Source organism: Eurosta solidaginis, chromosome 2 (genome assembly GCF_040869045.1).
Source record: "Eurosta solidaginis isolate ZX-2024a chromosome 2, ASM4086904v1, whole genome shotgun sequence".
In the NCBI taxonomy this organism is placed as follows: domain Eukaryota; kingdom Metazoa; phylum Arthropoda; class Insecta; order Diptera; family Tephritidae; genus Eurosta; species Eurosta solidaginis.
This window is the reverse complement of record NC_090320.1, coordinates 242,491,168-242,563,256: the sequence shown is the minus strand read 5'-3', so window position 1 is coordinate 242,563,256 and position 72,089 is coordinate 242,491,168. Positions and strand designations below refer to the sequence as shown.

Here is a 72,089-nt window from a genome sequence, read left to right as displayed (position 1 = left end):
TCTCTTTAAGAGTTGCTTATTGTTTGCTTGTTTATTTACTTCTGATGCGAAACGCGTTTTGCGCCGATATTTATACTAAATCGGCTCTTCACGGAAGTTTCCTGATTCTCTTTCTAGAAATTTCTACGTTATGCTGGCATTATGCCGAGAGCTGGCATTGAAGTCTCCTCTCTTTTTTATGTCTTGCTCACAGTTGCATGCATGGCTCCGCCTCTAATGCTCTTTTATGACAGTGCACAGTGTGGCAAGCATGGTGATGATGATGAAAATAAAATTAGGTAAAGTAGTTGGAAATAAATACGTTTTCCGAAACTACTCTAAGTTTTACAATTTTTTTTGAAATTTGGAAAAAAAAAAACAACATAAACAATTTAATTATGAATTATGACCGAAGAGTTGTCAAACCACTGCCGAGGCGCAGCACGCTTAGAAACATAGCATCCACATTTAGAAGAAGAAATTTTGGAAGTTTAACAAGCCGTAGATCAAAAGCCGTTAAAGATATAACATTGAAATTAGGCACAGACACTATTTTTGCCAAATTATATAGACTGAGTGAAGGTAATCAAAATCGGCTAAAGTTCTAACCTTAATAAAGTGTGCAATAACTCCATGGTATTTAGCAACATTTGACTGATATTTTACCTCAGTAGTGGTATGGTTGAGCTAAGGACAAAACTTAAACAAATTTTGAAAATTGGCGTGACCCGCCCCTTACTCTTTCCAAAATACTTTTGATGCCATAAGTCGATCGAAATGCTTCAAATCCGAACGAAATTTAGCATAAACATTTGTCTGAATTTTTTAACATTTTATGAAAATACTTGATTTCGCTGAATGTGCCCCATGGCGGGGTAGCTGGCGGGATTGATGGGACACCTTCATCAGGCATGTAGTAAAGCTCCGAAATGAGATTAAAAATCTTTTTTTTAAAGTTTTTTTGAAATTTTGAAAAAATTAGTTTTCTTAAATATAATGTTACAAATAAAAAATACATTTAATGCCAGTTTAGTTATATACAATGTTATTTTATATTAAAAATGCTTAGATCCACTTCAAAAATATACTTTGTACGACATCGCGATGTTGAAGCATAATTTGAGGGCTGTGGAAGTTTAAACTCAAAACCAAAGGAACGTCTTCCACATTGCTCTTGAAAAATATGGTTGTCGAAATATCAAGTATCCTAAGAAAGCTTACTGTATATTTAAAGCTCTCAGGGAAATATTATCTGCCTTGCATATGTCGTTCGGAGTAGGCTTAAAACAAGTAGGTCCCGTCCGGCTAATTTCTAGGAAAAATTAAAAGGAGCACGACGCAAATTGGAAGAGGAGCTCGGCATAAAATCTCTTCGGAGGTTATTGCGCTTTACATTTATTTATTTATCTGCATATATAACCCTTCTGTCACTTTCGCTTGAGCAACCATTTTTAATGCGATAAAGAAGGAAGAAAGTTTTAGGTACTTCAAATAAGAATTCGATGTCCGGGTGAATACAGCGTCTTAACGGGGCACACTCGGCCGCCGAGATTTTTTCAGGGCTTATGAATTATTTAAATATACTAACTACACTTTACCACAAATATCACATTCTCACCTTTCACTTGCAATAAATTGTTTTTTTTTTTAATGACACATGTAAATATTGAAAATCACTTCCACAAAAGACTTGAAATATAATATCGGCACTCGCGAAAACACAAAAGTATGTACGTTTACTTGTATCAGTTATACAGCTAGAGATGTGCAACTTTGAAATGGTCATTATTATTGGTGGTGGGTGAGTTTGCGTCGATATTTGATGATGCCAGATTTCTCTTTCATGCCAAAAACGTCGTTGACGAAAGTAACGCAACGACGAAGCTCCCCGATCTCCCCTATTCGTTAATACGATTATTATTTTAAGCATTATATCATGCCAGTAATTTTCGATGTTAGTAGAAATGCTACACTGTGTATAATTTGGTACAAAGGGAATAAATATAAAATGCAAAAGTGCCAGACTTACTTGCTTACTCATACCAGCTTAAGCTCTTAGCGTGACCTCTCTGCTTTCAATGTTCTCTCTCACTATAATTCAGTAGGCTATACCGCCAACAACAATAGCTAACGAGAACGCGATTATCTCTCTAGAAATTTCTATGACATGCCAGCAGCTGCTAATTATATCTGAGATCTCTTTCTATACCTTTCATGAACACGAAATGGTATACACAGTTTTGTCGGCTTTAGAAAAATTGTTATTACATACAGTAATGGCCACAAATTTTACCGAACTTTTACGAGTATTCGAAGATTTTTGGAAAATAGCTCAGTTTGAATAATATTTATCTTATACAACCGACTACATTACCGATTGTTCAAACTGAGTTACTTTTTTTTTTTTTACAAGGTGTTCAGAAATAATATAGGTTCTTTTAATTATTATAAACATGTTTCGAATTTTCTGTTATTGTTGATCATGTGAGTTAAAAGAAACCTTGCGTTAGTAGTTTAAATTTTCCAGCGCACTCAAATCTAGCAATCCAGTCATGATACCCCTGCACAATGATATGGCAGAGGCGATTCACAAACATAAAGCTCTTCGAAAAAACTCGAGTCCCAAGTCGTTCCCTAATGTTTATGCTATAAATGGCAGAGGGAAAGTGAGACTCAAGAACAATATAACACCAATTTAAAAAGTTTGCAGATCGCAGGGACAGCCCTGAAATATATTAATACGGTACGGAAAATCAAAAAAAGGTGTTCAAGATAAGCTTACAGATGTATCTATCGAGGATGTGACCCAACGCGTGAGCAGTGATAGCCAGGTATTACTCTGAACTTTAAGCAGATATGATAATACAAAGACTTGGTCTCCCTTGATACTCCCAGTTAGCATCAGTTATCGCGAAAAAGGATAACTACCGTGATGTAAGAAAATCTTAAAAGCACAATCGTTATGATTAGTAATGAGGCGTTAGATGACAATTATTCAATTTCATTAGAGTCGCCAGATTAAGCAGTTGCAATACACTTTCCTTACTCAAAGTTCCTTTAAATTTTGTTCCAGGTCTTCTAATAAGACGGAAAACAATAATAAATTGCTCATTTTCGTCAGCCAGAAAGTGAAATTGCTAGTTTTCGTCACCTAGAGGCCCAAACTGGTTTTCATAAGAAGTTTTGAAAGTGTTAGTTTTAGTGAGAAATTTTGAAAGTGTTCCTTACTGTTAACTATATAGTTTGGCAGCTTGAATTGAAGTTACGTAGCGAATTGTGTGGAGGGTGTAAATGAAAGCAGTCGAATGTAGTGGAATGTAGAACAGCAGGCAGAGCAGAGCTGCATTGTATCAATATACCTTTAATCTTTGTGAGAGTTTGCATAAATTACTACCTAAATAGAGAAAAAACCTAAATGGTTATTTTAGGTTAGTTTAGGTACCTAAAAGTTAGGCGAATATAATTGAATATAAGTGAAATTTTATTCTTAATTATTGTAAATAAGGTGTCCTAAGTTATATTTGCAAAGTTTATGTCTGTTTAGTATTTTACTTGAACTTTCTAAAAGGTTTTCGACCTTAAGTAATATTTGTGTGTGTGTGCAAATTTTGAGCAATCAGCTGTGAGTTGCGCTACTTGTAAAGGTTTACAATGGTGTTAATTTTCGGTGCGTCCATATATTCATGAAAGCTATGAGACCTATTGACGCAGCAGAAGACACTACAGTCCTTACTTGATTTCTTTGAGTGAGAGTGCATTCAAACATTCGCTCTTTTAAAAAGTGGGAGGGGTTTAACGTGTAAACAACATATGCCTATTTTTCTCGTTCTCTCCCTGAAGTATTGCACAGTGGGTTTTTGTAATATGTAAGTTTTTTTAGAACTGCAATCTTTTCTTGAGCATTTCTTGGACCCTTGTAGAAATGATTAAGAAGTCCTTTCATGTTTCCATTGGTGCATGCAGAACACATCTCTAACGAAATTTTCTAAATATAATGAATAATACAATTGAAAAATGCATATTTTCAAATACGCAAAGTTCAAATTCGGCCTACAAATCGAAAATAAAAAAAATTGTTAAGCATTTTCTTCTGACCGCGCTCATGCACCAATTTAAGTAAAAATGTTGCACTGTGCCTAGTCTGTGATAGAGAGTAGACTGCACTCAGTAGAATTTATCTTATGATGTTAATTGAGCTGGACTACCAAAAGTCTACAGCACACCCTTGTTAAGTAAAATAAATATATCTACATTAGTATGTACATATATTTGTATGAATATGCGTATATTTGGTATTATGCATATGTATATGAATTCTTACAAGGTTCTGGTTCGAGAAAAGTTTGCAACTCAAATATGCCAATAAAAATGTATCTGGGAAGTTGCGAAAATTCGTATTTGCAAACGCCGAACTTGAACATTACCAAAGTTCGAAGATACAGTTTTAAAAATTGCGGTTAAGCTATGGTTAAAGAAGTAAAGATGGGACTGTGCCGAAGACTTCACACTTTTTAGGAATGGGGCTGAACCAAAATCTTATTCCATTCGTAATATCCAAATAATCGGCTGCATAAGATAAGAAATATATAGTGAACAGATGCACATACCTAAGCGATTTTTAAGATAATCTGATTAATTGAGGAAAATATGACAAAATCCTCTTTTCTGAACAATCGGTTGTATGAGGTATATATGCTATAGTGGTCTGATCCGGTCAGTTCTGACAAATGTCTAATCGGACACCTAAATATACCCGCTAACCAAATTTTACCAAAATATCTCACAAATTGGGGGACTAGTTTGCATACAAATAGACAGACGGACAGACGGACATGTCTAAATCAACTCATCTCTTCATCCTGATCATTTCGGTATACTTATTGGTGGGTCTATATATTTTCCTTTAAGGACTTACAATTTTGAGGATCGTGACAAAGTTAATACACAATTTCATTTTCATGAAAGTTATAGAAGGAAAATTACTTCCCAGTAGGTAAAGTTCCTTATCATAATACATTGTCGCTTAACCACTTAACCAGTCATTGTTTTTAGCTATAACAAACACCGATTGGGAGCATCTGGCAGATCGAACTTTCGAAAACTCAGTAGAGGGTTCCCTTCCATTGCTGACAACCTCGGGTGACAACGGCACTTCTTCCTAGTCATATATGTAACACTCCCATATTGTTAATAGAAAATGCTCGCAATGAGTTTTTACTTCGAAATCAAAACAAGACAGTCTACAAAATGTTTTGTTATTGTAGCAGCCATTGTGAATTTATACAAGTGGCGAATGTTTGTAAAAAAATTGTGCAATAGTAAACAGCCTCGATGGGGGCTAAGATACTTGGCTTGGATATCATACGTGGTTCCAGGCTCTGGATCAGCGACTGTTATCAGTCTTAGACCGGCCATAGTGATGAACTGTCACGCGTGATTAGTTATCACGTCCTGCACGCGGTGCCCCTGCTTCTACTGATAATGGCGGATCTAGAAAAGACAACTCAACTCAACAATGGACAAGACTAACACGGATCCGCCAAGTGTGGGGTGCGGAAGAAGAGCGGTTTTGATGGAAATCCGTCAAATCAATCTTCAACACTCTAAGGCGGCTTCCGCAAATTTGTTGTTCTGCCTTGAAAAAGGCGGAGTGGATATAGTCCTTGTCCAGGAGCCGTGGATGAGTAGCAACGGCAGAAATATTTCTGGATTAAGGACTGGAAAATTCAACACCTTGGTGCATGGGGAGGCAGTTAGGTCTAGATCCTGTGTGCTTGTTAAAAAAGAGATTAAAGCTTTTATTCTCTCTAATTTCAGCAATGCTGACCTAAACCACGGTCTGCTTCGAGCGAGGCAGTAATGAAATGTGGGTGGTCTCAGCGTACATGCCCCATGGTGACGTAGCGGGACCACCACCTGCGATACTGGGCAAAATCACCGCTGAAGCAAGTGTTTTAAATTTGTGTTCAAATTTACATACATATGTGACCAGGGCTATGAAAAGGTGGCTTATGACTCAAAAAAAAAAATGTCCAGTTTTTTTTTTTTGGGTTCGATAGTTTTTGAGACGCTCTTTCACGTGGTGAAAAGTAGAAAGTCGTAACTTGCTTAGAAGTGTACTAAAAATGTAGAGAAAGAAGAGCACAAATGAAAGACGATGAAGCATTTGGTTCATTCGATGCCACTTTGGTGGCTGGTGAAGCATCCTCAGATTCTTTTGATAGCATTTTTTTTCAGTGGCAATGGAGCCAAAATATCGGTCAGAAACTGGTTTGTGCTTTACCTTTTGGACATGACTGTTCATAATGCAAAAGAAAAACTACTAAGAAACTGAAGAAATGCATTGTTCATCTTTAACAGCTGTTTCTCGCAATTTCTTTTTTGAGTCATAAGACACCTTTTCTTAGACCGGGTCACATATATTAGCAACAGAGATTACTGAGGTGCTAAAATAACATTTGGCATGGTTACTTTACGGTTCCCCCCACTTCCAGTCAAAAAATGTCTCATAACCAAGAAAAATAATATACCGAGTTGAAATAAAAGGTCACAGAAACTACCCCGTGAGGAAAATCTCTAGTTCAAAATAAGTGCATTTCTCCTGCATTCTGAACCACTAATAGTTCGCCATCTACCTCTTTTACATGTTTTCAACTGGCGATGTACTAGACGGTGAAAATTGTCCCCGCTGCTTTAACTTTTCACTATTTCCTAACTATATACAAATTTCTTTTTGGTACTTTTTCGATAGTTACGTACTGGTGGAATAGTATTGAGAAAGATGCATACTCATATGTAGCCGCAGCTCGTTAAAGCTGGTAACAGTTTTTTAGTCGATTTTATAACAGAAAATCTAGTTATTAACGAACTAATACTTATTTGGCACTCTAGGTCTAGTTGTGAACCAGAATTTTGTATCACTAGTTACTGCCTTCCGTTGAAGGTAATTAACTAATATCATATGTAGTTAGAATAGGCTCCTCTTGTTTTGGTACAGTTTTGCTTACATTCTTTGGTCATATGGCCCATATATTTCAGCTCCGCGGTCAATTATCTATTTTGATTTTATTTATAAATCAATTTTGATTACAAATTTTTTTCAGGTCTATAATGTTTTCGAATAATTTTTAGTTGTGAAATTGTTAGTGTAAATTTTTTTATCATACACAAGTGCCTGAGCTTTATACGGGAGTGCTTTTTCTTGGCACTTTCATAGGAAATTCAAGCATTTTCATATGATGTGAGGGCATATGGGAGTGCTATGAACATTTTTTTTTATATTCAAAGTGTGAATTTGAATCTGTGCATATGATTCAGGGCAAAACAAAAACAATAGTGCTACAAGTGTATAGGGATTGAGCAGCTCTGATTAAGAGGAAGGTGTGCAGGGGCACGCCACAGGGGGTTGTCCTATCTCCTCTGCTCTGGGTTGTGGTAGTCAACGAGCTTCTTGTGGAGCTGAAAGCCAATGGTTGTCGGGTGGTTGTCTATGCAGCTGACCTCGCTATCCTAGTCAGAGGCAAATTTCTGCGCACCTTGCGCGATGTTCTGCAGGGCTACCTGGATACCGTGGCTAGGTGGGCTGAATCATGTGGATTGGTGGTCAACCCGGGAAAAACGGAATTGGTTATTTTTACAAGGAGATATAAGATGCCCGATTTCAGAACTCCCCCGATTGGAGGGATACCGTTGATACTTTCTGATAGAGTTAAATATTTGGGGATTGTTTTGGACAAGAAACTGTCCTGGAGACCCAATGTGGAAGATAGGGCAAGGAAGGCCGCGGTTGCCTTGTTCTGCTGCAGAGGGGCTATCGGAAAGAGATGGGGACTCTCGCCAGGAGTAGTACACTGGCTTTATGAGATGGTTGTCAAACCGATTCTGCTATATGAGGTGCTGGTCTGGTGGAAAGCAGTGGATACGGTGAGCACCCCCAAAATGTTAATGTAAGTGCACGGACGGCGCTGATCGGTATCAGTGGCGCTCTCAGAACAACACCTACGTTGGCACTGAACGTCATGCTGAACATATATCCAGTAGATATTGCGGGAAAGGCGGTCGCGGCAAGGTCGTTGGTCAGGCTTCGTTATTTAGGCTATGGGCTTTCTGATTTCGGACACTCTAGCCTTCTTGCCAGTTTGTATGCCGATAACTGCTACCTATACAACCTTCACCCCAGTCATTCCACCGAGAGAGGAGTGGGGAAGAGGAATTATCTGGGGCATGGGACCAGTTAACTTGTTCACGGATGGGTCGAAGTTGATCGGAAAGGTTGGTGGGGGGTCTTTTGTCAAGAGGCAAATGTAAGCCGCAAGTTTAACTTGGCTGATCACTGCAGTGTATTCCAAGCGGAAGTTGCTGCGATTAAGGATGCGGTGGATGAAGTGTTATCCAGTGCTATTACGGTTAGGGAATTTAACATCTACTCTGGTAGCCAATAGAGATATACGCCGCCGATAAACGCCGCCGCCGCCGAATGTCAAAAATATCGGCGGGGCGGCGGCGTCCGGCGCGTTACTATGTTTTCTACTCGTTTAAGACTGTTTAGGCCATTTATAGCTCATGTCGAATATTGGGCAGATATGGTCGAAAGGGGTATCAAGGGATTCGCATCACTGCCAGTTATAAGAAACTAATTGCGAAATTTAACTGTTTCTAACAGTTCAAAAATTATTTAAAAAAAACAAGTACTTTCGATGTCACGGACTTCGCATCACCCAATTCACCAAGTGATTAAAACAAAACACTAAAAGAAACGTTATATAATAAATTTATATGCTCACTTTGCAAATTTTTTTTTTTCAAAAGATTCAAAAAATAATGAACAATGAATTCAAATAAAATGACCCAAGGTGAACATGTTTTCAAATTGTCCTTCAGTTGTTAAAAAAAAGCAAATTACCCAAAAAAGGTGCCGATTTTTTAAAAAAATTTATATTGCGATTGGCTGAAAGAATAAGGGAAATCAGTGATGCAAAATCCTTTTGTAGGATTCAGGGGTTTAAACACTCCTTTGAATGATTCCCACCTTATACTTACGTTGAAGATTTATGTACGTATGAGAAGGGTTTGAAAAATCACTTAAGCTTACATTCAAAAATCTGTTGTTTATTTGCGAAACTATACAATAGCGTCTGAAATATTAATTTTGTTTTTTAACACTTCATCCTTCAACACCCAAGTCTCCCGTGTTGACATTTCCTAAAGTTGGCGGCCCTATTCAAAACTAGTACTTTGGAGTGAATCACATTGGTTATAGCCTGTCAACCAAGTTTAAATATCACCTACCCGTTACGGCTCCTTTAACAAATGTGAATACGTAGGATCATATAGTTACCAGGTTAGGCTTTGTCCTTCGCGAGAACACTCAAAGTGGTGAAGCAAAAGCTTTCCCAAGATAGTCGAACTAATGACCGTGTATGCTACTACCCCAACGTCGTGGACAGTCGAACTAGTCTGAAAATTTAAGCTACACGGCCATCCACAATGAGCTCTTATATCATAAAGCCGGAAAACAGCAGTTAACATCGTTCAACTTAAAATCGGTCGACTTTCATTCTAAAATATCGTTTTGATTTAACGAAGACTATTGAAATCAATGTTGTGAACATAAACGTCTACATTTTAAAAATTTTATCCAGAGTCCTTGTAAAATTTTAATTATGTAGATGCGCCGAGGATTATACGATTTTCACCTATGAGTTACGCAATGATATCCACTTAGACTGCTTATGATTTCGAGGGCGGCATCTTTGGTCAAATAGTCACTCCCTAACGTTCCAAGGTGTTTCTCTGGTGTAGCTCGGCAGCATATCGCGACAAAAACATCCGTTAGAAAGTCTTCGGAGCTACACCTAGAGCTTCTAGGAAACTGACGTCGACGAAGTTACATATGATTTCGAAGTCGCAGTCCTATAGCTTCTGTGATGGCATATGGTGTGAGGATCAGGAGGCGTGGTAGCGACTGGTGGTCGGGATTGCTACTGTTCGCACATCGGGAATTGTAGCTCTTAATCATCGGGGATTTTAGCTCGAAAAAACTGGATTCGCCCTGTGCCACGAGAGTCATGAGTATTAATAGACCATTAATAGCAACCGTAAGCCGCCTTCGTGCATGACCGCCAAACAGCCACAAATGATTTAAAGAAATTGTGTTCGCAGCGATTGTTGGGAGTTACCCCAGGTGAAACTTTTGCACGAGATATACAGACAAAAGTTTGACCATTTTACGTATCTATATTTCTCTTCAGCAGACGCAGCAGTACCAACTCTAAAGACCGGTATTAGATTCGAAGTATGTCTGGAGTAGGTGAACGAGGGACAATCCTTCCGCAAAGAGCTACTCCAGAAAATTTTTGAACGGTATGCGAGATCTTGAGGCAAAACCCCCGGATCTTTTCGAAATGTCCAACACGTTGATTTCCTTAGATACATACAAACTAAACCTTTCTTAAATATTATTTTTCTAAATAGAAAAAATCAAGCTCTTTAAACTAAGAACACCGGCGTATGCCGGCGCGCCGCCCACGCCGCCGCCGCCGGTATATAATAGAGTCTACGCCGCCGCCGCCGATAAAGTGATCGGCGTAAACCTCTAATAGCCAAGCGGCTATCAAGGCCTTCAGCTCAACTACAGTGCGATCGAGGGTGGTCTGGGAGTGCCTGACCTCGCTTGCGATTGCATCGAATTATTTTACAATTAAGATTATCTGGGTCCCGGGCCATAGTGATATCCCGGGTAACTGTCAAGCGGATCTCTTAGCCCCCATCGGTACAACTGAACCGGATGAAGATGGCTGTAGGGATTTCGGGATTCCGCTGGCCACCTGTGGATTGCCCCTCCATAGCTGGGCCTCGAGTCAGCTCAGCAAACGTTGGGCGGCCTCCACGTCTTGCAGGGTAGCAAGATCTTTCTGGCCGAAAGTACATGGCAGGAGGTCTGCTGAAATAATCGGGTTCACTAAGGCTCACCTATCAATGGTCATTGGGGTTTTGACAGGGCACTGTCCCACGGGTATTCATGCGGTACGTCTCAATATACTGGAAACTATCCTGCTGCAGCTGTATGGAGGATGATGAGGTGGAATCACCAAATCACTTTATGCTTTATTGCCCAGCTTTTGCCTGACTAGGCGAAGGTACTTCGGTCAAGACTCACTTGGATCTCCCGAGGATTTATCAAAAGTTGAGATCGGTATCATTCGGAGCTTTATCGTTGCTACCCAACGATTCTCCAAGTCACTGTTATTTTTGGTGTATGTGGTATCACAACGGACCTTCGTGTTGTCCAAGTAAGCTATTCTTATCAGGGCAGCTACCACCTAACTTAACCTAACCTAACAGCCTCGATCACCTGTTCAATCGCTGTTCGATTAGTTAAATCATTTGCTAAATAGTGTTTTTCAAACCTTTTTGTAGACGACTGGTATATTGCATATTTACATATTTTAAAATGTTTGCAAACTTCGCTGTTCATATTTTATCTATTAACTATATTTTTTAAATGAGTATCAATATGTAGTCTGATTTTTTGTATACATATTTAAAAGAAAAGTTGATTTGAAACACGATTGGGTAAATCATGGCACTTCAGTTTAATAAGGACAATCAAAAAACAAACCTTTCTTCCATTCTCTGGCCATTCGCGACAACCATTCTCTCTGTATCTATCTATCTATCTATAAATCTTATAAAATAAAGTCGCTAAATCCCATGTATGCACATAACTTCACACAGAATGCTCCGATTTTAAAACGGTTTTTTGCATTTGAAAGCTTAGCTACGTGAGATGGTACAGTTAATATAACTTTAAAGATATATATTATAGGGGCGTGGCAAATTGCCAAAATGTAGTAAAAAATCATAAACATTTTGTTTACACAGCTATAACTCATAATCGGATGGATGGATTTAAAAAATTGTACTTTTCAGTAAAACTTTGAAATATTTACCTTCGATCTGCATCAAAAAAATACTTGATTCCTTTCTTCTATCAGGCAAATTGTTTAAACAAAAGTAACATTTTTACCAAAAAATTCGTGTGTGTGATTGTTCGGTGACAACTGTTCGCGCTAATTGCTTTTGAGTTAGGTATGATGCGACACATACGTACATATGTACATAGCATTCGCTGCGTTATTTAAATTAGGGCGTAGGTTTATAGGCATGTATGAATGTACATATGTATGTATTTTCATATCATATCAGCTTGACATTGGTATGTACATACATATTTATGTAACATAAATGGTTAATTGTTAATGCAACATAAATGGTTAATGCTTTGTTTTCACTATGTCAAAATCACTGACATCAAATACTGACATAACTGTCGTCATGGCGATTTGGTGTCAAATGTGTTTTCATTACATATTAAAAACTGGCATGAAGTCGATATAGCAGTGTGTGCCAAAGACTGTCATCAAATTGTGGTGTCAGTCGATTGACATCCAGTTTTCACCACTGACGTCAAACGTTAAGTAAATATTTTTGACAGCGATGGGGTCATTTCGGGACTATTTCGGGATCATTTGGGGTGCCTACCGGCATTATTTCTGGTGGCGTTCGGGTTCCGTCCGGGATCCCATCGGGGTCATTTCGGGACTTTTTCGGGATCATTTGGGGACCCTTTCGGCATCATTTCTGGAGGGTTTTGGGTATCCGTCCGGGATCCCGACGGGGTCATTTTGGGACCTTTTCTCGACTAATACGGGATCATTTGGGGTACCTTCCGGCATCATTTCTAGATGGTTTTGGGTATCCGTCCGGGATCCTGTCGGGGTCATTTCGGGACTTTTTCGCGACTAATACGGGATCATTTGGGGACCCTTTCGGCATCATTTATGGAAGGTTTTAGGGATCCGTCCGGGATCCCATCAGGGTCATTTCGGGACTTTTTCGGGATCATTTGTGGTACCTCCCGGAATCATTTCTAAATGGTTTTGGGTATCCGTCCGGGATCCCGTCGGGGTCATTTCGAGACTTTTTAGAACTAATACGGGATCATTTGGGGACCCTTTCGGCATCATTTCTGGAGGGTTTTAGGGATCCGTCCGGGATCCCATCAGGGTCATTTCGGGACTTTTTCGGGATCATTTCTAGATGGTTTTGGGTATCCGTCCGGGATCCCGTGGGGGTCATTTCGGGACTTTTTCGAGACTAATACGGGATCATTTGGGGACCCTTTCGGCATCATTTCTGGAGGGTTTTAGGGATCGGTCCGGGATCCCATCAGGGTCATTTCGGGACTTTTTCGGGATCATTTGTGGTGCCTCCCGGAATCATTTCTAAATGGTTTTGGGTATCCATCCGGGATCCCGTCGGGGTCATTTCGGGACTTTTTAGAGACTAATACGGGATCATTTGGGGACCCTTTCGGCATCATTTCTGGAGGGTTTTATGGATCCGTCCGGGATCCCATCAGGGTCATTTCGGGAATTTTTCGGGATCATTTGGGGTACCTTCCGGCATCATTTAGATATGTTTTTGGGTATCCGTCCGGGATCCCGTGGGGGTCATTTCGGGACTTTTTCGAGACTAATACGGGATCATTTGGGGACCCTTTCGGCATCATTTCTGGATGGTTTTAGGGATCCGTCCGGAATCCCATCAGGGTCATTTCAGGACTTTTTCGGGATCATTTGGGGTACCTTCCGGCATCATTTCTAGATGTATCCGTCCGGGATCCCGTCGGGTTCATTTCGGGACTTTTTCGCGACTAATACGGGATCATTTGGGGACCCTTTCGGCATTATTTCTGGAGGGTTTAGGGATATTTTCTGGATGTTTTTTGAAATCCGTCCCTGAGCCCGTCAGGGTCATTTCGGAACTTTTCCGGGACTATTTCGGGATCATTTTGGTACCCTTCAGGGATCATTTCTGTGTGGTTCTCTGGATAAGTCTAGAATCGTGTCGTTTTCATTTAGGGTTTTTTGGGACTATTCCGAGAACTTTTGGAGACCCTTCCGGGGCATTTCTGCATGGTTTTCGGGATCCGTCCGCGATATCGTCGGGGTCAATTCGTGGCTTTTTCTGGATAAATTCGGGATAATTTTTTGATCCTATCAGGTTATCAGCTCATATAGATCTTTTTTTTACTCAATTACAAAAATAAAGTGCATTAGACAGAAAAAAATTTTTAAACAGATACCTTGATAAGCAGGCTAACGTGAATAGCCCATACATTTAATTTTCTCCTTGCGGACGGGGCCGCGAGTAAATGCTAGTATATTTATAAAGAGAAAAGGAACTCACGCGGAAAGGGCAGCGCAGGCTGTTCCACTTGGCAGATACCTCAAACCGCGACATCTTTAAAATATCCGCCACATCTTGCCATTGAGCCTCCCTCAAATTCCGGTCCCTGTATTGAGACGAAAGAAAATTCAAGGTCCCCTCCCTGACCTCTACTTCCTGCAATAGCCTCTAGGTTTGCTCGGCTGTCCATTTTTCAGTCAGTTTTCTCACCCGCTTCCTTTTTTCAGTGGTACTACCGACTGGATGAACGAAAATTACAGAATTTGAAGCTGACTTATCCATTATGTCCTCCAACTACTCCAACCCCAAACGGCAACCCTACTCAAAAATGTCCCTATTGTAATGCGGAGTGAAATACCTTTCGTTTGATACCCACGTCGGCATATCTCATGCAATATTTTTTTAATTTCGAATAGGTGGCAACTTTGTGAGACATTCTGAGTGGCAACACCTAAGTAGAAAGTCTTAGAAGGTGATACATTATCTCTGTGCCAAATTTCATTTAAATCGGTTGAGCCGTTCCCGAGATCGTTCGGCTATACAAACAAACAAGAATTGCTCGTTTAATGAGAGATTTGACAGCATGTTGGCAAATCTTTTTTGTGTGTCATACGTTTCCAACAGCGCAAACTGAAATTTGGTCGTTTTCACTGACACTATTTGGCAGCCCGTTTTCATTATTTTGGCAACATTTGACGACATATATGCCATAATGAAAACGGAGCTTAAGAATGCATACATCTATTGAAAAATAATCTTTCGTTAAAAATATTAAACATTTCCTTAAAATTCTTCAAAAAAGTTTTATTTTTAACAATTGTTTTTGTTTTTATCGGCCTATTGATAAATGATTCAAGGTTCGATTCGAGCTCAAGGCCAGAACAATAATTTTTTTCTAATGATAATTATTGTTATTTTTTAATTTTTCTAAATTTGAAAAATTGTATTTTGTTTTTGGAATAGTAAGTAGAAAATTTTTCAGACAACCTGCCTAGCTGCGCAGATAGATCCATTTCGAAGGGTGCTAAGACTTCATCATCAGTACGCTTGTGACTTATAACCATAAAGCCATAACCAAATAAATCAGCTGTTCGAACCTACCTTATGGAAAGGAATGTAATCGATTAATGGTGCCATACCATAACGTTAACGCCATAGCCAATCTATTGGTTTTTGGTTCCTAGCCATATCCATAACCTAAAAATATTTGAGTTGCTGAATTTAATAACTTTTTGTAGATTTTCTTCATTGTTTTGGATACGTTATGACTAAGAGACTTATTTTTTGTGGAATATGTTTGTAATTTTTTGCGTTTTCTTCATTTTTATGAAATTTTCACGATTTTTAGGTTAAGGCACCATTAATCGATCACATTGAGATGGTTATGGATATGGGTATGGTTACGACTATGGCGTTAGGGTTAAGGAAGTTTAATTTGGCTTTTAGGCACGCTGCGCTAACCATTTAGCTATACAGCGGTGGTTTGTTTGACTGGCAAATTTGCTACTTCTATTTCTTTTACCAACTATATTTATTCAGTGTTGCGCCATCTGTTGCAAATCACTGATAATGCTGGATTTTTGTTTATTGTCAATTACTTTGTTTGACATTCCAAAGTGCTTATTATTGTTCCGGCCTTGAGCTCGAATCGAACCTTGAATCAGTTTTATTTTTTTGGTATTTTTGCATGTATCGCTATCACTACATATTATAAAACAAATTCGCTTTTTCTGTCCAATGTCCCTTTGAATGCTTAAACCTTTAAAACTACGCAACGGATTTTCATGCGCTTTTTTTTAATAGATAGAGTGATTGAAGTTTGTAGATCGTATAATAACATCCATTAAATAGTGGAGAAATACTGTTATTTTTGAAGTTTCTAATGTGATGCATATATGTACATATATAGAGAAAGTGGTGTTAGTTACACTATTTATAACTCAAGAACGAATGAACAGATTTTGCTGAAAATTGGTGGAGGGGTAGCTTAGAACCAGGAGACAGACATAGAATACTTTTTATCCCGTTCTGGATAGGGTCTTGAGATCACAACGTGAACCTGGGTAATCCTGGGATATGTTTGTAAAATGTGGGCATCAATGGAATCTGTTTATGCGTACTTTGATAAGGGGTATTTTTCGTACCCGTGGGTGACTAGGGTATCGAGATATAGGCCAAAATGGGGACTCGGGTACCCCTAGAATGTCTTTATAGAATATGGATAACAAATGAAATCTGTTGATGAGTGCTTTAGTACAGGGTAGTATTCATACCTATTGGTGACTAGGGTCTCGAGATTGAGGCCAAAACGTGGACCCTGATACCCCTAGAAAGTGTTTATACAAGAAGGATAACAAATGAAAGCTGTTGATGAGTGCTTTAGTACAAGGTAATTTTCATATCTGTTTGTGACTAGGGTCTTGAGATATAGGCCAAAACGTGGACCAGGGTAACACTAGGATTTGTTTTTACATTATGGGTATCAAATTGAAGCTGTTGATGTGTGCTTTAGTACAGAGTAATAAGAAACGTATAAGGCTTGATGATGATTGTTTTTTATATGTTTCCACGTCAAAAACAACATGTCGATGTCGAAGTGCTTGGACGTATTTGCCCCGCAAAAGTATCTAACACATACTTGAAAGCATCCTTATTAAGACGAAAGTTTTTTTTGAACCTAAATATAAAAATAAGTCATTAAACTTTACCACTTTTAAGTTCAATTTCTTCCAATTCGTCACTCATCTCAAATTAATTACACAAATCTCGCAATATTTGCCTTTCCATTCTCGCCTGGCCATTTTCGTATGCGTTGCTTTCCAACTCCACAAATAATGCCGCGGCTATTGATTCCATTATAATAGACAGCTATAATTTGTGTCTGTTCGTTGGGTTCAGTTATATGCCAAAGCAAGCTGCCGGAGTAGAGGAAGTTGAAGCGAAAACGTAAACAATCCTTGCGGAAAGAATAAATAAATCTTCATAAAGTATTTTAGGCCAGTGCAATGAAATTAGCATCCATAAAATTCAGAAAATGTCAACTATATTCGTGCAGGAATCCGTTTTAACAAAACTTGGTGGCCACGGCCACGGAACTGGCCAAAAGAACGACAAAAACACACATACATTATGAAAGCACTTCACTCAAAAAAATATAACACTGTGGCAATATATTCTATTGCTTTTTTTGTACAAAATGGCGTGCATCATAAAATCTAAACGTTTTTCAGTGTTTTTTACAAATTTTCTTTAATTTATTTTGTTCCAATGTTCACACATTCCGTACAAACAGCTGATTTCGAAAAATCATTTGCTCTTCCTCTTCTAATTACGATTCCGTCCTAATGCAGAATAGCCAACTTCGATTAAAACGGAGCGTAGAACGGGAACGTAATCGAAATGCTGAAGAGGGGTGATTATTTTATATAAAGTTTAACATAATATCAATTCATAAACCAATCTCGCCTCACCAGGTTTTGTAACTCCAAGTATATAATCCAAAATGTTGGGGGGTGACATTACTTGCATTTTGGCTGAGAAGCTTTTCTTGGTAGAAATTTCAAAACGGCAGCCAATATAGGGTGATATTTCACTCAGCTATGGCTATCATAGCACCATATCACAATAGATTATATTTGGTCATAGCATATCACGTCACATCGAATAATGTCATCCCAAACATTTTTGATTTTACATGTACGTGGAGTTATTTGGTACAAATATGTCCAATAGCTGAAACCGATGTTATATGGTGTGATCCATGAATGTATGTATATATGTAGAAATGCACTGCTCAAGCAAACCATTCGACCTACAACACCATCAAACTTGAATGCAAAAATAAAAATCTACGACCGCCATACCCACAACCTCCCACCCAAGTCAGAATAAAATAAAAGAAACTTAATTTTTTAATTAAAAAAAATTAATACTTTGTTCTATATTTTCAGTCTTTTTATACAAAAAAAAAATAATAATTTGTTACTAGAAACTATTGAATTTTATATCACAACTAAATTTATTTACATATTTCCCAGTACTAACGTCTAAAGGGTACAAATTTAATCTACTTCCTCCACTGTTGGACCACTGCGTCCACCACCGAATCCACCAGCCTGTTGACCACAAGATGCTCCTTGACCGCTACCGCCGTGTAATTTTGTCATAACCGGTGAACAAAGTTTGGTCAATGTATTCATCTTGTCCTCGTATTCTTCCTTATCGGCCAACGTGTTTGCATCGAGCCACTTGATGGTGTCTTCACAAGCCTTTAATGCATCGCTCTTCTCCTTATCACTCAGCTTGTCACCAGCACCGTCCAATGCTTGCTTAACGCCAAATACATAACTCTCCAAATTATTTCTAGCCGCTATCTTATCGCGTTGTCGTTCATCTTCTTCAGCATATCGCTCTGCTTCATTAACCATACGATCAATTTCGGCTTGTGATAGACGTCCTTTGTCGTTCTTGATGGTGATATTCTTAGCATTGCCAGAACTCATTTCCTTCGCCGATACATTGAGTATACCATTGGCGTCCAAATCGAAAGTTACTTCAATCTGAGGCACTCCACGTGGTGCTGGCGGTATACCAGATAGATCGAACGTGCCCAAACGATTATTGTCTTTGGTCATGACACGTTCACCTTCAAACACCTGGATTGTGACGCCAGGTTGATTGTCGGAATATGTGGAGAATGTTTGCGTTTGCTTACATGGAATGCGACAATTTCGTTCGATGATTTTCGTCATAACACCACCAGCAGTTTCGATACCCAATGACAGTGGCGCTACATCAACCAGTAGGACATCTTGAATTTCGCTGCTCTTGTCGCCACTCAAAATAGCTGCTTGAACGGCTGCACCATATGCCACAGCCTCATCCGGATTGATGGAAAGATTTAGACTCTTGCCACAGAAGAACGACTGCAATAGACTCTGTACTTTTGGTATACGCGTTGAACCACCAACCAGTACGATATCATGAATTTGGTTCTTGTCCATCTTTGCATCATTCAATGCCTTCTCCACCGGCTCCAAAGTCTGACGGAACAAGTCTCCACATAATTCTTCGAAGCGCGCTCTTGTTACTTTTGTATAGTAATCGATTCCTTCGAACAGTGCATCGATTTCAATAGTAGCCTCTGTGCTGGATGACAAGGTGCGTTTCGCTCTTTCGGCAGCTGTGCGTAGACGACGCAATGCTCTAGGATTTGAACGTAGATCTTTCTTGTATTTGCGCTTAAACTCATCCGCCAAATGATTTACAAGTCGGTTGTCGAAATCTTCACCACCTAAATGTGTATCACCAGCAGTCGCACGCACTTCGAATAGTGAACCCTCGTCGATGGTTAGGATTGATACATCGAATGTGCCGCCACCCAAATCGAAGATTAATACATTACGTTCACCTTTCAAATTCTTATCGAGTCCATATGCCAACGCAGCTGCTGTGGGTTCGTTAATAATTCGCAGCACATTCAAACCAGCTATTCGTCCGGCATCTTTTGTTGCTTGCCTCTGTGAATCATTGAAATACGCTGGCACTGTGATTACAGCATCGCTCACTGTTGTACCCAAATATGCTTCAGCCGTCTCCTTCATTTTGGTCAACACCATTGAACTGATTTCCTCTGGCGCGAAACGTTTGTTCTCACCCTTGTATTCAACGCATATCTTGGGTTTACCACAATCGCTAACCACTTTAAATGGCCAGTGTTTCACATCTTCCATTATTTTTGGATCATCATATTTGCGTCCAATCAATCGTTTCGCATCGAAAACTGTGTTCTTTGGATTCATAGCCACCTGGTTCTTTGCTGCATCACCTATCAGTCGCTCTGAATCTGTAAATGCCACATAACTTGGTGTTGTGCGATTTCCTTGGTCATTAGCGATGATCTCCACTTTGCCATGTTGGAAAACACCAACGCAGGAGTATGTTGTTCCCAAATCAATACCAATTGCTACCATTTTATCTTCTTGTGTTTGCTTTAATACTTCACTATAATTTTCAAATAAATACTTTTGTTAAAAGTTTGCGTTTGTTTTGTTTTGCACAATCTCTTTAAGAGTTGCTTATTGTTTGCTTGTTTATTTACTTCTGATGCGAAGAGCGTTTTGCGCCGATATTTATACTAAATCGGCTCTTCACGGAAGTTTCCTGATTCTCTTTCTAGAAATTTCTACGTTATGCTGGCATTATGCCGAGAGCTGGCATTGAAGTCTCCTCTCTTTTTTATGTCTTGCTCACAGTTGCATGCATGGCTCCGCCTCTAATGCTCTTTTATGACAGTGCACAGTGTGGCAAGCATGGTGATGATGATGAAAATAAAATTAGGTAAAGTAGTTGGAAATAAATACGTTTTCCGAAACCACTCTAAGTTTTACAATTTTTTTTGAAATTTGGAAAAAAAAAACAACATAAACAATTTAATTATGAATTATGACCGAAGAGTTGTCAAACCACTGCCGAGGCGCAGCTCGCTTAGAAACATAGCACCCACATTTAGAAGAAGAAATTTTGGAAGTTTAACAAGCCGTAGATCAAAAGCCGTTAAAGATATAACATTGAAATTAGGCACAGACACTATTTTTGCCAAATTATATAGACTGAGTGAAGGTAATCAAAATCGGCTAAAGTTCTAACCTTAATAAAGTGTGCAATAACTCCATGGTATTTAGCAACATTTGACTGATATTTTACCTCAGTAGCGGTATGGTTGAGCTAAGGACAAAACTTAAACAAATTTTGAAAATTGGCGTGACCCGCCCCTTACTCTTTCCAAAATACTTTTGATGCCATAAGTCGATCGAAATGCTTCAAATCCGAACGAAATTTAGCATAAACATTTGTCTGAATTTTTTAACATTTTATGAGAATAGTTGATTTCGCTGAATGTGCCCCATGGCGGGGTAGCTGGCGGGATTGATGGGACACCTTCATCAGGCACGTAGTAAAGCTCCGAAATGAGATTAAAAATCTTTTTTTAAAGTTTTTTTGAAATTTTGAAAAAATTCGTTTTCTTAAATATAATGTTACAAATAAAAAATACATTTAATGCCAGTTTAGTTATATACAATGTTATTTTATATTAAAAATGCTTAGATCCACTTCAAAAATATACTTTGTACGACATCGCGATGTTGAAGCATAATTTGAGGGCTGTGGAAGTTTAAACTCAAAACCAAAGGAACGTCTTCCACATTGCTCTTGAAAAATATGGTTGTCGAAATATCAAGTATCCTAAGAAAGCTTACTGTATATTTAAAGCTCTCAGGGAAATATTATCTGCCTTGCATATGTCGTTCGGAGTAGGCTTAAAACAAGTAGGTCCCGTCCGGCTAATTTCTAGGAAAAATTAAAAGGAGCACGACGCAAATTGGAAGAGGAGCTCGGCCTAAAATCTCTTGGGAGGTTATTGCGCTTTACATTTATTTATTTATCTGCATATATAACCCTTCTGTTACTTTCGCTTGAGCAACCATTTTTAATGCGATAAAGAAGGAAGAAAGTTTTAGGTACTTCAAATAAGAATTCGATGTCCGGGTGAATACAGCGTCTTAACGGGGCACACTCGGCCGCCGAGATTTTTTCAGGGCTTATGAATTATTTAAATATACTAACTACACTTTACCACAAATATCACATTCTCACCTTTCACTTGCAATAAATTGTTTTTTTTTTTAATGACACATGTAAATATTGAAAATCACTTGCACAAAAGACTTGAAATATAATATCGGCACTCGCGAAAACACAAAAGTATGTACGTTTACTTGTATCAGTTATACAGCTAGAGATGTGCAACTTTGAAATGGTCATTATTATTGGTGGTGGGTGAGTTTGCGTCGATATTTGATGATGCCAGATTTCTCTTTCATGCCAAAAACGTCGTTGACGAAAGTACCGCAACGACGAAGCTCCCCGATCTCCCCTATTCGTTAATACGATTATTATTTTAAGCATTATATCATGCCAGTAATTTTCGATGTTAGTAGAAATGCTACACTGTGTATAATTTGGTACAAAGGGAATAAATATAAAATACAAAAGTGCCAGACCATGGCAGAATGATACAAGGTGGCAGCATGGTGACATACCTACAAACATAAATAAAAATCCCATGTACTTTGTTTTTGTAAATTCGATGGACAAATGTCAAAATCGTACTGCGCCGGAAGTTGATGTATCAAATCAAATAAAAAAAGTTTATAATCAGCTGTTCCATGCTGCCACCTTGTGTCGTTCCGCCATGTGCCAGACTTACTTGCTTACTCATACCAGCTTAAGCTCTTAGCGTGACCTCTCTGCTTTCACTGTTCTCTCGCACTATAATTCAGTAGGCTATACCGCCAACAACAATAGCTAACGAGAACGCATAGCGGAATGATACAGGTGGCAGCATGGTGACATACCTACATACATAAATAAAAATTCCATGTACTTTGTTTTTGTAAATTCGATGGACTAATGTTAAAATCGTACTGCGCCGGAAGTTGATGTATCAAATCAAATAAAAAAAGTTTGTAATCAGCTGTTCCATGCTGCCACCTTGTATCGTTGCGCCATGCGAGAACGCGATTATCTCTCTAGAAATTTCTATGACATGCCAGCAGCTGCTAATTATATCTGAGATCTCTTTCTATACCTTTCATGAACACGAAATGGTATACACAGTTTTGTCGGCTTTAGAAAAATTGTTATTACATACAGTAATGGCCACAAATTTTACCGAACTTTTACGAGTATTCGAAGATTTTTGGAAAATAGCTCAGTTTGAATAATATTTATCTTATACAACCGACTACATTACCGATTGTTCAAACTGAGTTACTTGTTTTTTTTTTTTTTTACAAGGTGTTCAGAAATAATATAGGTTCTTTTAATTATTATAAACATGTTTCGAATTTTCTGTTATTGTTGATCATGTGAGTTAAAAGAAACCTTGCGTTAGTAGTTTAAATTTTCCAGCGCACTCAAATCTAGCCATCCGGTCATGATACCCCTGCACAATGATATGGCAGAGGCGATTCACAAACATAAAGCTCTTCGAAAAAACTCGAGTCCCAAGTCGTTCACTAATGTTTATGCTATAAATGGCAGAGGGAAAGTGAGACCCAAGAACAATATAACACCAATTTAAAAAGTTTGCAGATCGCAGGGACAGCCCTGAAATATATTAATACGGTACGGAAAATCAAAAAAAGGTGTTCAAGATAAGCTTACAGATGTATCTATCGAGGATGTGACCCAACGCGTGAGCAGTGATAGCCAGGTATTACTCTGAACTTTAAGCAGATATGATAATACAAAGACTTGGTCTCCCTTGATACTCCCAGTTAGCATCAGTTATCGCGAAAAAGGATAACTACCGTGATGTAAGAAAATCTTAAAAGCACAATCGTTATGATTAGTAATGAGGTGTTAGATGACAATTATTCAATTTCATTAGAGTCGCCAGATTAAGCAGTTGCAATACACTTTCCTTACTCAAAGTTCCTTTAAATTTTGTTCCAGGTCTTCTAATAAGACGGAAAACAATAATAAATTGCTATTTTTCGTCAGTCAGAAAGTGAAATTGCTAGTTTTCGTCACCTAGAGGCCCAAAGTGGTTTTCGTAAGAAGTTTTGAAAGTGTTAGTTTTAGTGAGAAATTTTGAAAGTGTTCCTTACTGTTAACTATATAGTTTGGCAGCTTGAATTGAAGTTACGTAGCGAATTGTGTGGAGGGTGTAAATGAAAGCAGTCGAATGTAGTGGAATGTAGAACAGCAGGAAGAGCAGAGCTGCATTGTATCAATATACCTTTAATCTTTGTGCGAGTTTGCATAAATTACTACCTAAATAGAGAAAAAACCTAAATCTGGAAATGGTCGGATAAGCAGTGCAAATAAAATAATTAGAATTTTTACGAGTAGGTATACTTTTCAACCCAAATTTTCATACTTTCATAAATTACAAACTTTAAAAGCAAAAACATTTTGATTTATCATTTTATTGTTCTGATGAGAAAAAAAAATGCTCATGAATGGACTATTTAAAGTACCACATATTAGATAAGAGGGCGATGATCAATGTCCGATCGATTGTTGAGTATGGCGTGAAGGGGATCTCAAATCCCGCGTAATAAGAATAGGTGGGTTCATTGGGAAAAAATAAAATAGCAGTCACAGGGGTATTCATGCCTTGAGATGGTGGCAAACTTCTGTTTGCATTTGTTCTACGACATCTGGCATAAAAGGCCGTATTGTCTGGAGCCGCTGTACTTTCTTTCACTGCTGTATGCATACTTACTTCTCCCTTGAACCCTGTCCTGCGCAAACATTGCAAACGCCATACAAGTCTCAAATTTAAATTTTTAGGAATTTCCAGCATAAACACACAATTTAGTTTGTCAAAGCAACTCGCACAGTTTTGACAGTTTTTCCTGTTGTTGTTGTTGCAAATTTCCAGTGGAATATTAGTTTAGGTACCTAAAAGTTAGGCGAACTCGCACTGAGCCTAAATACTTGAATATAAGTGAAATTTTATTCTTAATTATTGTAAATAAGGCGTCCTAAGTTATATTTGCAAAGTTTATGTCTGTTTAGTATTTTACTTGAACTTTCTAAAAGGTTTTCGACCTTAAGTAATATTTGTGTGTGTGCAAATTTTGAGCAATCAGCTGTGAGTTGCGCTACTTGTAAAGGTTTACAATGGTGTTAATTTTCCGTGCGTCCATATATTCATGAAAGCTATGAGACCTATTGACACAGCAGAAGACACTACAGTCCTTACTTGATATCTTTGAGTGAGAGTGCATTCAAACATTTGCTCTTTTAAAAAGTGGGAGGGGTTTAACGTGTAAACAACATATGCCTATTTTTCTCGTTTTCTCCCTGAAGTATTGCACAGTGGGTTTTTGTAATATGTAAGTTTCTTTAGAACAGCAATCTTTTTTCTTGAGCATTTCTTGGACCCTTGTAGAAATGATTAAGAAGTCCTTTCATGTTTCCATTGGTGCATGCAGAACACATCTCTAACGAAATTTTCTAAATATAATCACTAATACAATTGAAAAACGCATATTTTCAAATACACAAAGTTCAAATTCGGCCTACAAATAGAAAAAAAAAAATTTGTTAAGCATTTTCTTCTGACCGCGCTCATGCACCAGTAAATTTTCAATTTAAGTAAAAATGTTGCACTGTGCCTAGTCTGTGATAGAGAGTAGACTGCACTCAGTAGAATTTATCTTATGATGTTAATTGAGCTGGACTACGAAAAGTCTAGAGCACACCCTTGTTAAGTAAAATAAATATATCTACATTAGTATGTACATATATTTGTATGAATATGCGTATACATATTTGGTAGTATGCATATGTATATGAATTCTTACAAGGTTCTGGTTCTAGAAAAGTCTTGCAACTCAAATATGCCAATAAAAATGTATCTGGGAAGTTGCGAAAATTCGTATTTGCAAACGCCGAACTTGAACATTACCAAAGTTCGAAGATACAGTTTTAAAAATTGCGGTTAAGCTATGGTTAAAGAAGTAAAGATGGGACTGTGCCGAAGATTTCACACTTTTTAGGAATGGGGCTGAACCACAATCTTATTCCATTCGTAATATCCAAATAATCGGCTGCATAAGATAAGAAATATATAGTGAACAGATGCACATACCTAAGCGATTTTTAAGATAATCTGATTAATTGAGGAAAATATGACAAAATCCTCTTTTCTGAACAATCGGTTGTATGAGGTATATATGCTATAGTGGTCTGATCCGGTCAGTTCTGACAAATGTCTAATCGGACACCTAAATATACCCGCTAACCAAATTTTACCAAGATATCTCACAAACTGAGGGACTAGTTTGCATACAAATAGACAGACGGACATGTCTAAATCAACTCATCTCTTCATCCTGATCATTTCGGTATACTTATTGGTGGGTCTATATATTTTCCTTTAAGGACTTACAATTTTGAGGATCGTGACAAAGTTAATACACAATTTCATTTTCATGAAAGTTATAGAAAGGAAAATTACTTCCCAGTAGGTAAAGTTCCTTATCATAGTAGAGGGTTCCCCTTCCATTGCTGACAACCTCGGGTGACAACGGCATTTCTTCCTAGTCATATATGTAACACTCCCATATTGTTAATAGAAAATGCTCGCAATGAGTTTTGACTTCGAAATCAAAACAAGACAGTCTACAAAATGTTTTGTTATTGTAGCAGCCATTGTGAATTCATACAAGTGGCGAATGTTTGTAAAAAAAATGTGCAATAGTCAACAGCCTTGATGGGGGCTAAGATACTTGGCTTGGATATCATACGTGGTTCCAGGCCCTGGATCAGGTACTGTTATCAGTCTTAGACCGGCCATAGTGATGAACTGTCACGCGTGATTAGTTATCACGTCCTGCGCGCGGTGCCCCTGCTTCTACTGATAATGGCGGATCTAGAAAGGACAACTCAACTCAACAATGGACAAGACTAACACGGATCCGCCAAGTGTGGGGTGCGGAAGAAGAGCGGTTTTGATGGAAATCCGTCAAATCAATCTTCAGCACTCTAAGGCGGCTTCCGCAAATTTGTTGCTCTGCCTTGAAAAAGGCGGAGTGGATATAGTCCTTGTCCAGGAGCCGTGGCTGAGTAGCAACGGCAGAAATATTTCTGGATTAAGGACTGGAAAATTCAACACCTTGTTGCATGGGGAGGCAGTTAGGCCTAGATCCTGTGTGCTTGTTAAAAAAGAGATTAAAGCTTTTATTCTCTCTAATTTCAGCAATGCTGACCTAACCACGGTCTGCTTCGAGCGAGGCAGTAATGAAATGTGGGTGGTCTAAGCGTACATGCCCCATGGTGACGTAGCGGGACCACCACCTGCGATACTGGGCAAAATCACCGCTGAAGCAAGTGTTTTAAATTTGTGTTCAAATTTACATACATATGTGACCAGGGCTACGAAAAGGTGGCTTATGACTCAAAAAAAAATTTCCTGTTTTTTTTTGGGTTCAATAGTTTTTGAAACGCTCTTTCACGTGGTGAAAAGTAGAAAGTCGTAACTTGCTTAGAAGTGTACTAAAAATGTAGAGAAAGAAGAGCACAAATGAAAGACGATGAAGCATTTGGTTCCTTCGATGCCACTTTGGTGGCTGGTGAAGCATCCTCAGATTCTTTTGATAGCATTTTTTTCAATGGCAATGGAGCCAAAATATCGGTCAGAAACTGGTTTGTGCTTTACCTTTTGGGCATGACTGTTCATAATGCAAAAGAAAAACTACTAAGAAACTGAAGAAATGCATTGTTTATCTTTAACAGCTGTTTCTCGCAATTTCTTTTTTGAGTCATAAGACACCTTTTCTTAGACCGGGTCACATATATTAGCAACAGAGATTACTGAGGTGCTAAAATAACATTTGAATTTAATAAAATGTTTAACAAGTAAATGATAGGCATGGTTACTTTACGGTTCCCCCCACTTCCAGTCAAAAAATGTCTCATAACCAAGAAAAATAATATACCGAGTTGAAATAAAAGGTCACAGAAACTACCCCGTAAGGAGAATCTCTAGTTCAAAATAAGTGCATTTCTCCTGCATTCTGAACCACTAATAGTTCGCCATCTACCTCTTTTACATGTTTTCAACTGGCGATGTACTAGGCGGTGAAAATTGTCCCCGCTGCTTTAACTTTTAACTATTTCCTAACTATATACAAATTTCTTTTTGGTACTTTTTCGATAGTTACGTACTGGTGGAATAGTATTGAGAAAGATGCATACTCATATGTAGCCGCAGCTCGTTAAAGCTGGTAACAGTTTTTTAGTCGATTTTATAACAGAAAATCTAGTTATTAACGAACTAATACTTATTTGGCACTCTAGGTCTAGTTGTGAACCAGAATTTTGTATCACTAGTTACTGCCTTCCCTTGAAGGTAATTAACTAATATCATATGTAGTTAGAATAGGCTCCTCTTGTTTTGGTACAGTTTTGCTTACATTCTTTGGTCATATGGCCCATATACATATTTCAGCTCTGCGGTTAATTATCTATATTGATTTTATTTATAAATCAATTTTGATTACAAATTTTTTTCAGTGCTATAATGTTTTCGAATAATTTTTAGTTGTGAAATTGTTAGTGTAAATTCTTTTATCATACACAAGTGCCTGAGCTTTATACGGGAGTGCTTTTTCTTGGCACTTTCATAGGAAATTCAAGCATATTCATATGATGTGAGGGCATATGGGAGTGCTATGAACATTTTTTTTTTATATTCAAAGTGTGAATTTGAATCTGTGCATATGATTGAGGGCAAAACAAAAACAATAGTGCTACAAGTGTATAGGGATTGAGCAGCTCTGATTAAGAGGAAGGTGTGCAGGGCACGCCACAGGGGGTTGTCCTATCTCCTCTGCTCTGGGTTGTGGTAGTCAACGAGCTTCTTGTGGAGCTGAAAGCCAATGGTTGTCGGGTGGTTGTCTATGCAGCTGACCTCGCTATCCTAGTCAGAGGCAAATTTCTGCGCACCTTGCGCGATGTTCTGCAGGGCTACCTGAATACCGTGGCTAGGTGGGCTGAATCATGTGGATTGGCGGTCAACCCGGGAAAAACGGAATTGGTTATTTTTACAAGGAGATATAAGATGCCCGATTTCAGAACTCCCTCGATTGGAGGGATACCGTTGATACTTTCTGATAGAGTTAAATATTTGGGGATTGTTTTGGACAAGAAACTGTCTTGGAGACCCATTGTGGAAGATAGGGCAAGGAAGGCCGCGGTTGCCTTGTTCTGCTGCAGAGGGGCTATCGGAAAGAGATGGGGACTCTCGCCAGGAGTAGTACACTGGCTTTATGAGATGGTTGTCAAACCGATTCTGCTATATGGGGTGCTGGTCTGGTGGAAAGCAGTGGATACGGTGAGCACCCCCAAAATGTTAATGTAAGTGCACGGACGGCGCTGATCGGTATCAGTGGCGCTCTCAGAACAACACCTACCTTGGCACTGAACGTCATGCTGAACATATATCCAGTAGATATTGCGGGAAAGGCGGTCGCGGCAAGTTCGTTGGTCAGGCTTCGTTATATGGGCTATGAGATTTCTGATTTCGAACACTCTAGCCTTCTTGCCAGTTTGTATGCCGATAACTGCTACCTATACAACCTTCACCCCAGTCATTCCACCGAGAGAGGAGTGGGGGAGAGGAATTATCTGGGGCATGGGACCAGTTAACTTGTTCACGGATGGGTCGAAGTTGGACGGAAAGGTTGGTGGGGGTCTTTTGTCAAGAGGCAAATGTAAGCCGCAAGTTTAACTTGGCTGATCACTGCAGTGTATTCCAAGCCGAAGTTGCTGCGATTAAGGATGCGGTGGATGAAGTGTTATCCAGTGCTATTACGGTTAGGGAATTTAACATCTACTCTGGTAGCCAATAGAGATATACGCCGCCGATAAACGCCGCCGCCGCCGAATGTCAAAAGTATCGGCGGGGCGGCGGCGGCGTCCGGCGCGTTACTATGTTTTCTACTCGTTTAAGACTGTTTAGGCGATTTATTGCTCATGTCGAATATTGGGCAGATGTGGTCGAAAGGGGTATCAAGGGATTCGCATCACTGCCAGTTATAAGAAACTAATTGCGAAATTTAACTGTTTCTAACTGTTCAAAAATTATTTAAAAAAAACAAGTACTTTCGATGTCACGGACTTCGCATCACCCAATTCACCAAGTGATTAAAACAAAACACTAAAAGAAACGTTATATAATAAATTTATATGCTCACTTTGCAAATTTTTTTTTTTCAAAAGATTCAAAAAATAATGAACAATGAATTCAAATAAAATGACCCAAGGTGAACATGTTTTCAAATTGTCCTTCAGTTGTTAAAAAAAAGCAAATTACCCAAAAAAGGTGCCGATTTTTTAAAAAAATTTATATTGCGATTGGCTGAAAGAATAAGGGAAATCAGTGATGCAAAATCCTTTTGTAGGATTCAGGGGTTTAAACACTCCTTTGAATGATTCCCACCTTATACTTACGTTGAAGATTTATGTACGTATGAGAAGGGTTTGAAAAATCACTTAAGCTTACATTCAAAAATCTGTTGTTTATTTGCGAAACTATACAATAGCGTCTGAAATATTAATTTTGTTTTTTAACACTTCATCCTTCAACACCCAAGTCTCCCGTGTTGACATTTCCTAAAGTTGGCGGCCCTATTCAAAACTAGTACTTTGGAGTGAATCACATTGGTTATAGCCTGTCAACCAAGTTTAAATATCACCTACCCGTTACGGCTCCTTTAACAAATGTGAATACGTAGGATCATATAGTTACCAGGTTAGGCTTTGTCCTTCGCGAGAACACTCAAAGTGGTGAAGCAAAAGCTTTCCCAAGATAGTCGAACTAATGACCGTGTATGCTACTACCCCAACGTCGTGGACAGTCGAACTAGTCTGAAAATTTAAGCTACACGGCCATCCACAATGAGCTCTTATATCATAAAGCCGGAAAACAGCAGTTAACATCGTTCAACTTAAAATCGGTCGACTTTCATTCTAAAATATCGTTTTGATTTAACGAAGACTATTGAAATCAATGTTGTGAACATAAACGTCTACATTTTAAAAATTTTATCCAGAGTCCTTGTAAAATTTTAATTATGTAGATGCGCCGAGGATTATACGATTTTCACCTATGAGTTACGCAATGATATCCACTTAGACTGCTTATGATTTCGAGGGCGGCATCTTTGGCCAAATAGTCACTCCCTAACGTTTCAAGGTGTTTCTCTGGTGTAGCTCGGCAGCATATCGCGACAAAAACATCCGTTAGAAAGTCTTCGGAGCTACACCTAGAGCTTCTAGGAAACTGACGTCGACGAAGTTACATATGATTTCGAAGTCGCAGTCCTATAGCTTCTGTGATGGCATATGGTGTGAGGATCAGGAGGCGTGGTAGCGACTGGTGGTCGGGATTGCTACTGTTCGCACATCGGGAATTGTAGCTCTTAATCATCGGGGATTTTAACTCGAAAAAACTGGATTCGCCCTGTGCCACGAGAGTCATGAGTATTAATAGACCATTAATAGCAACCGTAAGCCGCCTTCGTGCATGACCGCCAAACAGCCACAAATGATTTAAAGAAATTGTGTTCGCGGCGATTGTTGGGAGTTACCCCAGGTGAAACTTTTGCACGAGATATACAGACAAAAGTTTGACCATTTTATGTATCTATATTTCTCTTCAGCAGACGCAGCAGTACCAACTCTAAAGACCGGTATTAGATTCGAAGTCTGTCTGGAGTAGGTGAACGAGGGACAATCCTTCCGCAAAGAGCTATTCCTGAAAATTTTTGAACAGTATGCGAGATCTTGAGGCAAAACCCCCGGATTTTTTCGAAATGTCCAACACGTTGATTTCCTTAGATACATACAAACAAAACCTTTCTTAAATATTATTTTTCTAAATAGAAAAAATCAAGCTCTTTAAACTAAGAACACCGGCGTATGCCGGCGCGCCGCCCCGCCCACGCCGCCGCCGCCGGTATATAATAGAGTCTACGCCGCCGCCGCTGGTAAAGTGATCGGCGTAAACCTCTAATAGCCAAGCGGCTATCAAGGCCTTCAGCTCAACTACAGTGCGATCGAGGGTGGTCTGGGAGTGCCTGACCTCGCTTGCGATTGCATCGAATTATTTTACAATTAAGATTATCTGGGTCCCGGGCCATAGTGATATCCCGGGTAACTGTCAAGCGGATCTCTTAGCCCGCATCGGTACAACTGAACCGGATGAAGATGGCTGTAGGGATTTCGGGATTCCGCTGGCCACCTGTGGATTGCTCCTCCATAGCTGGGCCTCGAGTCAGCTCAGCAAACGTTGGGCGGCCTCCACGTCTTGCAGGGTAGCAAGATCTTTCTGGCCGAAAGTAGATGGCAGGAGGTCTGCTGAAATAATCGGGTTCACTAAGGCTCACCTATCAATGGTCAATGGGGTTTTGACAGGGCACTGTCCCACGGGTATTCATGCGGTACGTCTCAATATACTGGAAACTATCCTGCTGCAGCTGTATGGAGGATGATGAGGTGGAATCACCAAATCAATTTATGCTTTATTGCCCAGCTTTTGCCTGACTAGGCGAAGGTACTTCGGTCGAGACTCACTTGGATCTCCCGAGGATTTATCCAAAGTTGAGATCGGTATCATTCGGAGCTTTATCGTTGCTACCCAACGATTCTCTAAGTCACTGTTATTTTTGGTGTATGTGGTATCACAACGGACCTTCGTGTTGTCCAAGTGAGCTATTCTTATCAAGGCAGCTACCACCTAACTTAACCTAACTTAACAGCCTCGATCACCTGTTCAATCGCTGTTCGATTAGTTAAATCATTTGCTAAATAGTGTTTTTCAAACCTTTTTGTAGACGACTGGTATATTGCATATTTACATATTTTAAAATGTTTGCAAACTTCGCTGTTCATATTTTATCTATTAACTATATTTTTTAAATGAGTATCAATATGTAGTCTGATTTTTTGTATACATATTTAAAAGAAAAGTTGATTTGAAACACGATTGGGTAATTCATGGCACTTCAGTTTAATAAGGACAATCAAAAAACAAACCTTTCTTCCATTCTCTGGCCATTCGCGACAGCCATTTCTCTGTATCTATCTATCTATCTATAAATCTTATAAAATAAAGTCGCTAAATCCCATGTATGCACATAACTTCACACAGAATGCTCCGATTTTAAAACGGTTTTTTGCATTTGAAAGCTTAGCTACGTGAGATGGTACAGTTAATATAACTTTAAAGATATATATTATAGGGGCGTGGCAAATTGCCAAAATGTAGTAAAAAATCATAAACATTTTGTTTACACAGCTATAACTCATAATCGGATGGATGGATTTAAAAAATGCATCAAAAAATACTTGATTCCTTTCTTATATCACCCAAATTGTTTAAACAAAAGTAACATTTTTACCAAAAAATTCGTGTGTGTGATTGTTCGGTGACAACTGTTCGCGCTAATTGCTATTGAGTTAGGTATGATGCGACACATACGTACATATGTACATAGCATTCGACGCGTTATTTAAATTCGCGCGTAGGTTTATAGGCATGTATAAATGTACATATGTATGTATTTTCATATCATATCAGCTTGACATAGGTATGTACATACATATTTATGTAACATAAATGGTTAATTGTTAATGCAACATAAATGGTTAATGCTTTGTTTTCACTATGTCAAAATCACTGACATCAAATACTGACATAACTGTCGTCATGGCGATTTGGTGTCAAATGTGTTTTCATTACATATTAAAAACTGGCATGAAGTCGATATAGCAGTGTGTGCCAAAGACTGTCATCAAATTGTGGTGTCAGTCGATTGACATCCAGTTTTCACCACTGACGTCAAACGTTAAGTAAATATTTTTGACAGCGATGGGGTCATTTCGGGATCATTTGGGGTGCCTACCGGCATTATTTCTGGTTGCTTTTCGGGTTCTGTCCGGGATCCCATCGGGGTCATTTCGTGACTTTTTCGGGATCATTTGGGGACCCTTTCGGCATCATTTCTGTAGGGTTTTGGGTATCCGTCCGGGATCCCGACGGGGTCATTTTGGGACCTTTTCTCGACTAATACGGGATCATTTGGGGTACCTTCCGGCATCATTTCTAGATGGTTTTGGGTATCCGTCCGGGATCCTGTCGGGGTCATTTCCGAACTTTTTCGCGACTAATACGGCATCATTTGGGGACCCTTTCGGCATCATTTCTGGAGGGTTTTAGGGATCCGTCCGGGATCCCATCAGGGTAATTTCGGGATCATTTGTGGTACCTCCCGGAATCATTTCTAAATGGTTTTGGGTATCCGTCCGGGATCCCGTCGGGGTAATTTCGGGACTTTTTAGAGACTAATACGGGATCATTTGGGGACCCTTTCGGCATCATTTCTGGAGGGTTTTAGGGATCCGTCCGGGATCCCATCAGGGTCATTTCGGGACTTTTTCGGGATCATTTGGGGTACCTTCCGGCATCATTTCTAGATGGTTTTGGGTATCCGTCCGGGATCCCGTGGGGGTCATTTCGGGACTTTTTCGAGACTAAAACGGGATCATTTGGGGACCCTTTCGGCATCATTTCTGGAGGGTTTTAGGGATCCGTCGGGGATCCCGTGGGGGTCATTTCGGGACTTTTTCGGAATCATTTATGGTACCTCCCGGAATCATTTCTAAATGGTTTTGGGTATCCGTCCGGGATCCCGTCGGGGTCATTTCGGGACTTTTTAGAGACTAATACGGGATCATTTGGGGACCCTTTCGGCATCATTTCTGGAAGGTTTTAGGGATCCGTCCGGAATCCCATCAGGGTAATTTCAGGACTTTTTCGGGATCATTTGGGGTACCTTCCGGCATCATTTCTAGATGGTTTTGGATATCCATCCGGGATCCCGTCGGGTTCATTTCGGGACTTTTTCGCGACTAATACGGGATATTTGGGAACCCTTTCGGCATCATTTCTGGAGGGTTTTAGGGATATTTTCTGGATGTTTTTTGAGATCCGTCCCTGAGCCCGTCAGGGTCATTTCGGAACTTTTCCGGGACTATTTCGGGATCATTTTGGTACCCTTCAGGGATCATTTCTGTGTGGTTCTCTGGATAAGTCTAGAATCGCGTCGTTGTCATTTCTGGTTTTTTGGGACTATTCCGGGAACTTTTGGAGACCCTTACGGGGCATTTCTGCATGGTTTTCGGGATCCGTCCGCGATATCGTCGGGGTCAATTCGTGGCTTTTTCTGGATAAATTCGGGATAATTTTTTGGATCCTATCAGGTTATCAGCTCATATAGATCTTTTTTTTTACTCATTTACAAAAATAAAGTGCATTAGACAGAAAAAAATGTTTTAACAGATACCTTGATAAGCAGGCTTACGTGAATAGCCCATACATTTCATTTTCTCCTTGCGGACGGGGCCGCGAGTAAATGCTAGTATATTTATAAAGAGAAAAGGAACTCACGCGGAAAGATCAGCGCAGGCTGTTCCATTTGGCAGATACCTCAAATCACGACATCTTTAAAATATCCGCCACTTCTTGCCATTGAGCCTCCCTCAAATTCCGGTCCCTGTATTGAGACGAAAGAAAATTCAAGGTCCCCTCCCTGACCTCTACTTCCTGCAATAGCCTCTACGTTTGCTCGGCTGTCCATTTTTCAGTCAGTTTTCTCACCCGCTTCCTTTTTTCAGTGGTACTACCGACTGGATGAACGAAAATTGCAGAATTTGAAGCTGACTTATCCATTACGTCCTCCAACTACTCCAACCCCAAACGGCAAATAAAATAAAAAAATAAATGTAAGGCGCGATAACCTCCGAAGAGATCTAAGGCCGAGCTTCTCTTCCAATTTGCGTCGTGCTCCTCTTGATTTTTCCCTACAAATTGGCCGGACGGGACCTACATATTTTATGCCGACTCCGAACGGCATCTGCAAAGCAGATGAGTTTTCACTGAGAGCTTTTCATGGCAGAAATACACCCGGAGTGCTTGCCAAACACTGCCGAGGGGCGACCCCGCTTAGAAAAATTTTCTTCTAATTGAAAAATCTTATTTCTAACATTTTGATGTTGCTTTGCCCGGGAGTTGAACCCAGGGCATACGGTGTGATAGGCGGAGCACGCTACCCATCACACCACGGTGGCCGCCACCCCAAACGGCAACCCTACTCAAAAATGTCGCTATTGTAATGCGGAGTGAAATACCTTTCGTTTGATACCCACGTCGGCATATCTCATGCAATATTTTTTTAATTTCGAATAGGTGGCAACCTTGTGAGACATTCTGAGTGGCAACACCTAAGTAGAAAGTCTTAGAAGGTGATACATTATCTCTGTGCCAAATTTCATTTAAATCGGTTGAGCCGTTCCCGAGATCGTTCGGCTATACAAACAAACAAGAATTGCTCGTTTAATGAGAGATTTGACAGCATGTTGGCAAATCTTTTTTGTGTGTCAAACGTTTCCAACAGCGCAAACTGAAATTTGGTCGTTTTCACTGACACTATTTGGCAGCCCGTTTTCATTATTTTGGCAACATTTGACGACATATATGCCATAATGAAAACGGAGCTTAAGAATGCATACATCTATTGAAAAATAATCTTTCGTTAAAAATATTAAACATTTCCTTAAAATTCTTCAAAAAAGTTTTATTTTTAACAATTGTTTTTGTTTTTATCGGCCTATTGATAAATGATTCAAGGTTCGATTCGAGCTCAAGGCCAGAACAATAATTTTTTTCTAATGATAATTATTGTTATTTTTTAATTTTTCTAAATTTGAAAAATTGTATTTTGTTTTTGGAATAGTAAGTACAAAATTTTTCAGACAACCTGCAATAGCTGCGCAGATAGATCCATTTCGAAGGGTGCTAAGACTTCATCATCAGTACGCTTGTGACTTATAACCATAAAGCCATAACCAAATAAATCAGCTGTTCGAACCTACCTTATGGAAAGGAATGTAATCGATTAATGGTGCCATACAATAACGTTAACGCCATAGCCAATCTATTGGTTTTTGGTTCCTAGCCATATCCATAACCTAAAAATATTTGAGTTGCTGAATTTAATAACTTTTTGTAGATTTTCTTCATTGTTTTGGATACGTTATGACCATGGTACAATTACCAGGTAAAAGCATCAGAGTTGCATTTTACATGTTTTTTCATTCGAAGGTGGTCATAAAATGTCAAACTTTGTTTATGTTTACATTTTTCGTTTATTTACTTTTGATGTGAAAATTTCTTAATGCAGTGGTTTTTAAATGTTTTGCAAATTTTTGTAAAGAAAACAGAATTTACTTGTGTTTTGTGCATATTTAAATATGGGAAAGTGTTGTTTGTGCAATATTAGAAGGGAGAAAGCGGGTGTGAAGCTTTTCACAGTCCCGCAAGATCCAAGGAAGAGAAAAAATTGGGAAAAGGCTTGTGGCGTTAAGTTTCCCCAAAACGGCTTCATTTGCTCGCTCCATTTTCAAGCCTCTGACCTAATTGTGGGAGCGCAGTGAGTAAATTTGATGCCCAATTCCACTCCGTCGCTATATTTACCGGCTTTTATGTAAGTATTCAGTTTCCCGATTGGTGCAAGATAAAAAATGAAATATAATTTTATTTATGACTTAGGAGTACTAATCAAGAGTTTGTTAAAAACGAAAGTTGTCTCGTCGTCCATAACCGTAATTCCTACGGTGATCTACCAAAATTTCGGACAATACTTTCGCCGCTACAAAGTGAACCTTTCATCTCTAATATGAAAGAAAATTAAGATAATATATGCAAGTTATTTGATAAAGTCCCTTCTACATGTTTGGTTTTTTTTGTTTAAGTGACACGTTTGGAGCGAAAAGCCAATACTTGGCACGGAAAAACTGCAGCACACAAACGGATATACATGATGTTCAACAAATAAGCTGTGAAACCCAGACGCAGTAAGTTCCCGTAGTTTATTCACTTTACATTTTAGTCTTTCTAATACCTCATATAAATTTAATTTATTTGGTGAAATATTACTCCAGTGTGCAATGGAATCAGAAATTACCCGCTTGAGGGTGGAAAATCTTAAGCTACGTGAGGAGAATGAAAAATTGAAAGGAAATATTGCCAACACGGCCATCGTAATGTCTGCCGTGGAGTCTGAAGGACAGATGCAGAAGACGTTGCTACGTGGTAAGTGTTTTCCGTTACCTTGTATTGTATATATACTAATTGGCATGCGTAGAACTTAGGAGTAAAGTACCACAGCTTTTATTTGTGCATAGAACTTGGGATTGGGCTTAAAACCATTTATGTATTCAACATTGCAAATTAAAACAAAATAGTTCCCACCCAGTATTTATTGAAAGTTTTGATCATAAAATATTTAAATATCATACCCCAAGATGATTAAAAACGTTCAAATTTAAAAGCATTTTCTGTTCGAAAATTAACGTATCGTCTAGAGAAAAATGTACCATAAATGTGATTATTCTTGAATTTATTCTTGAATATTTTGGGATGCCATTATAATGCATTTATTCTTCATATCTCATTCAAAATAGGATACTACATAATAATCTTATTTCATCAGGGGAAGAAAGCATGCAAAAGTGAGCTATTCGAACCACAGCTAACTCGCAAAAACTTGACCGATATACACCTGCGACTGCGGGATGTTGAAGCCGTATCCAGGTATGTCAAGATAGTTTCACTTACCTGGGGTTCAAATAGCTCACAACCTATGTATTGTCCAATCGTTATGTATTTTCTGGGAAGCTGAAGGAGGTGTAGGTTTTCGAAGTCCCCTCCCTCGGTTCAAAGGTTAGAATAAGCCACCACAGGTTAAGTTTCCAAAAGAGGAGAAAATGTGGGGAAAATAGATTGGGAATATTTTTTTATTACTACCTTTGTTCAACTCTTTTATCTTAATATGCGCTTTTTTGTTTGTTAGACAAAACCGTAAGATGGAAGTGGAATGACATATCGAAGGCAATATGCCTTCACGCATCTGGACCCAGAGCTTATAGGCATTTATACCAAAATGGGTTTCCACTGCCACATGTTAGCACTCTGCAAAGATGGTGTCGAAAAGTGCCTGTATGTGAAGGTATATTGCATATCTCATTAGACCTTATGCGCAACATAAGTGAACTTTCGGCACAAGAAAAAGTGTGTGTATTGGCATTCGATGAGATGAAAGTGGCTGAAGTGTATGAGTACGAATGCAATGGAGACTTCGTGCGGCAACCAGCGAAGCTTGTCCAAGTGGTAATGGCAAGGGGGTTGTATAAGAGCTGGAAACAACCAGTCTTTTATGATTTCGATTGCAAGATCGATGCTAAAGTGCTCAAAAATATAATATTATCGGTACAGGGCGCTGGCTTTCCCGTCGTTGCAACAGTTTGTGATATGGGAACGTCAAACCAAAGTTTGTGGAGGAACCTTGGTGCTACTATAGGTAAAAGTCGCGTTCCAAAAATGTAAAGTTCTTTCCTGCTACATCATAACATTTATAGATCGACCATGGTTTCCTAATCCAGAGTACGCAGAAGAAAAAATTTTCACCTTTGCTGACGCTCCACATTTATTAAAACTAATAAGGAATCATTATATCAAAACCGGCCTGAAATACATTTTAATAAGCTTTTTCCGTCTAACTCTGCCCTACCCCTCTACACTTTTTCCTAATCTTTTTATTCACTCCTCCCTCCGTCTTTTTCGCTTTATCTCCATCTTCGACTCATTCTATCTCTTTCTCAGTCTCCTCTCTTTTCTCTTTTCTCAAGTTTTTCTCCTTCTTCTTCATCTCTTATTGCCAGTCCCAGAGGGTGGTATGTATTTTGTTCCAGTTCCATTCCGAGTCTCAGTCCCAGTCCCACTCCGAGTCTCAGTCTCAGTCCCAGTCCTAGTCCTAATCCCAGTCCCATTATATCCATATTGTATAAACACATTCTAGGGGTACCCGGGTCCACGTTTTGTTCTCAAGACCCTAGGCACGTAGCGAAAAAAAGGTAGACGTTGGCCGATTCTCAGACCTACCCAATACGATCACAAAATTTCATGAGAATCGGGTCAGCCGTTTCGGAGGAGTTAAGCCTCTAAAACCGTGACAGAAGAATTTTATATATTAGATAAATTTACTTTTGGATTATTTATATCCTTATTATTATATTATTAAAATTATGGTTATTTTCAGGGCAATACATAGAAAAAAGGGAATGACAAGAAACCAAAACCGGAGTATAACCGATACGGAAACACTCCAAACCGAACTTTTGCCATAGCAGGTAACGATACCAGATCCGGCCTAAAACCGAAATTGATACAAAAGCCTCCTGATTGTTAGAGCAAAGACGAATTTAATTTGTTGTGAAAATTTCATATTTCGCAGTTTTTTCAAACATTTTACGAATTAATACATTAAAAATTCTTTCTGTGAAATGAAATTGTGATATTTTAAATTTATTGTGAAATCAAAAAGTATGTAAACATATTAATAACAAATATCAATCTAATGTTTACACGGAAATGAGTTTTAGTCTCAGAAAAACATTTTGTGAGGAAGCTTCGAATTAATTACACAAACAAAAAATAAATTGAAAGAAAAACATGCCCTACTACATCGTAAGCTTGCATTTTCATTAATCTTCATACTAGGTACAATTGCATGTTTTCCATCGCATCAGCAATTTTATGACTTTACACCAGCATTATAATTCCTTTCGTCATGAGCGGTAGGCGTTTCAGTAGTGTTGTCCTCAATTTGCTTTTCCAAATTTGTCGTTTCACTGCTTGTATTAGTTGCATTTGGAACTTCTTCAGCCATCTTCACGTTAACCAAAGAACGTTTGGTAGTAGTGCAGTTTGGGGGCCCCACCCTAAAGTTGGGCCAAGATTTTTGAGTGAGGTATAAAAAGACGCGTATTAATCTCGAGAACAATAATCCGAAGGCGGAAAAGAAAAATTTTATCTCTGTCCGGAGATATTTGCAGTTGAATTTGGCGATTTGCATATGGTTGTTGTTCTGTTGTACCCACAAAAAAAATTGTGCATCACCGTGGCGGTTTTTCGTTATTATCTTTTGAACGGGTAAAAAAAGTTAACTTCCGCTTTCGGATTATTGATCTAGACGTGAATACGCGTCTTTTGATACCTCACTAAAAAAAAGGACAAATTTTAGGGTGGGGTCCCTAAACTGCAAAATTACCGAACGTTTTTTATTATCTTTTTTCCACTATCTTCCGCAACGCGATTTCGCAGCCTTTTTAGGGGTTTTCTTTTACGTTCATGAACTGATTTTGTCTTACTGACGTCCGTTATAGTGGAATGCTCCTGTAAAACCAAAATGAATATTATCTTTTTTTTATTATTTATGCAATTTTGTGTTACAACTCACTTTAAAAGGTCTTTCTTCTTTTGTTTTGCAACCAATTTCACCAGCGCATTTAACAGCACCACATAAACAAACTTTTATCTCATTACCCAACAGATCATCCCAATGATAATTGAAGGTAAGCTCTGTGTCCTACAAAATAAATTTTAAACAATAACTTAACACTCTTAATATATATTTGAAGCTAGAGATAAGCGCTCTTACCGCTGGTATATCTTTTATAGCAAAAAGTCCTATGCGATTTAATCCATTTACGGACTACTTTTGTGTCTCACAATTTCGCACAAGTAATTTCTCAATAGGACTTATAAACTTTTTACTTGCTACAGCTAATGTAGTCGGTGAAGGCGATACTGCCTGGTTACGTGTACGTCTCGTAGTCGTTGCATCAGTCAAAAGCTTACTATCGCTACCGCCTATATCTGGACTTGTAGTATGTATAAGCAATTCGCGGCGCCGTGTTCTTCTTTTTTGAAGTCACCCATCACTTTCGCTACCGTTATATGCAGCACCAGTTCCTGTTGGCGGTGTTGTAAATCCAATATATTTTGGGCTTAAATCCGAATACAATTCGGCCAGTAGGTCACGTTTTCCTTAAAAACCAAAACAACTATCAGAAAGATAACTACAAATTGTTAAGGCAAATAGCTTACATGCAGCACCAAATCAGTACAGGTACATTACCATTACGTATACCACGCTCTTGTCCAGATCCACCATGTATATAAAGTGCCCAAATACCCTTTGGACCATATAATTTATGGCCAAATATTGGCATTAAATCAATGTTAATTGTATTAATTGGAATTTTGCCAACTGCGTGTGCTGCGTCGGTGTGAAAGAATATATTTCGTGAGCGGCAAAGATTCATCTATGGGCAGAAAACCAACTTTTACCAGTTAATTTTCTGTTTAGTTTTCGGTTTGTTGACAAAAATTACAAATGACATTTCTTCTTCCATCACTTTTGACAGCAAAAATTGAAAGACCGATTGACAGTTTATGTTCCAGCGGCAACAACAAAATACACGGGAGGGTTGCATTTTTGCTAATGCTTCTACCTGGTAATTGTACCATGGTTATGACTAAGAGACTTATTTTTTGTGGAATATGCGTTTTTTTGCGTTTACTTCATTTTTATGAAATTTTCACGATTTTTAGGTTAAGGCACCATTAATCGATCACATTGAGATGGTTATGGATATGGGTATGGTTATGACTATGGCGTTAGGGTTAAGGAAGTTTAATTTGGCTTTTAGGCACGCTGCGCTAACCATTTAGCTATACAGCGGTGGTTTGTTTGACTGGCAAATTTGCTACTTCTATTTCTTTTACCAACTATATTTATTCAGTGTTGCGCCATCTGTTGCAAATCACTGATAATGCTGGATTTTTGTTTATTGTCAATTACTTTGTTTGACATTCCAAAGTGCTTATTATTGTTCCGGCCTTGAGCTCGAATCGAACCTTGAATCAGTTTTATTTTTTTGGTATTTTTGCATGTATCGCCATCACTACATATTATAAAACAAATTCGCTTTTTCTGTCCAATGTCCCTTTGAATGCTTAAACCTTTAAAACTACGCAACAGATTTTCATGCGCTTTTTTTTTAATAGAGTGATTGAAGTTTGTAGATCGTATAATAACATCCATTAAATAGTGGAGAAATACTGTTATTTTTGAAGTTTTTAATGTGATGCATATATGTACATATATAGAGAAAGTGGTGTTAGTTACACTATTTATAACTCAAGAACGAATGAACAGATTTGCTGAAAATTGGTGGAGGGGTAGCTTAGAACCAGGAGACAGACATAGAATACTTTTTATCCCGTTCTGGATAGGGTCTTGAGATCACAACGTGAACCTGGGTAATCCTGGGATATTTTTGTAAAATGTGGGCATCAAATGGAATCTGTTTATGCGTACTTTGATAAGGGGTATTTTTCGTACCCGTGGGTGACTAGGGTATCGAGATATAGGCCAAAATGGGGACTCCGGTACCCCTAGAATGTCTTTATAGAATATGGATAACAAATGAAATCTGTTGATGAGTGCTTTATTACAGGGTAGTATTCATACCTATTGGTGACTAGGGTCTCGAGATTGAGGCCAAAACGTGGACCCTGATACCCCTAGAAAGTGTTTATACAAGAAGGATAACAAATGAAAGCTGTTGATGAGTGCTTTAGTACAAGGTAATTTTCATATCTGTTTGTGACTAGGGTCTTGAGATATAGGCCAAAACGTGGACCAGGGTAACACTAGGATTTGTTTTTACATTATGGGTATCAAATTAAAGCTGTTGATGTGTGCTTTAGTACAGAGTAATAAGAAACGTATAAGGCTTGATGATGATTGTTTTTTATATGTTTCCACGTCAAAAACAACATGTCGATGTCGAAGTGCTTGGACGTATTTGCCCCGCAAAAGTATCTAACACATACTTGAAAGCATCCTTATTAAGACGAAAGTTTTTTTTGAACCTAAATATGAAAATAAGTCATTAAACTTTACCACTTTTAAGTTCAATTTCTTCCAATTCGTCACTCATCTCAAATTAATTACACAAATCTCGCAATATTTGCCTTTCCATTCTCGCCTGGCCATTTTCGTATGCGTTGCTTTCCAACTCCACAAATAATGCCGCGGCTATTGATTCCATTATAATAGACAGCTATAATTTGTGTCTGTTCGTTGGGTTCAGTTATATGCCAAAGCAAGCTGCCGGAGTAGAGGAAGTTGAAGCGAAAACGTAAACAATCCTTGCGGAAAGAATAAATAAATCTTCATAAAGTATTTTAGGCCAGTGCAATGAAATTAGCATCCATAAAATTCAGAAAATGTCAACTATATTCGTGCAGGAATCCGTTTTAACAAAACTTGGTGGCCACGGCCACGGAACTGGCCAAAAGAACGACAAAAACACACATACATTATGAAAGCACTTCACTCAAAAAAATATAACACTGTGGCAATATATTCTATTGCTTTTTTTGTACAAAATGGCGTGCATCATAAAATCTAACGTTTTTCAGTGTTTTTTACAAATTTTCTTTAATTTATTTTGTTCCAATGTTCACACATTCCGTACAAACAGCTGATTTCGAAAAATCATTTGCTCTTCCTCTTCTAATTACGATTCCGTCCTAATTCAGAATAGCCAACTTCGATTAAAACGGAGCGTAGAACGGGGACGTTATCGAAATGCTGAAGAGGGGTGATTATTTTATATAAAGTTTAACATAATATCAATTCATAAACCAATCTCGCCTCACCAGGTTTTGTAACTCCAAGTATATAATCCAAAATGTTGGGGGGTGACATTACTTGCATTTTGGCTGAGAAGCTTTTCTTGGTAGAAATTTCAAAACGGCAGCCAATATAGGGTGATATTTCACTCAGCTATGGCTATCATAGCACCATATCACAATAGATTATATTTGGTCACGTCACATCGAATGTCACCCCAAACATTTTTGATTTTACATGTACGTGGAGTTATTTGGTACAAATATGTCCAATAGCTGAAACCGATGTTATATGGTGTGATCCATGAATGTATGTATATATGTAGAAATGCACTGCTCAAGCAAACCATTCGACCTACAACACCATCAAACTTGAATGCAAAAATAAAAATCTACGACCGCCATACCCACAACCTCCCACCCAAGTCAGAATAAAATAATAGAAACTTAATTTTTAATTAAAAAAAAATTAATACTTTGTTCTATATTTTCAGTCTTTTTATACAAAAAAAAAAAAATAATTTGTTACTAGAAACTATTGAATTTTATATCACAACTAAATTTATTTACATATTTCCCAGTACTAACGTCTAAAGGGTACAAATTTAATCTACTTCCTCCACTGTTGGACCACTGCATCCACCACCGAATCCACCAGCCTGTTGACCACAAGATGCTCCTTGACCGCTACCGCCGTGTAATTTTGTCATAACCGGTGAACAAAGTTTGGTCAATGTATTCATCTTGTCCTCGTATTCTTCCTTATCGGCCAACGTGTTTGCATCGAGCCACTTGATGGTGTCTTCACAAGCCTTTAATGCATCGCTCTTCTCCTTATCACTCAGCTTGTCACCAGCACCGTCCAATGCTTGCTTAACGCCAAATACATAACTCTCCAAATTATTTCTAGCCGCTATCTTATCGCGTTGTCGTTCATCTTCTTCAGCATATCGCTCTGCTTCATTAACCATACGATCAATTTCGGCTTGTGATAGACGTCCTTTGTCGTTCTTGATGGTGATATTCTTAGCATTGCCAGAACTCATTTCCTTCGCCGATACATTGAGTATACCATTGGCGTCCAAATCGAAAGTTACTTCAATCTGAGGCACTCCACGTGGTGCTGGCGGTATACCAGATAGATCGAACGTGCCCAAACGATTATTGTCTTTGGTCATGACACGTTCACCTTCAAACACCTGGATTGTGACGCCAGGTTGATTGTCGGAATATGTGGAGAATGTTTGCGTTTGCTTACATGGAATGCGACAATTTCGTTCGATGATTTTCGTCATAACACCACCAGCAGTTTCGATACCCAATGACAGTGGCGCTACATCAACCAGTAGGACATCTTGAATTTCGCTGCTCTTGTCGCCACTCAAAATAGCTGCTTGAACGGCTGCACCATATGCCACAGCCTCATCCGGATTGATGGAAAGATTTAGACTCTTGCCACAGAAGAACGACTGCAATAGACTCTGCACTTTTGGTATACGCGTTGAACCACCAACGAGTACGATATCATGAATTTGGTTCTTGTCCATCTTTGCATCATTCAATGCCTTCTCCACCGGCTCCAAAGTCTGACGGAACAAGTCTCCACATAATTCTTCGAAGCGCGCTCTTGTTACTTTTGTATAGTAATCGATTCCTTCGAACAGTGCATCGATTTCAATAGTAGCCTCTGTGCTGGATGACAAGGTGCGTTTCGCTCTTTCGGCAGCTGTGCGTAGACGACGCAATGCTCTAGGATTTGAACGTAGATCTTTCTTGTATTTGCGCTTAAACTCATCCGCCAAATGATTTACAAGTCGGTTGTCGAAATCTTCACCACCTAAATGTGTATCACCAGCAGTCGCACGCACTTCGAATAGTGAACCCTCGTCGATGGTTAGGATTGATACATCGAATGTGCCGCCACCCAAATCGAAGATTAATACATTACGTTCACCTTTCAAATTCTTATCGAGTCCATATGCCAACGCAGCTGCTGTGGGTTCGTTAATAATTCGCAGCACATTCAAACCAGCTATTCGTCCGGCATCTTTTGTTGCTTGCCTCTGTGAATCATTGAAATACGCTGGCACTGTGATTACAGCATCGCTCACTGTTGTACCCAAATATGCTTCAGCCGTTTCCTTCATTTTGGTCAACACCATTGAACTGATTTCCTCTGGCGCGAAACGTTTGTTCTCACCCTTGTATTCAACGCATATCTTGGGTTTACCACAATCGTTAACCACTTTAAATGGCCAGTGTTTCACATCTTCCATTATTTTTGGATCATCATATTTGCGTCCAATCAATCGTTTCGCATCGAAAACTGTGTTCTTTGGATTCATAGCCACCTGGTTCTTTGCTGCATCACCTATCAGTCGCTCTGAATCTGTAAATGCCACATAACTTGGTGTTGTGCGATTTCCTTGGTCATTAGCGATGATCTCCACTTTGCCATGTTGGAAAACACCAACGCAGGAGTATGTTGTTCCCAAATCAATACCAATTGCTACCATTTTATCTTCTTGTGTTTTGCTTTAATACTTCACTATAATTTTCAAATAAATACTTTTGTTAAAAGTTCGCGTTTGTTTTGTTTTGCACAATCTCTTTAAGAGTTGTTTATTGTTTGCTTGTTTATTTACTTCTGATGCCAAAAGCGTTTTGCGCCGGTATTTATACTAAATCGGCTCTTCACGGAACTTTCCTGATTCTCTTTCTAGAAATTTCTGCGTTATGCTGGCATCATCCCGAACAGCTGGCATTGAAGTCTCCTCACTTTTTTATGCCTTGCTCACAAATGCATGCATGGCTCCGCCTCTAATGCTCTTTTATGACAGTGCACAGTGTGGCAAGCATGGTGATGATGATGAAAATAAAATTAGGTAAAGAAGTTGGAAATATGTTTTCCTTTGATTTTCTAAAACTAGACTCTAAGTTTATGGTGGAATTACCGGGTGAAGTAAATAAACAAAGACAGAAGTTGTAAGCAATATGAAACGGTAGGGATGTATTTGCAGCGGTGAGAAGAGCGTAAAATTTTTACCCGCTTTGGAAAAATAGGAGCAGAAAAATTAATACCTTGCTACGAAGGCCATTATAGAAACTGTTTTTTTCAGCATATCAGTGTCACCTAACGCCAATACAAAAGGGGATATAGAGGACCAGTGCGAGTGCGGCATCGAATAAAATGAAAGTAAAATTCAATAATGCGTCTAAAGTAAACTTACCTCAACTTCAACTGAAGGAAGCTTTCATCGAAAAACCGGACATAAAAGGGAGAGGTGTTATCCATTATTTAGTTGAGCTATAGTAACTTTGCGCACTCAAATGGGTTTCGGGTTCGGTGAAATGTTTCCTTAAAAATGCATTGATATTGCCATCTGCTGATTTTTCGTTGAGAGTCGGAACTAACACATATGCCCTTCTAATATATAATACAAGCTAGATCAGAAGATCCCCCAAAACTCCTGACAGCTGAATTCATGATGTATTACTAATATTGCCAAGTTACTAATTACTAAAATATGCCAGGGGATATACTAGCCCCGCGGCAATCGGCCTAGAACCAGAAGATGCTGATACGATCGTGCCGGATTCATATATTCTAAATTACAATCCATAACTGTAACATTACTCTTATCATCGTGGTCTAATTTTTAGGGCAAAACAACAACAGTGAGTTACAATTTTGTTTTAGCGAAGTTTTTTCATAAATAAGGTGTAATACGACTGGTGTTCTTGATGCAGGAATGCCAAACCATTTCTCGAAAGTCTTCAGTAGCGCTGCACAGGCGAAAATCCTTGTTGGATATGACGTGAATACAAATAGTTTGTTTTAACAAAGACCTGTTTCAATTTTTGTATAAAGGAAACAGCAACAATATGAACCTAATAGTTAAGCACGGCCTTACTTATGAAAGCCAACACGAAAGATACTCAAATGATGAATATCTGTAATTAAATCGAGTAAATGTCCATCGATATTCACCTACTAGTTTATTTAAAAAAAGTACTAAAACTACCCTATTTTACCCCTGAAAAATGCAAAAAAAAAAATACTTTTTCGGGGACAACATTGGTGAAAATTGTTCAGATAGCCGAATGGCAGAACAAAGAAGAATTTAGAGCGAGACAATTGGCGACTTACTTCACCTGGTTATTCCACCATGCTCTAACTTTTACAATTTTTTTTTTAAATTTGAAAAAAAAACCAACATAAACAATTTAATTATGAATTATGACGGATTTATGATCTGCAAACTTACCACTTTGGTTTATATGCTTTTGATGGAAGAAGTAAGCAAACCACTGCCGAGACGCAGCTCGCTTAGAAACGCAACACTCACATTTAGAAGAAGAAATTTTGGAAGTTTAACAAGCCGTTGAAGATATTACATTGAAATTATGCACAGACACTATTTTTGCGTGACCCGTCCCTTACTCTTTCCAAAATACTCTTAATGACATAAGTCGAACAAAATTCTCCCAATCCGAACGAAATTTAGTATACAATTTTTGCTTCATTGCTACAACTGTAAAACTGTATTTTACCCGCTCAAGTTCATTAGAGATAGCCTCTGTATTCCTTAATACGATTATTATTCTAAGCATTATATGATGCCAGTAATTTTTGATGGTATTATACAAACTAGATCAGAAGATTCCCCAAAACTCCTGACAGCTGAACTCATGATGTACACCTATCCCCGATTTACACGGTACTTGTTTTACACGATTTCGCTTTTACACGGTTCATAAATCAGCAAAATTTGAAAAACTCCGAAGATTCACAAATCATTAAAAACCTTTCTGAGTCCCTTGGCAACACTGATTGCAATATTGAGGGATTCCCCTTATTGTGAATATGTATGTACATAGCCAAACGCAGAGTACATATGTAGTTCATGCGGAAGGAAAATTCTTTTGATGAAAATTTGAACAAAAAGATATAATTTTTACTATTATTGCGAGTTTTTTTGGTTTGAGCTGGTAAGTTATAGATTGAATTATCTTTTCGTGAACCTTCATTAAAATGTTTTAGTTTTGTTTTATTTAAATAAATGACTGAATTGGGTAGTTTTTTCGCTTTACACGGTTTTATATAGGAAAACGAAGATTTCACTTTACACGGTTTTGTCTGGTGCCGATCTTCCGTGTAAATGGAAGGATAGGTGTATTAATAATATTACCAAGTTATTAATTACTAAAATATGGCAGGGGATATACTAGCCCCGCGGCAATCGGCCTAGAACCAGAAGATGCTGATCTGATCGAGCCGGATTCATATATTCTAAATTACAATCCATAACTGTAACATTACTCTTATCACAGTGGTCTAATTTTTAGGGCAAAACAACAACAGTGAGTTACAATTTTTATATTTTGTAACTATATTTAGAAATCCATTGTTTTAGCGAAGTTTTTACATAAATAAGGTGTAATACGACAGTTTTGGTGTTCTTGATGCAGGAATGACAAAACCATTTCTCGAAAGTCTTCAGTAGCGCTGCACAGGCAAAAATCCTTGTTGGATATGACGTGAATATAAATAGTTTGTTTTAATAAAGACCTGTTTCAATTTATATGTAATGGAAACATCAACAATATGAACCTAATAGTAAAGCACGGACTTACTTATGAAAGCCAACACGAAATATACTCAAATGATGAATATCTGTAATTAAATCCAGTAAAGATCCATCGCAATTCACCTACTAGTTTATTTCAAAAAAGTACTAAAACTACCAAATTTTACCCCTGAAAAAAGCAAAAAAAAAAGACTTTTTTGGGGACAACATTGGTGAAAATTTTTTAGATAGCCGAATGACAGAACAAAGAAGAATTTAGAGCGAGACAATTTGCGGCTTACTTCACCTGGTTATTCCACCATGCTCTAAGTTTTACAATTTCTTTTGAAATTAAAAAAAAAAAAACACAACATAAACAATTTAATTATGAATTATGCCCGAATTATGATCTGCAAACTGACCACTTTTCGTTTAGCAGCTTTTCATGGCAGAGAGTTTGTCAAACCACTGCCGAGGCGCAGCTTAGAAACGCAGCACCCACATTTAGAAGAATAAATGTTGGAAGTTTAACAAGCCGTTAAAGATATTATATTGAAATTAGGTGCAGGCTGAGTGAACGTATCAAAATCGGCTAAAGCTCTAACCTTAATAAAATTTGCAATAACTTCATGGTATTTAACAACATTTGTCTGATATTTTACCTCAGTAGTTGTATGATTGAGCTAAGAACAAAACTTAAACAAATTTTGAAAATAGGCGTGAACCGCCCCTTACTCTTTCCAAAATAATTTTAATGACATAAGTCGAACAAAATTCTCCCACTCCGAACGAAATTTAGCATGAAAATTTGTTCACTGCTACAACTGTTAAACTGCATTTTACCCGCTCAAGTTCATTAGTCGCATCTGTTTAATACGATTGTTATTCTAAGCATTTTATGATGCCAGTAATTTTCGATGTTAATAGAAATGCTACACTGTGTATAGTATGGTGCAAAGGGAATCAATATAAAAAGCAAAAGTGCCACACTTACATACTTACTCATAGCAGCTTAAACTCTTAGCGTGTCCTCTCTGCTTTCAATGTTCTCTCTCACTACAATTCAGTAGTCTATACCGCCAACAACAATAGCTAATGAGAACGCGATTATCAACTAAACTAAAGAGAATATGAATACGTGTGAAATGAGTGTGCACAATTGTGCCACTCTTTGCAGATGTCTGCTCTAGAAATTTCTATGACATGCTAACAGCTGCCAATTATATCTGAGATCTCTTTTTATACCTTTCATGAACACGAAATGGTATACTTAGTTTAGTCGGCTTTAGAAAAATTGTTATTAAATACAGTAATGGCCACAAATTTTACAGAACTTTCACGACCATTCGAAGATTTTTGGAAAATAGCTCAGTTAGAATTATTTTTATCTTATACAACCGACTACATTACCGATTGTTCAAACTGAGTTACTTGTTTTTTTTTTTAAAAGGTGTTCAGAAATAATATAGGTTCTATTAATTATTATAAATATGTTTCGAATTTTCGGTTGATGTTGATCATGTGAGTTAAAAGAAACCTTGCGTTAGTAGTTTAAGTTTTCCAGCGTACTCAAATCTTGCAATCCGGCCATGATGCACAATGATATGGCAGAAGCGAGTCACAAACGTAAAGCTCTTCGAAAAAACTCGAGTCCCAAGTCGTTCACTAATGTTTGTGCTATAAATGGCAGAGGGAAAATGAGAGCCAAGAAGAATTTAAAAAGTTAGCAGATTGCAGGGACAGCCCTGAAATATGTTAATACGGTACGGAAAATCCCAAAAAAGTGTTCAAGATAAGCTTATAGATGTATCTATCGAGGATATCACCCAACACGTGAGCAGTGATTGCCAGGTATTACTCTGAGATTTAAGCAGGTATGATAATGCAAAGACTTGGTCTCCCTTGATACTCCCACTTGCCATCAGTTATCGTGAAAAAGGATAACTAGCGGGATGTAAGAAGAAAATCTTAAAAGCACAATCGTTATGAATAATAATGAGGTGTTAGATGACAATTATTCAATTTCATTAGAGTCGCCAGATTAGGCAGTTGCAATACACTTTCCTTACTCAAAGTTATTTTGAAGTTTGTTCCACGTACATATGTAGTTCATGTGGAAGGAAAATTCTTTTGATGAAAATTTGAACAAAAAGATATAATTTTTACTATTATTGCGAGTTTTTTTGGTTTGAGCTGGTAAGTTATCGATTGAATTATCTTTTCGTGAACCTTCATTAAAATGTTTTAGTTTTGTTTTATTTAAATAAATGACTGAATTGGGTAGTTTTTTCGCTTTACACGGTTTTATATAGGAAAACGAAGATTTCACTTTACACGGTTTTGTCTGGTGCCGATCTTCCGTGTAAATGGGGGGATAGGTGTATTAATAATATTACCAAGTTATTAATTACTAAAATATGCCAGGGGATATACTAGCCCCGCGGCAATCGGCCTAGAACCAGAAGATGCTGATCCGATCGAGCCGGATTCATATACATATTCTAAATTACAATCCATAACTGTAACATTACTCTTATCACAGTGGTCTAATTTTTAGGGCAAAACAACAACAGTGAGTTACAATTTTTATATTTTGTAACTATATTTAGAAATCCATTGTTTTAGCGAAGTTTTTACATAAATAAGGTGTAATACGACAGTTTTGGTGTTCTTGATGCAGAAATGACAAAACCATTTCTCGAAAGTCTTCAGTAGCGCTGCACAGGCAAAAATCCTTGTTGGATATGACGTGAATATAAATAGTTTAATTAAAGACCTGTTTCAATTTATATGTAATGGAAACATCAACAATATGAACCTAATAGTAAAGCACGGACTTACTTATGAAAGCCAACACGAAATATACTCAAATGATGAATATCTGTAATTAAATCCAGTAAAGATCCATCGCAATTCACCTACTAGTTTATTTCAAAAAAGTACTAAAACTACCAAATTTTACCCCTGAAAAAAGCAAAAAAAACACTTTTTGGGGACAACATTGGTGAACATTTTTCAGATAGCCGAATGACAGAACAAAGAAGAATTTAGAGCGAGACAATTGGCGGCTTACTTCACCTGGTTATTCCACCATGCTCTAAGTTTTACAATTTCTTTTGAAATTAAAAAAAAAAAAACACAACATAAACAATTTAATTATGAATTATGCCCGAATTATGATCTGCAAACTGACCACTTTTCGTTTAGCAGCTTTTCATGGCAGAGAGTTTGTCAAACCACTGCCGAGGCGCAGCTTAGAAACGCAGCACCCACATTTAGAAGAATAAATGTTGGAAGTTTAACAAGCCGTTAAAGATATTATATTGAAATTAGGTGCAGGCTGAGTGAACGTATCAAAATCGGCTAAAGCTCTAACCTTAATAAAATTTGCAATTACTTCATGATATTTAACAACATTTGTCTGATGTTGTTGTTGTTGTAGCAATGCTCGCCCCACCTAATAGCCGCGACCGATCACAAATTGTCATCAATATCCTCTAACGGGAGTCCAAGGAAACTTGCCGTTTCAACAGGGGTGGACCATAAGGAAAGGGGTGTTAGAGGTGTTGGTTCCACATTACAATTAAAGAGATGGTTGGTGTCATGTGGGGACACATTGCAAGCAGGGCATACATTTTGTATGTCGGGGTTGATTCTGGATAGGTAAGAGTTTAACCTGTTACAGTATCCAGAACGAAGTTGAGCAAGAGTGACACGCGTTTCCCTGGGGAGTATGCGTTCCTCTTCTGCGAGCTCTGGATATTTTTCTTCAAGTACTGGATTCACCGGGCAATTCCCGACATAAAGGTCCGACGCCTGTCTATGGAGTTCACCAAGGACCTGCTTGTGTTTTTCCGCTTCATACGGCTGGGTTCTCAGGTGCCGTATTTCCTCAAAATGCTTACGGAGATGACTCCTTAGGCCCCTAGGCGGTGCTGGTTCGTCAATCAGATGTCTGTTGGGATGCCCAGGTTTCTGGGTATTCAACAGAAACTGTTTGGTCAGCATCTCATTTCTCTCCCTGATGGGGAGTATTCTCGCCTCATTATGCAGATGGTGTTCTGGGGACATAAGAAGACAGCCCGTGGCGATTCTGAGAGCAGTATTTTGGCAGGCCTGTAGTTTCTTCCAGTGGGTGGTTTTTAGGCTTGGCGACCATATGGGTGACGCGTAGCACGTAATCGGCTGGCTAATTGTTTTGTATGTGGTCAAGAGCGTTTCTTTATCTTTTCCCCAGGTACTGCCAGCAAGGGATTTGAGGATTTTATTACGGCTCTGAATTCTTGGAACAATTGCGGTTGCGTGCGCACCAAAATGTAGATCCTGATCAAACGTCACACCCAAGATTTTGGGGTGTAGGACAGTCGGTAGCGTAGTGCCATCGACGTGGATGTTCAATATGGTCGACATTTGGGGCGTCCATGTTATAAATAAGGTCGCGGAAGATTTAGTCGGTGACAATGCCAGGTTTCGCGAGGCGAAAAAACTGGAGAGATCAGGGAGATAGCCGTTTATTTTATTGCATAGCTCATCGATCTTTGGGTCTGGGCCTGTGGCCATTATTGTGCAGTCATCGGCGTAGGAAACGATTGTGACTCCTTCCGGTGGTGAAGGTAGCTTAGATATGTAGAAATTAAACAAAAGCGGGGATAGGACACCACCCTGTGGCACCCCTTGTTTAATTCTCCTTTGTTTTGATGTTTCGTTTCTGAATTGCACCGATGCCTGCCGACCACCCAGATAATTTGCGGTCCACCTTTTAAGACATGGGGGAAGGGTGGACCCTTCTAGGTCTTGCAGTAACGAGCCATGGTTGACCGTATCAAAAGCTTTTGATAGGTCTAACGCTACGAGTACTGTTCTATGGTGGGGATATTGATTCAAACCGCAATTTATCTGGGTGCTAATGACATTTAGCGCGGAGGTAGTGCTATGGAGTTTTCTGAAGCCATGCTGATGAGGGGCTAGCTGCAAATGTGCTTGGAAATAAGGGAGCAAAATGGCTTCAAGCGTCTTTGCCACTGACGATAGGAGAGATATCGGACGATATGACTCACCTGCGTTAGCTGGTTTCCCAGGCTTTAGTAGCGGGACCACCTTGGCCATTTTCCATTTCTCGGGTATGACAAAGGTGGAAAGAGACAGGTTGAAGACATGCGCTAAGTATTTGAAACCCTCTTTCCCTAGGTTTTTAAGCATCGGCATGGCTATGCCGTCTGGGCCCACTGCTTTGGATGGTTTAGCTCGACCAATGGCGTCCTCAACCTCTCTAGCGGTGATGGCAATTGGTGACGCGCTGAGTATGTGTTTATGTGCGTGTCTATTGGCTCTCCGTCTAGCTTTGTCGACCGTAGGATGCATTATATATTGTCGGCAGAAAGCGCTCGCGCATTTTTTCGCATCCGACAGCACCTTATCGCCAAAGGCGATGGAAACTTTGTCTTTGTGCTTAGTCGGATTCGATAGGGACTTTACGGTGGACCAAAGTTTACCTACACCGGTAGAGAGGTTACAACCTCTTAGGTGCTCTTCCCATTTCGCCCGCTTGTGTTCGTCCACAAGCAATCTGATGCGTTGGTTTATATCCCTTATTTGGGGGTCGCCTGGATCAAGCTGTCTTATAAGGTCGCGTTCCCTCGCTAAGCTCGCGGCCTCCGCCGGGAAGTGGGGCCGGATTTCGGGAATTCTCCCGGCGGGAATGAAATGTGCCGAGGCGGATTCAATGACCTTACGGAAGGCACGCTCCCCTTGGCGGGCATCAGTCGGGATAGGGAGGGCAGCAAAGCTGCTGTCTGTTGCAGATTTATATTCTTCCCACTTTCCTTTTTTGAAGTTTATGAAAGTGCGTTTTTCGGTGACGATGAAGTCGGCGGTACGCTCGAACGAAATAAGTATGGGCAGGTGGTCGGATGCAAATGTTACCATCGGCTGCCAGTTGACGCAGTTTACGAGTTCTGCGCTCACGATTGAGATATCTGGCGAGCTATGACAGCTTCCTACCATACGTGTGGGGGCGTCTCCGTTTATTGTGCAGAACGTCGTTTCGTCTATTTGATCCGCCAACATCTCACCCCTACTGTCCGCCCGCAAGTTTGAATGCCATAGGTCGTGATGGGCATTGAAATCGCCTAAGATAATGCGATTGTTGCCAGTGAGTAAGGCCTCGATATTAGGGCGGTATCCACTGGGGCAACAGGTGACAGGAGGGATGTAGATGTTGATGATTTCTAGATTTGCATCGCCTGACCGGACAGATAGGCCTTGACGTTCTAAGACATTGTCACTGCGGTCGATGCCAGGATCAAATATATGATATTGCACAGAGTGGTGTATAATAAACGCGAGGCCGCCTCCATTTCCGCTCTCGCGGTCTGTCCTGTGGACATTATAACCAGAGCAGGTCTGCAATGCAGATCTTGCTGTGAGTTTAGTCTCTTGAATTGCAGCAATGCGGATGTTGTGCCGCTTCATGAAATAGACTATCTCCGTAATCTTCCCAGTTAGTCCATTACAGTTGAACTGCAGAATTCTGAAGTGCATGAGGGGTGACGCCGCCACTCTAGGGGTAAGTGAGGGGTGACTACGCCTAGGTTGTGGAAGGCCAGGACGTAATTGCTGTTGTGGCCTTGGGACTGGGCGCCCTTGGGCAAGCATTGGGGTACCCGGATGATTTGGGTTTGCGACCTGGCAACATGGCGCGATGAAACCCGTCGGGGGGTTGCCGTCGCGGAGACCAGAACATCTAGGAAAGTGGCACCACCCAAGGCAGGAGCTGCATTGAGCGGATGTCGCAAACCTATATATTCTGTGCTGGCAGACGGTGCAAACGGAGGCAGGGACTAAGAGTCTGTTTCCCTGACCTGCACGATTTCTGCCAGAAAAGAGGGGGGGAGAAGAAGACGGGGGCAGGGGCTGATGCTCAGCATTGCAACCAGCTCTACTACGAAGGTACTAGTTATGAGTGGTATCAGCTGTTTGAGTTGTTGGCGCCGTGGGGCGCGAGCAGCAGCGGGTACTTGTTGTGGCTTGCTGAGCAGCGAAGCTGCTGGAAGGTAGTGGGGATACGCTTAGGCGTAGACTACGGGACGCCCTTGGGCGTGAGCAGCAAGGAGCCACAAAAGATTTATAAAAGTTACGTGGACGTCGGGTTTTGGGATCAAGCCCAGAACAACCTGTCCGATGCAACCATCCCTTGCACGAGACACACTGAACAGAGTATGACCGTCCTAAAAAGATTCTTTTCTGGCAAATGCAGCAAAACCATTTCTCATGACCGGGGTCAGGAGACGGACCCGGATTGGGTTCGATACCTTCCCGGAGTAAGAGAATATGTAGCAGTCCTGCTGAAAGGAGCTGCTGGGAGGATGACAATTTGTGGGAGGGACGAAACAAATTAAATGGGGTCACACTGAAATGACAGTCCTTGGTCGGGAAAAATCCCGAGTCGCTCCGGTACATAGAACCGACTGCCTTGTCTGATATTTTACCTCAGTAGTTGTATGATTGAGCTAAGAACAAAACTTAAACATATTTTGAAAATAGGCGTGAACCGCCCCTTACTCTTTCCAAAATACTTTTAATGACATAAGTCGAACAAAATTCTCCCACTCCGAACGAAATTTAGCATGAAAATTTTTTCACTGCTACAACTGTTAAACCGCATTTTACCCGCTCAAGTTCATTAGTCGCCTCTGTCATTGTAAACTTTACCAAGTAGCGCAACTAACAGCTGATCGCTCAAAATTTGCACACACACACAAACATCACTAATAGCCATATTACGGAAATCTTAGGGAAATTGAAGTTAAATTTTTAAACAGACATAAAATGTTATAATTTTGGAATATATAGCATCTAGGACACCTTAATTGCAGTAATTGAAAGAAAATGTTTGCTTATACTCAAGCATTTAATTATTTTTTCTAAATTTATCTTTAATATTAATGCAATGATTGATCCAATGCAACTCTGGTCTTCCTATTGTTCTTCATTCCGCTCCATTCGAGTGCCTATTTTCACGGCCTGCGAGTGCCTTCCACTCTATTCGCAACATAACCTCGAATTAAGCTGCCAAACTATATAGTAAACAATGGCCTCTGTTTAATACGATTGTTATTCTAAGCATTTTATGATGCCAGTAATTTTCGATGTTAGTAGAAATGCTACACTGTGTATAGTATGGTACAAAAGGAATCAATATTGTTACGAATATTAGCAAAACTGAGGAGTGCTGCCATCTCCAGGCCGATGCTAAGCAGTGACGTGAATTCACATCAATAATTCAATCATTATGTATCTACATAAACGAATCAATAATTGCGTCTACACATATGTACACATTCCGACGAGCAACATTTACATACAAGGCAGCGAGAGATGAGATGTCACACACCGATGAATTTACTTATACGCTTATGTGTGTGCGGGAGACTGTAAACTACAAACACATGCATATATCTTATCTGAGTTGTCACAAGAGAGAGCAATAATTTGTGCACGTAGTTGTGGCTGGCGATTTTGTAGCCGAAACAACTAGTAAGTTCTGGAAATCGAAGAGCCTAGAAGTATGCAGCGTAAACTATAAAAGCGGGGCAAGCGAGTTAGAAGTAATTCAGTTTGATTTGAGTTGTCAAGCAGTTGCGATTAAGACGATATCAAGCGAGCAATAGCAGTATTATTTTGAATAGTAGAGTTTCATTGAGCTATCAATCAGTGTGGTTATTAAGCAAGCTATTCGTTGCACAGTTGAGTGTATTGTGAAGTACTTTAATAAAGGCCATTTTTCCATTATCCAATATTGGAGTTATTTATTCAACAGTTTAGTGATTCGAACTTAGCAGAGGATTGCAAATAAGAGGATTTGCAAGTAAAATTCGTTACAATTTTTCCAGAACTTGCCAACTATTTCGAGTGTTTATAGTTCTCATATAGTTTCTACTTGTTTACAATTTTCTACTTTTCAGCGTCTCTCAGATGTATGTGAGTTTGTAGTTTACAGTCTCCCGCACACACATAAGCGTATAAGTAAATTCATCGGTGTGTGACATCTCATCTCTCGCTGCCTTGTATGTAAATGTTGCTCGTCGGAATGTGTACATATGTGTAGACGCAATTATTGATTCGTTTATGTAGATACATAATGATTGAATTATTGATGTGAATTCACGTCACTGCTTAGCATCGGCCTGGAGATGGCAGCACTCCTCAGTTTTGCTAATATTCGTAACAATATAAAATGCAAAAGTGCCACACTTACATACTTACTCATAGCAGCTTAAACTCTTAGCGTGTCCTCTCTGCTTTCAATGTTCTCTCTCACTACAATTCAGTAGTCTATACCGCCAACAACAATAGCTAATGAGAACGCGATTATCAACTAAACTAAAGAGAATATGAATACGTGTGAAATGAGTGTGCACAATTGTGCCACTCTTTGCAGATGCCTGCTCTAGAAATTTCTATGACATGCAGCAGCTGCCAATTATATCTGAGATCTCTTTTTATACCTTTCATGAACACGAAATGGTATACTTAGTTTAGTCGGCTTTAGAAAAATTGTTATTAAATACAGTAATGGCCACAAATTTTACAGAACTTTCACGACCATTCGAAGATTTTTGGAAAATAGCTCAGTTAGAATTATTTTTATCTTATACAACCGACTACATTACCGATTGTTCAAACTGAGTTACTTGTTTTTTTTTTTAAAGGTCTTCAGAAATAATATAGGTTATTTTAATTATTATAAATATTTTTGGAATTTTCTGTTGATGTTGATCATGTGAGTTAAAAGAAACCTTGCGTTAGTAGTTTAAGTTTTCCAGCGTACTCAAATCTTGCAATCCGGCCATGATGCACAATGATATGGCAGAAGCGAGTCACAAACGTAAAGCTCTTCGAAAAAACTCGAGTCCCAAGTCGTTCACTACTGTTTGTGCTATAAATGGCAGAGGGAAAATGAGAGCCAAGAAGAATTTAAAAAGTTAGCAGATTGCAGGGACAGCCATGAAATATGTTAATACGGTACGGAAAATCCCAAAAAAGTGTTCAAGATAAGCTTATAGATGTATCTATCGAGGATATCACCCAACACGTGAGCAGTGATTGCCAGGTATTACTCTGAGATTTAAGCAGATATGATAATGCAAAGACTTGGTCTCCCTTGATACTCCCACTTGCCATCAGTTATCGCGAAAAAGGATAACTAGCGTGATGTAAGAAGAAAATCTTAAAAGCACAATCGTTATGATTAATAATGAGGTGTTAGATGACAATTATTCAATTTCATTAGAGTCGCCAGATTAGGCAGTTGCAATACACTTTCCTTACTCAAAGTTATTTTAAAGTTTGTTCCAGGTACTCTAATAAGCAGGAAAACAATAATAAATTGCTAATTTTCATCAGCTACAAAGTGAAATTGTTAGTTTTCGTCAGCCAGAAAGTGAAATTGCTAGTTTTCGTCAGATAGAGATCCAAACCGGTTTTCGTAAGAAGTTTTGAAAGTGTTAGTTTTAGTAAGAAATTTTGAAAGTACAGAAATTTTGAACAGTATGGAACTGTTAACTTTGAGCTTGGCAGCTTGAATTGAGATTACGTAGCGAATTGTGTGGACGGGAGTAAATGAAAGCAGTCGAATGGAGTGGAATGGAGAACAACAGGAAGAGCAGAGCTGCATTGCATCAATATACCTTTAATCTTTGATCGAGTTTGCATAAATTACTACCTAAATAGAGAAAAAACCTAAATCTGGAAATTGTCGGATAAGCAGTGCAAATAAAAAATTATGAATTACATATTTGGAGCTTTTCGGCCGATAAAATAAAGACAAAACACAAGGTTTCTCTTTTCCTCCTACGCGTTTCGATGAAATTTTTTCATCTTCATCAGGGAGACTGTATATTTATCATAAAATATGATATAAAACAAAACAAACATTAACCCATTAGTTAGAATTACACAATTTACATCACTCTGTTGTTAACATAATACTTACATTCAATTTATAACATTGAAACTTTCAACATCTAACACATAAATAAACAAAACTTTACATTTAATTCACTGCCTCCATTCATGTTTCCTGCTTCGTCCATTGGCTGATCATGCCGTCATATAAGCGCAGTTTATATTGTTGACGTCTTCTTTGAAATTCATTGCAGTATTGATTTTTTGTTGTATTCGTAGAGCTTCCAGCGTCATTCGTGTTCGTTCTTTCCCCTCAACGTCTAATATTTTCGCGTTTTCGAAGTCGGCTGTGTGTCCTTTGTTGGTCAAATGTTCGCATAGTACTGTTGTTGTTTTTCTATTTTTGGCGTCTAGTCTATGTTCGTTTATTCGTACACTTAGCGATCGCTTCGTCGTTCCAATGTATATTTGATCGCATGTTTCTCCTGCGCTCCCATTACATTTTATTTCGTATACCACATTATGTTGTTGTTCTTTGTCGATTTTCCCTTTTGTTTGTGTAAAGATTGTGTTCAAAGCTTGATTTGGTTTATGCGCAAATTTTATATTCTTGTTGCGTGTGATGCTATACAACAAGTGTCGGCAAAAATGTTGTGTGGATGTATTAGTGAGAGCGCTTTGATCGTACGAACCAATTGATTCACTGATCATTCGCTTGTAAAACTGCAACGGCCATTGTTTACTATATAGTTTGGCAGCTTAAGTAGAGGTTATGTTGCGAATAGAGTGGAAGGCAGTGGACTAGGCAGTCGAATGTCATATAATGAAGGAATGGTGTTCGGAGATTTTTCGAAGTTAAAAAAAAAATGATAAAAGCTTTAATATAAATAAAACTATTGTTTTAATAACAACAAAAACGCCATATATATTCTGTATACATAAATATGTAAGGATTATCTCACTTTAAAATTTGAATTAAATAATCTAAAGTTTTGTTTTGAAACTGAGTCGAGAACTGTGCGTGTGAATGTGCGAATTTTCACCGATCAGCTGTTAGTTGCGCTACTTGGTAAAATTTACAATGGCAACGGCTAAGCACGCAATAAATAATAAATTATTGATGCGCACAATGGCAAGCAAATATTTTATGTTGAACAACGCCTTTGTGCAAATTCAATGGGGTTTATGCTACAAAACATTTTCAGCGACGTATGTAAATAACATCAAACGACATTTTGAAAGTTCGCATAAAAACTTAAATAAGTTGAATGCAACAAAAAAATTAAAACTTTTTGAGGAGAGTTGCATTTTTTCATATTAAATTATTTAAATTAATTCATATTAATAAAATGTATTTACGTAAATACGTGCATACGTTTTTCGCTGCGCAACTAGCGATACCAACACTCGATGTTGACACGCCAACTGCTCATTGCAGACTGAACCATTCACTAAACAAAGAGCGCAGGCTATTTGTGTGAGCTGCTCACCATCTTAAGATGTATGAAACGCCGATGCCTGCTATACAATGTTTTGTTGTCCGTTAATCCTGGTATGTAATTGACGCCAGCATATATTTGCTTTTCTTTGACATTCCTTTGTTCAGTGATGCTTTGCGCGCAGTTGGTTTGACTAATTGTTGTTGTTATCCATACGTCTATTAATGTATTAGGGTAGCCGTTCTTATATAAAATATTTTAAATTTTTTTAAAAGTTGTGGTCATGAACTCCTGTTCACTTAAATTGTAGATTTTCTTTATAAAGCTTATGACCGTGTTCTTTTTTGCAACCATGGGTGATTTGAATGGTAGTTTATTATTCTAGATGATGATACGGCTTTAGCATACCAATTAGTTTTTAGGGTTTGGTTCGATTTTATAACTTCGATATCTAGGAAGGGCAACTTGTTGTTTTTCTCTTTCTCTACTGCAAATTTTATTTTGGTATGTTGGTTATTTAGTGTTTTAAGTATTTCTTCCACGTCCTTAGTTTTAATTATAGCGAATATATCATCTACATATTTGTTTATGTATTTGATATATACGTACCATCATAGGTGAAATAGTTGTTATCCCTCAAGCAGAATTCGAGACAGGCTTGAAATTGTTTCTTCGATAATGTTGTGTGCATTTCTAGGTTACCCCACTGTTTCATGATCGTATTTATCGCTAGATGAATAGGTATATTAGTAAAGAGGGATACCACGTCGAAAGATACTAGGATTTCATCATCGGCAATTGTGATATCATTTAAGTTGCGCTTCAGTGGAAAAGAGTTTTTTATATTGAGACTATCCGAGATAATATGTTTCAGTGTTTTCCCTTTTTTTTATAATTTGAAACATGGCACACTTACTGTTGATGATATAGGTCTAAGTGGGATGTTATCTTTGTGTATTTTTGGTAAGCCGTATAGTCTTGGGGCTGTGGCTGCAGTACAAGTTAATTGCTTTTTTAAATACAGACTAATATTCTCTTGTTTGTATTTTGTTTATAATATTATTGTTTTTCCTTAATAAGAAATACTTAAAACACTAAATAACCAACATACCAAAATAAAATTTACAGTAGAGAAAGAGAAAAACAACAAGTTGCCCTTCCTAGATATCGAAGTTATAAAATCGAACCAAACCCTAAGAACTAATTGGTATGCTAAAGCCGTATCATCATCTAGAATAATAAACTACCATTCAAATCACCCATGGTTGCAAAAAAGAACACGGCCATAAGCTTTATAAAGAAAATCTACAATTTAAGTGAACAGGAGTTCATGACCACAATTTTTAAAAAATTTAAAATATTTTATATAAGAACGGCTACCCTAATACATTAATAGACGCATGGATAACAACAACAATTAGTCAAACCAACTGCGCGCAAAGCATCACTGAACAAAATAATGTCAAAGAAAAGCAAATATATGCTGGCGTCAATTACATACCAGGATTAACGGACAACAAAACATTGTATAGCATCACACGCAACAACAATATAAAATTTGCGCATAAACCAAATCGAACTTTGAACACAATCTTTACACAAACAAGAGACAAAATCAATAAAAGAACAACAACATAATGTGGTATACGAAATAAAATGTAATGGGAGCGCAGGAGAAACATGCAATTAAATATACATTGGAACGACGAAGCGATCGCTAAGTGTACGAATAAACGAACATAGACTAGACGCCAAAAATAGAAAAACAACAACAGCACTATGCGAACATTTGACCAACAAAGGACACACAGCGGACTTCGAAAACGCGAAAATATTAGACGTTGAGGGGAAAGAACGAACACGAATGACGCTGGAAGCTCTACGAATATAACAAAAAATCAATACTGCAATGAATTCCAAAGAAGACGTCAACAATATAAACTGCGCTTATATGACGGCATTATCAGCCAATGGACGAAGCAGGAAACATGAATGGAGGCAGTGAATTAAATGTAAAGTTTTGTTTATTTATGTGTTAGATGTTGAAAGTTTCAATGTTATAAATTGAATGTAAGTATTATGTTAACAACAGAGTGATGTAAATTGTGTAATTCTAACTAATGGGTTAATGTTTGTTTTGTTTTATATCATATTTTATGATAAATATACAGTCTCCCTGATGAAGATGAAAAAATTTCATCGAAACGCGTAGGAGGAAAAGAGAAACCTTGTGTTTTGTCTTTATTTTATCGGCCGAAAAGCTCCAAATAATTACAATTGTAACAAAAAATTGACCCAAAATAAATATATTAAAAATTATGAATTTCTATGGGTATACTTTACAACCTAAATTCAAATTTCAAACTTTAAAAACAAAAACATTTCGATTTTTATACTCAGTTGAGCAGAGCTCACAGAGTATATTAAGTTTGATTGGATAACGGTTGGTTGTACATATATAAAGGAATCGAGATAGATATAGACTTCCATATATCAAAATAATCAGGATCGAAAAAAAATTTGATTGAGCCATGTCCGTCCGTCCGTCCGTCCGTCCGTTAACACGATAACTTGAGTAAATTTTGAGCAATCTTGATGAAATTTGGTATGTAGATTCCTGGGCACTCATCTCAGATCGCTATTTAAAATGAACGATATCGGACTATAACCACGCCCACTTTTTCGATATCGAAAATTTCGAAAAACCGAAAAAATGCGATAATTCATTGCCAAAGGCAATTAAAGCGATGAAACTTGGCAGATGGGTTGACGTTATGACGCAGAATAAAAAATTAGTAAGATTTTGGACAATGGGCGTGGCACCGCCCACTTTTACAAGAAGGTAATTTAAAAGTGGCTCCGCCCATTTTCATTTAGTTTGTCTAGAATACTTTTAATGCCATAAGTCGAACAAAAATTTACCAATCCTTCTCAAATTTGGTAGGTACATAGATTCTATGACGGTAACTGTTCTCTGTGAAAATGGCCGAAATCGGTGGAAGCCACGCCCAGTTTTTATACACAGTCCACCGTCTGTCCTTCCGCTCGGCTGTTAACACAATAACTTGAGCAAAAACCGATATATCTTTACTAAACTTAGCCCACCTACTTATCTGAACTCACTTTATCTCGGTATAAAAAATAGCCGAAATCCGACCATAACCACGCCCACTTTATCGATATCGAAAATTACGAAAAATGAAAAAAATGCCATAATTCTATACCAAATACGAAAAAAGGGATGAAACATGGTAACTGGATTGGTTTATTGACGCAAAATATAACTTTGGAAAAAATTTTGTAAAATGGGTGTGACACCTACCATATTAAGTAGAAGAAAATGAAAAAGTTCTACAAGGCAAAATCAACAGCCCTTGGAATCTTGGCAGGAATACTGTTAGTGGTATTGCATATATAAATAAATTAGCAGTACCCGACAGATGATTTTCTGGATCACCTGGTCCACATTTTGGTCGATATCGCGAGAACACCTTCACATATACATCTAAGGGCCTCCCGCTTTTAAAACCCTCATTAATACCTTTAATTTGATATCCATATCGTACAAACACATTCTAGAGTCACCCCTGGCCCACCCTAATGGCGATATCTCGAAAAGGCGTCCACCTATAGACCTAATGCCCACTCCCTCTTAAAATGCTCAGTAACACCTTTCGTTTGATACCCATATCGTACAAACATTCTAGAGTCACCTCTGGCCCACCCTAATGGCGATATCTCGAAAAGGCGTCCACCTATAGACCTAATGTCCACTCCCTCTTAAAATGCTCAGTAACACCTTTCGTTTGATACCCATATCGTACAAACATTCTAGAGTCACCCCTGGCCCACCCTATTGGCGATGTCTCGAAAAGGCCACCTATAGACCTAATGGCCACTCCCTCTTAAAATGCTCAGTAACACATTTCGTTTGATACCCATATCGTACAAACATTCTAGAGTCCCCCTGGCCCACCCTAATGGCGATATCTCGAAAAGGCGTCCACCTATAGACCTAATGCCCACTCCCTCTTAAAATGCTCAGTCACACCTTTCGTTTGATACCCATATCGTACAAACATTCTAGAGTCACCCTTGGTCCACCTTTATGGCGATATCTCGAAAAGGCGTCCACCTATAGACCTAATGCCCACTCCCTCTTAAAATGCTCAGTAACACCTTTCGTTTGATACCCATATCGTACAAACATTCTAGAGTCACCCTTGGTCCACCTTTATGGCGATATCTCGAAAAGGCGTCCACATATAGAACTAAGGATTACTCCCTTTTAAAATACTCATTACCACCTTTCATTTGATACCCATATCGTACAAACACATTCTAGAGTCACCCCTGGCCCACCCTAATGGCGATATCTCGAAAAGGCGTCCACCTATAGACCTAATGCCCACTCCCTCTTAAAATGCTCAGTAACACCTTTCGTTTGATACCCATATCGCACAAACATTATAGAGTCACCCCTGGCCCACACTAATGGCGATATCTCGAAAAGACGTCCACCTATAGACCTAATGCCCACTCCCTCTTAAAATGCTCAGTAACACCTTTCGTTTGATACCCATATCGTACAAACACATTCTAGAGTCACCCCTGGCCCACCCTAATGACGATATCTCGAAAAGGCGTCCACTTATAGACCTAATGCCCACTCCCTCTTAAAATGCTCAGTAACACCTTTCGTTTGATACCCATATCGTACAAACATTCTAGAGTCACCCTTGGTCCACCTTTATGGCGATATATCGAAAAGGCGTCCACCTATAGAACTAAGGATTACTCCCTTTTAAGATACTCATTACCATCTTTCATTTGATACCCATATCATACAAACACATTCTAGAGTCACCCCTGGCCCACCCTAATGGCGACATTTCGAAAAGGCGTCCACCTATAGACCTATTGCCCACTCCCTCTTAAAATGCTCAGTAACACTTTTCGTTTTATACCCATATCGTACAAACATTCTAGAGTCACCCCTGGCCCACCCTAATGGCAATATCTCGAAAAGGCGTCCACCTATAGACCTAATGCCCACTCCCTCTTAAAATGCTCAGTAACACCTTTCATTTGATTCCCATATCGTACAAACACATTCTAGAGACACCCCTGGTCCACCTTTATGGCGATATCTCGAAACGGCGGCCACCTATGGACTAAGGATCACTCCTTTTCAAAATACTCATTAACAGCTTTCCTTTGATACCCATATCGTACAAACATATTCTAGAGTCACCCCTGGTCCACCTTTATGGCGATTTCTCGAAAAGGCGTTCACCTATAGAACTAAAGCCCATTCCCTTTTAAAATACTCATTACCACCTTTCATTTGATACCCATATCCTACAAACACATTCTAGAGTCACCCCTGGTCCACCTTAATGGCGATATCTCGAAAGGGCGTCCACCGATAGACCTAAGGCCCACTCCCTCTTAAAATGCTCAGTAACACCTTTCATTTGATACCCATATCGTACAAACAAATTCTAGAGTCAGCCCTGGTCCACCTTTATGGCGATATTCCTAAATGGCGTCCATCCATAGAACTATGGCCTACTCTCTCTTAAAATACTCTTTAATACCTTCCATTTGATACACATGTCATACAACCACATTCCAAGGTTACCCTAGGTTCATTTTTCTACATGGTGATTTTCCTTATTTTGTCTCCATAGCTCTCAACTGAGTATGTAATGTTCGGTTACACCCGAACTTAGCCTTCCTTACTTGTTCATTTTATGGTTCTTAAAATTCTGATGAGCAAAACAATGCGCATGAATGGACCATTTAAAGTACCACATATTAGATAAGAGGGCGATGATTAATGTCCTATCGATGGTTGAGTATGACTTGAAGGGGATCTCAAATGGCTTCTTGCTGACGCCTGCGTCATAAGAATAGGATCTTGACTATTTGGATTGGGGTGGGTTCATTGGGAAAAAACTGTTATTGGAGCTATGCCTAATGGCCGTCACAGGGGTATTCAAACCTTGAGATGGTGGCAAATGTCCCTTTGCATGTGCTTCACGACGTTTGGCATAAAAGGCCGTATAGTCTCGAGCCGCTGCACTTTATTAAACTGCTGTATGCATACTTATTTCTGCATTGAACCCTGCCCTTCGTAAACATTGGAAACACCATACAAGTCTCAAATTTATATTTTTGGAAATAATTTCCCGCGTAAACACACAATTTAATTTGTCAAATCGACTCTCACAGTTTTGACAATTTCCAGTTGTTGTTGAAAATTTCCAGTGGAGTATTAGTTTAGGAACTTAAAACTTAGGCGAACTCGCACCCATCCTAAATACTTGAATATAAGTGAAATTTTATTCTTAACTAGCTTTACACGGCGTACGTTGTAACGCTCGAGATCGAATGAATGTTGCGTAATTTTGTTTGTTGATAGTTTATTTTATTGTTCTGTAAATTGAATTGAATTATGTACGCATATTTGATGAAATTTCCGTTTAAAACATTTTATTATTGTACCTTATTGTAATGCAAGTGGGTACACAATATTTTTGGTTTTTTCGCTCGGCGCAAAGATAAAGACATTTTTTAGCGTTCCAACTCTAGAGCCAGCAACATATAGCTGGCCATGGGAAAAAGCATGGGCTCTCTACATTTAATTCTCTGCAACAGTAAGTGATTGTCCTTCGTTGCTTCGATTACATTCGACATTAATTTCTTAACGCAAAGTCTGGTTCCATTGCATAATTTTGGTGAGTCTAAATTCCGAAGAAACATGATTGGTGGTTCTAAAGAGTTTAGAAATTCAATTGGATAATTCACAATTTGATCTTCATCTGTAACTGTGTCGATCGATTTATATTTCGTGATTTCACCAGGCATTTGGTTTTGAATGCGATCATTGATTTTGTTAACATGATCATTTTTGGGAGCTAAGATTGCTCGTTGGCATAGCCAAAAAAAATTTTAATTTCAAATTCTTAATTCTGAAATATGAAATATGAAAAACCTTCGTCTTGGTCGAAGGAACCTATAACCAAAATTAGGTGATGATTGAGGTGTGAGAAATACGTCTCCATAGGGAACACACACACAGAATTTGATTTTTATAGAAGATGTAGATGACTGAAGCTAATAAATTTGTTTAACGGCGGCAGTTTGTACGGCCCCCGCCCCCCTTTTTCCTAATTCCACATTTTGTTGGTGGTGTTAGGGATTGACTTCATGTAACTGCTTACTGAATTTCAATGTTCTGGCATGTATACCTTCAGAGTTATGCAGTACCAAAGACTCCATTTGTATGAGAGGTGACACGTCTCTTTTATATATATCGAAATTAGTTTTAGCCTAAACATTCGTGTTGATCGAAGGAACTTATAGCCAAAATTTGGTGATGATTGAAGCGTGGTAAATACGTTTCCATAGCGAACACACACCCAGAATTTGATTTTTATATATACAAATTACTGCAAATAAGGCGTCCTAAGTACTACTAAATGTGCAAAGTTTAAGTCAGTTTAGTATTTAACTTGAACTTTCTAAAAGATTTTCGTAATATGACCTTTAGTAATATTTGCGTGTGTGTGCTAATTTTGAGCCATCAGCTGGGAGTTGCGCTACTTGTATAGGTTTACAATGGTGTTAATTTTCCGTGCGTCCATATATTCATGAAAGCTATGAGACCTTTGCACACAGCAGAAGACAATTGATTTCTTTGAGTAAGAGTGCATTCAAACATTCGCTCTTTTAAAAAGTGGGAGGGGTTTAATGTGTACACAACTTATCTCTTTCTGTCGTACTCTCCCTAAAGTATTGCACAGTGGGTTTTTGTAATAAGTAAGTTTTTTTAGAGCTGCAACCTTTTCTTTAGCATTTCTTGGACCCTTGTTGAAATCATTAAGAAATCCTTTCATGTTTCAATTGGTGCATGCAGAATGAATGATGAATAATAAAATAATCAATAATACAATTGAAAAATGAATATTTTCAAATACAAAAATTTCAAATTCGGCCTACAAATAGAAAATAAAAAAAAATTTGTTAAGCATTTTCTTCTTCAATTTAAGTAAAAATGTTGCACTGTGCCTAGTCTGTGATAGAGAGTAGACTGCACTCAGTAGAATTTATCTTATGTTGGTAATTGAGCTGCACTAGGTTCGAAAAGTATAGAGCCCACCCTTGTTAAGTAAAATATATATACCTTCATATGTATGTATATTTGTATGAATATGCGTATATTTTTAGAAAATTCTTGCAATACAAATATGCCAATAACAATGTACCTGGGAGGTTGCGAAAATTCGTATTTGCATTACCGAAGTTCGAAGATACAGTTTTCAAAATTGCGGTTAAGCTATGGTTAAACAATTTTTTTTGTGGGTACCACAACATTACAAACACCACATGAAAATCGCCAACTTCAACTGCAAATATCTCATAAAATTTTTCTTTTCCGGTCAATACGGGTCTTTTGACACCTCTCTCGATATTTTTGGTAACGTATTAGCAGTCGACCCCTCAACTAGACTTTTACCGAGATTTGTTGTACCCTGTTATTGGATAAGGTCGGATGTAATGTATTTGGGATTTAAAGGATATGAGCTGAACTCGTCCGCATCTTGCGCAGCCAATGTAAAAGTCAACTGCTAGACAGAGCTGACGGAAACTCCAGCACATTAACAGAATTTTTGACATCACTAACACACTCGCATACATTTTTCTCGTGTTCCTCTTTCTTTTGACTTTTCTTACCGAAAGAAGAAGAAAAACGAACCGAAAGCCAAAAAATGTGCGTCATTTGACAAACTCAATAGCGAAATTTTGTTTGCTAATTTAATTAATTATTACAGCGGGACCTATTAAAAAAGTCAGTAAATGAATAAGAGGCAATTAAAAACCTGCCTCAGCAGTAGCTCTATGAAGCCAGCGTAAAAAAATGTGAAATGTGTGGTTTATGAGGACAATAGTGAAAATATTGTTCCTATGACTCAAAATGGAGGTGCAAATCAGGCAACTCTTTAGCTCACAACTGCTAACGGGAGAGGTGTTACTAAGCGCGCTTTGGACCCAGGACCACGATATTTGGAAAAAAAATTTTAAATTTTCATGTTGTAATTTTAATGATTTTGTGGTACCCACAAAAATAACTGTTGGTAAAAGTGTTTTCCGCGGGTTTAGTTTTGATCTCCAAACCGGCGTTGGACTCACCTACGATAATTTTTTATAATCGCGACCGAAGGCCGCCAATGTAGAAAGGTGTTCGGTAATTCTACACGACAGCATGACACTTAATACATATCCTATATAAAGAGGGGTATCAAAAGACGCGTTTTAGATCGTGAATTCGAAAGTAGAGGTGACAATTTTTGGATGTCAAGAGATATTTGCAAAAGAAATTGAAAATTTCCATGTGGTTGTTGTAATTTCGATGATTTCGTTGTAGCCACAAAAAAGGTAAAAGTCTAGTTGCGGGGTCGACTGCTAATACGCTACGAAAAATATCGAGAGAGTTGTCAAACGACGCGTCTTGACATCAGTATTAATAATCCGAAGGCGGAAAATAAAAATTTTAACTCATTCAAAAGATATTAACGAAAAACCAAAAATGACCCGCGGGTACCTCCGAAACCGGGGATGATATCCATAGTATTTTTGCGCAGAATACGTTTCTGCGTTGGCGGCCTTAGGCCGCGCTTATATAAAATTACCCTGGGTGGGTCCAACGCCGGTTTGGAGACCAAAACTATATCCATGCAAAACACTTAT

At 38.6% G+C, this 72,089-nt stretch overlaps 3 protein-coding genes and 3 long non-coding RNA genes across 6 annotated transcripts in view; 2 read left to right on the top strand and 4 right to left on the bottom strand.

Moving 5' to 3' along the window:
* The window catches only part of LOC137240755 (heat shock protein 70-like), a 2,112-nt gene extending 2,084 nt beyond the window's left edge, over nt 1–28 (bottom strand). The window contains exon 1 of the mRNA XM_067767431.1: nt 1–28. This exon is cut by the window's left edge and continues 2,084 nt beyond it. The gene's annotated coding sequence lies outside the window, so the exon portion shown is untranslated.
* Nucleotides 29–18,209: 18,181 nt separating this feature from the next.
* On the bottom strand, nt 18,210–20,321 carry LOC137240753 (heat shock protein 70-like). The gene has a single exon (XM_067767430.1). The coding sequence runs from the start codon at nt 20,202–20,204 to the stop codon at nt 18,294–18,296; it is 1,911 nt and encodes a 636-aa protein (XP_067623531.1). The 5' UTR covers nt 20,205–20,321; the 3' UTR covers nt 18,210–18,293.
* Nucleotides 20,322–37,073: 16,752 nt separating this feature from the next.
* On the top strand, nt 37,074–40,109 carry LOC137242692 (uncharacterized). The gene is made up of 4 exons (XR_010950340.1): nt 37,074–37,358; nt 37,424–37,728; nt 37,816–37,966; nt 39,972–40,109. It is a non-coding gene; the product is annotated as an uncharacterized lncRNA (long non-coding RNA).
* Nucleotides 40,110–40,221: 112 nt separating this feature from the next.
* On the bottom strand, nt 40,222–42,113 carry LOC137242691 (uncharacterized). The gene is made up of 4 exons (XR_010950339.1): nt 41,822–42,113; nt 41,373–41,761; nt 41,172–41,300; nt 40,222–41,107 (listed from the first exon to the last, which is right to left on the bottom strand). It is a non-coding gene; the product is annotated as an uncharacterized lncRNA (long non-coding RNA).
* A 2,757-nt stretch (nt 42,114–44,870) lies between these two features.
* Nucleotides 44,871–47,080, bottom strand: LOC137240752 (heat shock protein 70-like). The gene has a single exon (XM_067767429.1). It carries the CDS (start codon nt 46,933–46,935, stop codon nt 45,025–45,027), a length of 1,911 nt encoding a protein of 636 aa, XP_067623530.1. The 5' UTR covers nt 46,936–47,080; the 3' UTR covers nt 44,871–45,024.
* Nucleotides 47,081–71,096: 24,016 nt separating this feature from the next.
* The window catches only part of LOC137242690 (uncharacterized), a 2,643-nt gene continuing 1,650 nt past the window's right edge, over nt 71,097–72,089 (top strand). The window contains exon 1 of the long non-coding RNA XR_010950338.1: nt 71,097–71,190. This is a non-coding gene — a long non-coding RNA (uncharacterized lncRNA). The remainder of the gene's footprint in view (nt 71,191–72,089) is intronic.

Coding starts and splice junctions, on each gene's coding strand:
- LOC137240753 (XM_067767430.1), bottom strand. CDS start 20,204: ATGGTAGCAATTGGTATTGATTTGGGAACAACATACTCCTGCGTTGGT.
- LOC137240752 (XM_067767429.1), bottom strand. CDS start 46,935: ATGGTAGCAATTGGTATTGATTTGGGAACAACATACTCCTGCGTTGGT.